Source organism: Thunnus albacares, chromosome 15, assembly GCF_914725855.1.
Source record: "Thunnus albacares chromosome 15, fThuAlb1.1, whole genome shotgun sequence".
In the NCBI taxonomy this organism is placed as follows: domain Eukaryota; kingdom Metazoa; phylum Chordata; class Actinopteri; order Scombriformes; family Scombridae; genus Thunnus; species Thunnus albacares.
The window spans coordinates 20,552,463-20,624,551 of NC_058120.1; the positions used below are offsets into that span (position 1 = coordinate 20,552,463).

General features: G+C 39.8%; 2 protein-coding genes across 3 annotated transcripts; one reads left to right on the plus strand and one right to left on the minus strand.

Annotated features, from left to right (window-relative positions):
* The first annotated feature begins 11,142 nt into the window (after positions 1-11,142).
* Positions 11,143-37,816, plus strand: slc7a14a (solute carrier family 7 member 14a). 2 transcript variants are annotated; one of them, XM_044376036.1, is made up of 10 exons: positions 11,143-11,234; positions 24,445-25,026; positions 25,424-25,660; positions 27,818-28,035; positions 28,140-28,286; positions 30,251-30,459; positions 30,558-30,705; positions 31,372-31,867; positions 31,972-32,208; positions 32,850-37,816. In XM_044376036.1, exons 2-10 carry the CDS (start codon positions 24,720-24,722, stop codon positions 33,146-33,148), a joined length of 2,298 nt encoding a protein of 765 aa, XP_044231971.1. In that variant the 5' UTR covers positions 11,143-11,234; positions 24,445-24,719; the 3' UTR covers positions 33,149-37,816. The 2 variants fall into 2 exon arrangements, with proteins under 2 accessions (XP_044231971.1, XP_044231973.1); XM_044376038.1 differs by lacking the exon at positions 11,143-11,234 and adding an exon at positions 11,411-11,685.
* Positions 37,817-40,409: 2,593 nt separating this feature from the next.
* On the minus strand, positions 40,410-44,846 carry cldn11a (claudin 11a). The gene is made up of 3 exons (XM_044375905.1): positions 44,382-44,846; positions 43,901-44,065; positions 40,410-41,952 (listed from the first exon to the last, which is right to left on the minus strand). The coding sequence occupies exons 1-3, from the start codon at positions 44,605-44,607 to the stop codon at positions 41,690-41,692; spliced, it is 654 nt and encodes a 217-aa protein (XP_044231840.1). The 5' UTR covers positions 44,608-44,846; the 3' UTR covers positions 40,410-41,689.
* Between the last annotated feature and the right edge of the window lie 27,243 nt (positions 44,847-72,089).

Consider the following 72,089-nt stretch of genomic DNA (forward strand, 5'->3'; position numbering starts at 1 on the left):
AGATATGAGATAAACGTGTGCAATATGTGTACTAATATGATTGCATTTAATAAAAGTTAATACTTAACAAAACTCAATAAAAGCTGACCACACTTTATAGTGATATATGGCCACTGTGACTGGACAGTTTATAAACTCCAAAGCTGATTTTTTGAACCATTAGACATCCATAATCTCATATAAAACCAACCCTTTACAAATGTTTGATTAAATGTTGTCCAACTTTAACATTTTTCTTCTCAGGATGAGCAAAGAATTGTACGACCTTTTTTAAATTGCTTCACATTTACACTTTGACCTCCACATTGCATTCCCTTGAACTCAGGGATGGCCCAAATGTCTTCTTCCTGTGTAGCAGGACTAAACACTAATTGCTGCTCAGTTAGGATGACTCCCCCAAGGCTAAAGAAGATAAAACGGATGACACAGCTGTGGTGAGGAGCAGCTGCTGCACTACCCCACAGGAAGCCAAAACTTGGACACCTTGCTCAGTATGAATAGACAGAACATAATAGTAATGTTGACTGAGACAGAGAATGTACACAGCTCCTATTTTCTCTGCAGTAAATTCTCCAGTTTTACTCCCTTTCCCTTTTCTCTTTGAGTCATAGTGATTTGCTCCCCTTAAACGCCTCTTCATCTCCAAGTAAACGACTCCACAACATCATTTATTCATGAACAGTTTGCAGCACTGGAATCCGATTGGCCAGTTGTCCCTTTTTTGGGCCAGGTGGTTAAATAGAACTCAGCTTTGTCAGATCTCCGAGGGCCTTAGTGCGCACGTGTTTTGTGTACATGTCTGTGCATTTTAAAGCACACAGACATAAAATTTATGTGCATGTCTAAAACTGAATAATTCAGAGATGTATAAAGTGAACATAAAACAGTAGATGACATGAAACCAGAGGAAGGAAATACAGAAAATTGGCAAAGTGATACTCAAGGGTGGGTGAAACAGAAATAAAGAAAATGGGTGTTCATTGTGTGCCTCTGTTCTTTGTAATGAGATCCTTACAGCTCTGTGTTTTGTCCTCCTGCACCTGGCTGGGGGGGGGGGGTGGGGGGGGGGGGGGGGGGTGGATGTTGGCCTGAGAGGCAGATGTTGAGCCCCTGTCTTTGTGTCATTGTCTCTCTATGTGCTTGAGCCTTGTTAAACCTATGTAGCATTTCAAAACCTGTGCAACAAAATTGTAATTTACAGGGTTAAAATAAAGTGAAATGAGTGTGTGGCCATACAGATGTGTAAGTGTATTGGCTAACGTCGCAGACCTCTTATTAGCTCCCCATTGTGTGTCTGAATGACCTAATACCAGCAGCACAAACAGAGGAAAGACACATACAGCATGTTGAATCAATACTGCACCGTTGTTAGTCTAAGGAGAACAGATATCTTAAAAAAAAAAACCTTTTTATTGCCTTTTATTATCTATTTTATCGTATTTTCAAGGTAATAAAACCAAATCTTTACTGAAATTGATATATTGGACAAGCACATAGAAGTTTCCACTGTAGCAATTGGAAGTTAAGTTGCCCTGCTCATAGGCAACTAATCACTGAGGGTATCCATTTTCACATTTTACCAAGTACAGAGCTTTTTGTCCCCTTAATAAAGGGACCACAGTGCTGCATCTCCAGAAGTTAATTAAAGCCAAAACTAGTGAGTGTGCACAAAACTAAATTTTAATGAATCTGCAAGATTTAAGAGCTGACAAGCTCAAATTCAAGTGCAGAATTAGTGTTACGTGTGAAATCCTGGTTTTGTGTGTCCCATCTGTTTTGTCAGACTCTGGGTGCTTGAGATCAAGATAAAAGATGCATTCTAACATGCCTCAGAAGGGAGCATCTGAAAGTGATTGTTAGGATTACACTGATTTCATGCTTATATCTATCCTTAAATAACCGCAACCCTAACCCAACTTGACATCACTGAGAGTGCGGTCTCCAACGAGATGACACATCTAGAACAAATCTGTTTGATTTTGCTCTGCTGCTCTTGGTTTCAGTTTGCATATGAAGGATATAACTCACTAAAACTACTGGCTACTGATACAGCCAGTCTTTCAGGTGTTAGGAGTCTTTTAAGTGACAGATAAATTATTCCTTTCTAATGGCTTTAATTGTTATTTCTTTAAAAAAAAAAAAGAAACATTTACAAAGACCAGGAGCACTTTCACACACATAGTAACAGGGTATAATAAATAGAGCGTGTATGAGTAGTAGGCAAGAAAGAAAAAGAGAAAAAGTTTGTACAGATTGATCTTCGTCATGTCAGTTAATCATTGAGCTGCCGCATCAGTTATGTTGAGATGATGGAAGTAAAGGGCAAAGAGAGAGCCTTGAAAAGACAAAGTGATAGTAAAGTAAGAAAGACAAGGAAAAATAGGGAAAGAAAAACTAAAGAGAGGAGGTGAGGGGGAGAGCTATTTCTAAAGGCATATGCTACCATTTTATTCACATTTCACTAAATAGGATAGTAAATCTCAGATGTATGATGGAGACTGTGTAATATACTGCAAACTGCATGTGTGTGTGTGCCCTGTGCATGTTAACTATCTCAATCTTAATTGTTGTGGAATTATCTATTTATACTCAATAACAAATAGAATAGACTGGCTATTGAAAGATTTGTATTTACATAATCAAGTATACACAGACACATATTATAAATGCACATATTTTGTCAAACAGACCCTTCTCATGCAAGGCCAAGATGAAGATTAGTATATTTTTCCATACTGGAAGTATAGCTTTAATGACCCACATGAAATGTAATAAAAGTTTTTTATCCAGAAAATTTGTGTTTCTACCCACATGAGAGTAAACCAAAAATTGGCAAACATGCCTAATATATCTGTCAATGAGCCAAAGTAAAGAAATGAGCAGTGAAAAAAGTTGAAATTGTTTTCTCAGGAGTTGGCGGGCCAAGGCAACAGAATTCCAGTGAATATAGGACCACAATAAGAGAACATTTAACAGATGGCCAAATGGGATATTCATGTTACTGTGTGTCTGCTAAATGTGCAAGCGTTGTAAGAACTTGACCGAGTTATTGCTCTAACTTTGTTAAAAGATTATTCTTTCCCCTCGTGATCAAAAATCGCTGATTCAGATTTAAGGATGTATTGTTTTAACCCATACCCCTGAGTCAAAATCCATATTCGAACTGAACACTTGCAGATGCTGTTACCTCAACACACTCTTTTTTTAAAAAAATCTTCTTTAACTTGACCTCACAAGAAAAGAATTACAAGGAAGTGTACACACATGTACTGTAGGCACATAAACAAATCCAGCAGTGGTAGTGTATCCTGTAGTGTATTTCAATCCTGGTCCTGGGGGCAACCCCGCCCTGCATGTTTTAGACGTTTCCCTCTTCCAACACACCTGATTCGAATGATCAGCTCGTCATCAAGCTTTGTAGAAGCCTGATAACGACCCATTCATTTGAATCAGGTGTGTTGGAGCAGGGAAACATCTAAAACATGCAGGGCAGGGGTTGCCCCCAGGACCAGGATTGAAATACACTGCCCTACAGGATATGAGACACAGACACATAACCTGTGTGCGTGGATGCACACTGAAGCACACACAATCTGCAGCACTATTCCATACAGGATATGAAACAGGCTGATATAAAGTGACTAAGCAAATAAGCTGGTGCTGCCCTGCTGGTTGAGGCAAGGGATGAAAGCAGTGTATATAATAAATATATCATGATTATTGCTTGTTGCACAGTGGAATTTTAAGGGCCTTATAGGCAAAAAAACCCCCCAACTCCACCAAAAGTTAAAAGATGGACTTTCTTCTCTGGCCAGTTGCCAACATTGACGTTTGGTTCTGGATAGGTGGCATATGGTAAAAATATCTTTAAAAAATGTTTTTTAATAAGATTTCTTGCTGGAAATCGGGTTGTTTAGAGAACAATTTGCTGGCTATACAACCAAAACAGTGATCTAAAGAGACTAAAAAGCTAATAGGAGCTGCAGACTCTCTGTGGGTTTGTCACTACAAGAGATGTCTTTCGTATTGCATGTAGTAATTTGATTTTGATTTTTGATTATTGTTAAAAAAATGTTGAAATATTTATTAGTAATCCTCCTGAAATCAATTCTTGGCAGTAGAAAAAGTGTGCAGCATTCTCTCATATGTGTTCAATATAGCACATGAGCATCTCAGACAAACATAAACAGAATTTATTATTTATGTTTGGGTGTAATGATGGAAGGATGACTATATATCTAACAGTTTATATTCGAGGCAGAAGGAATGAAAAAGTTCATTCAAAGTCGTCTCGCCATTCGTCTCTTTTGAGGTGTAAAGATGCCCACTTGGTTGCTGAAAAGAAATACAAACAATGTTTGTAAAGTGCAGAGTTTTAACCTAAATTAGATATGTAAATTGACCCCTGACAAACTCATTACCTCCTCTAATTGCTATTGCAGAGAATTGTGCGTGTTTAAGGGTGCGTGCATCTGTTTGTGTGTGCACATGAGGGAAGTAGAGGACATTGTGTTATCACCCAGGGTAAACACTGAATGAGTCACGGCTGGCCTTGGGTGGATTTCATTAACGGGTGACCAGCTTCTATCTTTATCTGAATCTGAAAATGCAATGAAGAGACAGACACAGCGCAAGAGGGATGAGCGGAAAGAGACTTAACGATGATGTCAAATATGACAACGTGGCAACTGGAAGTTGTGCAGACAGTAATGAAGACACAGTATGAGGAAAAAAGTAGAAGAAAGGGCGCGGTAGAGAGAGAGAGATATGCAGACAAAAAGGTAGGGAGCCACCAGCAGTGCTTTTTTTTCTGAATTTTCATAAAGCAGAACACAGACCCTCCCTTTATCTTCCATCTCCATGGTGATCTGTATGTGTGTGTGAGGTGGAGGAGAGAGAGAGCAAAACTGAGGGAAAACATTAAGGGAAAGAAATAAAGAGTGCATGACAGCAGAATGGTCAATTTTCCTCGAGGTAAGGGGGGGTAAATTACAGTTTCCCCTCCCTAACAGAGTACTTAAACTTTAGCTTTTAACAGCGACTGCGGTGGACCCACATAATCACACAACATACACATACACACACACACACTCACAGGGATAGATACTGAAGCACAGATCTATCATCCTCTGCGGTTTTATTTAATTACAGCAAGTTCTACAGAAACACTAAAACACTTCTCTCTCCCTTCTCTATTAAAAATTATTTTCCTCTCATTTCTCATTTCTCCTCTCCCTCTTTCTCCTCCTCTTTCTTTCTCGCATGGCTGCGTGAGCAAAATGTCAGTCTCATATCGATAATAAGTTGGCTTTAAATTAATTACACTGTCATGTAGAAGCTACAGTTGGGTCACAGTGGGATTAAATGCTCTGTCGTACATGGATAAAACATGCACTGTGAACATGGCACATGCATATGTATACAGACAGTGATACCCATGGTCATGCTTTCGTTAACTCTTACAAGCTGGATAGGTATTAATTCAATTATTGAATCTTAAAAATGTATCTTGACCTTGCATGGTGAGCAGCTTATGTTGGCTTATGCAATGAGCAAACCTTAAGTGACGCAGTGAAGCAGTGCAGTTAGCCATGTATTGGCATATTTTGCATTTATTTGAAACATACCATGCATTGACATAGACAGTGGAGAAATGGATTATTCTTCAAGAGAAACAAGTCCTCATACCTAAACCACAAAGTAGATGTATTCAAAAAATGTTTGGTCAGCCACCTTTATGGTTAAGATATGGTCAGGTTTAGTCGACTAAAACCTAACAGTAGTTTATAGAAAGATCACCTTAATGCTTTAGAGAAAGCTGTAACTCCTGATAGGAGACTAGATGTGTAACCCATTTCAGATTTCTGCATTTTTCGGCAATGCTTTGTGATTCATTTCAGCTGTCAGCATTTGCACACATTTTCTGCAGAAAATGCATTTTCCGGTTCGTTTTACAGTCCTAATTCCTAATTATTAACAACAGAGATACTGTATATAATTACCCTCATCTCTTTACCTGCATTTGTGTTTATGAACGTGTTAATCTTTAAAAAAGATAAACTATATTTAATACGGGTTAATAATTAACAATTATGTGGGAAATTGAAAAAGATGTTATGTGAATATTATGTAATTTGTGAAGGGAACCTTCCATGAACAAACAAGTAGTTGACTTACTGTACACATTTAGTATATACACCTGCACGACTGTCAATACACACACACACACGCACAGTTACCATGGTTACCCCCTCAGAGTGCTCTGTAGATGTCTGTGGTATCACAGATCATCTACATTTCAGAATGTTGAAGGCAATTAGAATGAGCCTGACCTCACACAACCTCACGGGCGCAAGATAATACACACACATACACACACGCACACACACACACACACAGATGAAGATATCTCAGATCTATTCTCATACACTGCGCAGTCAGAGGAAGTGTGTGTGTGTGTGTGTGTGGTGTGCGAGAGGTGGAGAATGATGAGGAGCAAAAGGGAAGTGAGAGGAATGTGAAACAGGGAAACTGCAATGAGGAAAATCTGTTAATCCAGAGCAGATACTGCAGTAGATAATGTAAAAAAGAGAAAGAGAAAAAAAGAGAAGTAGTAATGATTCTTATTCAACCATATACATCCATACAATAACAGGAAACAAAGATGATAAGAAATTTCAAGATGCTAACTCTGTTGCCTCTAAATACTACATACTAATAAATACTACACCTCAGTCATTCCTCTGCCTTTCTAACATTTAAAGGAATGAACAGGCTTGGCAGTTTCCTCTTGGCTGAGTTATGGCCATATGGGGAGACATTTGTCAGACTAAAATGCACTGTTGCAGCCAGCTCTCTTGCTCCTTAGGAGGATGTATAGTATGCTGTTAATCACCTCTGAAACAAATGCACCCCATATAAACACACTGATACCACACAAAACGCATAGACACCAACCTATACACATTCACAGTTGCACACACACACACACACACATGCAGTATAAGGCTGGTTTGGGTCCAGCTGTACAGAGTTGTTTGCCTGTTCCTGCTGTGCTACAGAAGCTATTTATTGGGTTTGTGTGTGTTGGTGTGCAGCTGATGAGCCGAAGCACCAGTGGAGGCCGTCGCTAATGACCCCATCCATGGAACAAACACCTGTGGGAATGGCCGACCTCAAAAGAGCTGCGGAGCATCATGGGACAGGACACGGCGTGCCTCAAAGAGACTCAAGAAATCATGGCATTAACTCACAGCGCTGCCAATTAGCGACATCAGCCTCTCCGGGTTTTGCCTTTCACAGACCAAGACTGTGTCAAATTTTATTCGCAGAGGCTGTGCAAGGTTTGTTTTAGCTTTATTAGCTGTCAGTTCAGTTGTCAGTTGAGAAGAGGTGGCCAGACAGCACAGCACACTGAGAAACACAATGTTTGGAGAACCAAGAAATGTGGTGTAGTTTTCATAAGCAGAGGTAATTCCATTTGATATTCCTAATCTAAAGCTAAACTTTTATGTTCCCATGAGATGACAGTTAAAGGCTCTTTCAATGGCATCATACAGTAAATGTAGTTCTAGAAATTACATTGCACAGTATCAGTATCTGTAAATGAGCACAGGGACAATGCAGCAATATCTGAGGGATCAATGCAGTTTACTAAGAAAGTGTTACAGGAAATGATACATGGGACTGCTGCTTATATGCTAATTTAACAAATGACATCTGAGACACTTAGATTACTTTAATCTCGAATAATGTCTATCTAGCATCAGATCATTAAGATGAACTTTCTTCTGTTCTCCCTGGATGTCTTAGGCTACTGAAACAGCATTTAAATCAAGTCACATTATCTTTCAAGTCAAACAAAACAAGAATACCGAAAAGACTGTTTTGAACTCCTCTTGGCAGTCTTTTATGGGAAAAGCTACTTTATTCCACTATTGGATGAAAGATTGAATATATCTTTAGGCATTATATTTTAAACTGAGTCACACACTCACTTACAAGAAGGGCACATGGACATTAAGACAGGCGGGACTGGAGTGTCCTTGAAGCCACTTCACAACCCAAAATCTTGCTCAATCTGTCCCTCTTTGACTCACTCTGTGACTGTCTCCTCATCTTTAAATCCCCTCCTCTATTCTCTCTGATTTTCTTGTCGCTGTTGTCCTCCCTCTGCCTTATCTTTCTTGAAAACCCTCCCCTTCTCAGCTCTCCTCCCTCCATCTTTGTCTGCTACTCCTACCATCAGTGTGTCAGGGGGAGTAGCAGAAAGGGAGGAAAGCTACTTTTGGAGATTGTGTTGAATAATACATGCCTGTTACAGCAGAGCCGAGGAGGCTGACATAGATGGAGGAGAGACTATTGAACTGGATATAGAGTTTTGATAGCGTGTGAATACGACACATTTATTATAATGAGATATGAGCTGGCAGGTTAGATGCAGAGTGGAAATATGAGATTCAATAAATTTATTAGATTCACACATGGAAAAGGGAAATGTGTAGCAGCACTTTTTTTTTATGCTCATGCATTCTTAAATGTGCACCCAGACACATCCATCCACGTTTACAGGCAGTGCATTGTGTTTGTGGTTAAACCACACCTCCATATACATATATGGTAGAGGTATTGATCCTATCCAATCCAAGTGTGTGTGTGTGTCCATTCCCACAGGTTAAGATCTGACAGATATGAAGGGTAACTCCTGCCCCATAGGCTAGTGACCTCATCAAACAGTGTTGAATTATGGGTAGTGACACTCAGGTCTCACAGCTGTCTCACTGCTGAGGGCGCAGTGATAGTGAGTCATCTCTCCCTCACACACACACACACGCACTGAAACTCCAACACTCACATGGTAGCTGGACTGCAGGGTAGCTGACATTTAGCAGTGGAGGAAAAAGCAGTGAGTGTTAGCTAGATAAAAGCTAACACTACAGAGCTGCAGCCATGATGGTATGAAGCACCTCAGTGTACAGCAGAGTGGAAGCGTAGCAATCGCAGATGTACATATGCTTACAAATGAATACACTTGACTAGTTAGCGGTGTGCCTTCACTTACTGTACCACATAAAAGTATGTTTTATGTGAATTTTCATCTAATTCCTTAATTTTTTTCTACCATAGACTGTATATAAATAGGGGCATATTGAGGTGTTTATAAGTCTTCAAATCTTATTAACAGAGCAATAATTTCACAGCTCACTTATAAGAGGGCCTGAATTTAGCGATTAAGACCATACTGGCTCGCTGGAAAGAAATTTTTTCTAGGGAGAAGTTGACACTTTTTGAATGGGAGTCAGTTGGAGCATCTAGCTGTGGCATTGCACTTTAAGGTACTTCTGCATTGTCTTCAGTCTCAAGCCATGGTAGTCGCTGATTGGTTTCTGCTTTCGTGTTTTATTTATGTAGATTACTTCATTTTTTATTCTCTCCATTTCTCATCCACGACAAAGATGGCTGCCATAACACACAGCTAGGATAAACATATGAAAGCATTAGAGCGGGCTTTGATAAAATGGCTTTGGATGGTCTACCAGAGATTGCGCTTTTAGTTCAAACATTTCCGGAAAATGCTGGATGTAAAGGCACAGTCTGTCAGAGTGAATAAGTAAACACATGTAGCAATGTTGCTTCCAGAAATGTTTGTCGCTCTGATGGATAAGCCTCTGATGGAGCAGCGTTTGGGCATATGTTTCAATACAAAACCCCTCGCTGAAACAACACAGATGAAGCTCCTCTGGGTGTGTTGGATCACAAAGTATTCGCTGGTAATACTGATCACACACACAGTGGCAAATGCATACATACACAGTCTTTGTCTGTCTTTGTCTCTTTCTCACCCACCCACACATGCACACACACAAAGCACATGACATAAATAGGCTATCTATGGCAAATAACATGGCCTTCTGCTGAATATTTGATCAGAGACCAGCACAGGCTTAATAATTTAGCAACAGGCCTTTACGTGACTCTCACTGCCACTGCCTTTGGAAATGAATGGTTTGGACAGTAGTGATGCATTCTCCCCTCGTGATATTAAACACCAATGCGGTGCTCCAAGAAGCCCTCAAGTCATTGCATCTGTGGAAAATGCCACATGCTTATCTAATAGCTGTCTGAAACTGACATCACTCTGTTTGACAGACATGCCTGAAGTGACCTATACCATCCACTTTGCATAGGTGAGGATGATTCATTGCTGCAGCTCTGTGTGTCAGTTTTACAACCTATTGATCTCTTACATGACTGTAAAGCAATTACCAGGCAAATGGCAGGGTTAGGTGGGAGAATAACCTTTCGAGTGAAACATGTGAAAGAGAAATCTGTGGTCCATACATAACACCTTAACCACTATGGTGACTGAGGGCAGACCAAATGGAATTACATGTATGTGGCGTTTGTGTTGAAATGGCATTTTAAATGAATGAGATTTTGAGGTTTGTACCACACTGACTTGCAATTTCCCCTCCCCCCCCAATATCATTTCTTTTTGATATTTTCATGTTTTGACAGCAACAGATTAACAACAGTAGTAAATTATCATCCAATTTAGATATGTTCATATACATATATTTATTCAGACCATAAATAAAATATTCTTGTATTTGCCCAAATCAATTCTTGATTAAAGCTGTGGCGTGTTCTTGGACTGCATTACATAAAAACAAAATATATATCCCCAAACGACCCATGATTCATGGACTACAACAGTCCAAGCAGGAAAATATAGGGCCGAAAAAAAACGTGTATAAAATAATTATAGCCTATCTAATAAGATTTAGAATAAATAAAAAAAAAATAAGTAGCCTAAGCTATATAGACCTATATCCAAAAAGATGTATACACAGTTACACAGCAGACAGACATAACTGTGATATTGCAGGCATGTTGAGGTGATAATTCCTGTGTCAGGGTTGGAGCAGTGTAAATCACGGCGTAGGTTAGAGCAAGAACGTCCGGTCAGTTTGGTCTTTCCTGGTCTGTCGAGGGTGATCAGGAAACAAACCGGATGAAAAATACATCGTGTCGGCGGTCACATGTCGTGCAGCGGGTTCCTGAATGATTTAAAGCTTTTTACATCACCAGCCTCTGCCTCCCTCCCTCCCTACCTCCCTCCCTCCCGCGCTGTCTCCCGCTGATGCACCGAGCAGCCCGGAGATGCTGCTGCTGATGCTGGTGATCGACTGCAGCATCAGACATGGGCATCCTTTAATCCGGCCGCGCACACAGTGAGTGCTTTTTCTCCACTTTTCTCTTTCTCTAATCCTCGTTATCTCTCAACTAGATCACCCCCTCTACCCATCTCCCTCAGTTACTCCTCACTCACTCCTCCTCCTCCCCCTTTTGTTGTCTTCCTTTGTGCAGTTCTTTTTTTTTCATGAGCGATGGCGCATAACGCGTCGGAAATCGTGCGTCCTCCTAAAGATGGTGTTTGGTGACTCCGCGGAGTGAATGGAAATGTCGGGAAATTGTCCCTTCCTGTATGTACACTTCACCTTAACGGTGTGAGTCTGTGCGTGAGAAAGAGGGAAAGAGAGAGAGAGTTTAGGGCGGGTGTCGATTCTCCCACCGGACTGGGGCTGCAGCAGGAGGGTCGAGAGGAGAGTACAGGAAGAGACAGAGGGGCGGCTGGGACCCGACTGAAGCAGGGTGGGACGTTTAATGAAGTGTTTTTTGCAGGTGAGAGCATACGTGGTTATTGCTTGGACTGTGTTTAGGTGTGTCTAAGGGAGAAACTAATATGCCATGATGAGAATTATTGTCTTTATGCTCAGGACAGGAGAGAGAAAAGAGAGCTTATTCCATGCTAGTGTGAAGGTATAGAGTTTATTTGCAATTGTCAAACCTTATGCTACTCCAAATGAGCATATAGGCTACAATAAGCTTTTTGTTGTACAGGCTGAATCTGATCTGATGTGGTGATTTTTATCACAGCCTGCCCGCCTCTTTGCTATGGCACACATTCTGCTCTGTGAAGAGAAAAAAGTGATTATAATCTATCTATCTATCTATGTATCTATCTATCTATCTATCTATCTATCTATCTATCTATCTATCTATCTCATGCATGCACAAAAACAGCAAGGCAACATGCTGTGCTGCTGGATGCATGTGTATGTGTCTATGTGAGGACAAGAGCACTCAGACACTGAAAGCCTCAAGCTGTGGAACTGGGCTAATCCCTAATGACATGGTCAGATCTCTCTCTCTCTCTCCCTCTATCTGCCATAAGGTCTTTTTCCCCTCCTTAATTCTTTTTTTTTTTTTTTTTTTCTCATCCCTCATACTTGGTTGTGATGACGTGCTGTCCGTGGTGCTGAAAACAGTCATCAGCAGATCACTCGCTAATACATTGGAGCTTGATGGCCCTGTCAGCGCTCAACAGGTGCCTATTACTTACCACGAGAGACAGCTGCGCAGAAATAAAGAAAGTCGATTTCAGTTTTAATTCGCTCACTTGTAGATGGAGGTTGTGTTTACGTGATACAGCTGTGGGTGGCTGTCGGAAAAATGGCATATTCACCACACAGCATGTGATCAGTGTGATGAAATTGTCAATACAAGATTATTGATAGCATAAAATGAATACAAGTGACACTTTTTTAAAAGCATAGTAGGCAATTCAGCTCCTTTCTTGGCTGATCATATTGAAACACAACCAACCAGGAGAAACGTAGGGAAGGTTTCTGCATGACCCTTTAGAAACACTGTTATAGTATGGAGAAGACTTTCTAAGTTTTGAAAATACACAAGGGAAGCATTCACACAAGATTACATTTTAGCCTCCTCCAAATAAAAATACCAAATAGCTTATAAGCGAGATATAATAAACAGAATATAGAGTTGAGTCAGAATCAGTTGTAGCTAAAACAACAGATGCCAATATGTGAAGAGAAAGAAGAGGAACGTGATAATGAAGAGGAGGGTGAAAATAACAACAGTGAGAAGTAGAATCAGAGGATTACATAACTGGCAAATTTAGTAACTGCAGTTTGTCTGTCTGCATATCCCTCACACACACACACACACACACACACACACATACACACACAAACACACACATACACACACACAAACACAAACGTACACGCAGCCCCTCCAGGTCTCACATCAGAGGACGGAGTCACATGTAGGGCCACACCACTGGAGCAGCTTGAGGTGCACAGACTTGCTTGAGGGCACTTCACTAGTGACAGTGTGTACGACTTTCATGACTGCCTCTTCACCAGAGCGTCAAAGTTACTTTTTTTTTTTCTTACATCAGCTGAATATTTTCACTGCGAGGAGGTGATATTTTCAGTGATAGGCCTTTTTTTCACTGACATTTCGACTTGTCATTGCAGGAAACGCACAGGTGTGGCTAATAACATTAATGATGACTCCCCAATAATCAAGTGTCCCTGAAACTGGAGCAGCTAAATCAAATTCAACCATTATTAATGTTAATATTTACACCTGTGCTTTTCCTACTGTGACATGTCAAAGTGTCTTCCAAGTGTTCTGATAAAACTCCCGAATTAAAAGAAAAAATATATAATTTTAAATATTATGGGTTTTTAAACAGTTCCTAACACATGTACCATCTAAAAAGCTTCCTTTGAAGTTTAATAAACAGGTGAAAGTAACAGAGCTTGCAAAGAAATAACACCTCACAAATTATGATGTACTGTGGCAGCCATTATTAGGTTCTGTTTCATCATGTGATGTGAATAGTCGTGATAAACTCATACAGACCAATGTCGATTGTTCATATATGATGTAGTCTCAAATTTCAGTCAGTACATTACACCCCACCCCCTGCTGTGTAGCTGCAGGGCATATGAAACACTACTGGCTTCTCATTCATCTTTATTAGGAATAATGGATGCCGAGTGTGTATGCGTAATAGATACAAGACAGATGCCCGAGAGAATGGGTATTTCTCTGAGAGATGATGATCTTTATGTGCGTGTTTGGAAGATTTCTTTACGGTCAATAAATGTTTTACATACAGTATAGTGATGTCATTAGTATAGTCTTACTGTAAAATATAGGTGTGACTCATGCAGCAGAAACACACACACACACACACACACACACACACACACACACACACACACACACACAAAAGAAACCCTCTATATTAATGGCTGACTGGCCCCCACCACCCTTTCTCCATCAGATGTTGCTCAGCACTGACGTCAGTGAACCTGCCTGCGCATAAAGGCTAATATAATCAGAACCTCACACACAGACACACGTTGCATCCTTTTCTTTGTCTCTGTTGGCCCCCCCACACACTCACACACACACACACACACACACACACACACACACACTTCAGGTTTAATACAGGCTGTAAAGAGAGAGAAAAGAGAGGAAGAGAAAGAGACTGGAGGGCCAGTGTGTGGGAGGTGGGTAGCCTTGATCATTATCATTACAATGTAATCTGATCTCTGTTATAAATTTGTGGCTTCGGTAGCTTCCCTTCAGGTATATTTGTAGTTTTGCGTACATGGTCTGTACTGCCTTTCACATTATTCTCTTTTAACTTAAGCACTCTCTAAAGGAGATGCAGCAATTTTCATGTCATCATATTGATAGTAAGAGACTGACAAAGCTGAAAGCTGTCACATTTTAAGCTGATATGCCACAGAGAAACGATGTCTCTAAAGAGCAGGAGATTTTTATGAATGGTAGGATAATACCAATTAGTTTGTTCTATTGCCTTCTATGAAAAGTCTGCACTCACTGATGTATTAACTACTGTTAGAACCAACCACTGTCTGCTCTACTGAAGGTTTGCTGTAGTTTTTGAAAGTCACAGGCTCGCATTGTTTTAAAAAAAAATCATTTAAATAGCAGACAGAGACAGACTTCTGTTGCATTGACGAGCACAGCCAAGCATTTTTCAAATGCACAAAAGTAGCTCCAATCTGTAAGACTGATTGTGAAGAAATCATTGCATGTCTCTAAGGCTTTGTCACATAATAGTCCTCCATCTCTTCATTTCAGTGATGCCCTCAGTTTAGAGTGGCCCTCAAAATGACAGCTACAAGAGGTAGTGGAAAACTAACCCAGTATTAGCCTCTTCATCTCCTCCAGAAAAATGTAGCAGTGCACAGTCATGGAAACAATAAGGCCCCATTGAATAGAATAATTATAAAGTAATATTACCACAAACCTACCAGACATGTACTTTTTACCATGACGTATTGCCTCAGTCAAGGCAGCAGTAAACACTGCATCTGCCAGCTGAAATGTGTGGCAACAAACCTCTAGAAAAACAGATATTTGTAACACATAAATGGTCATTAATACAACAAAAAAGATCAAACTATATTGTCATCATCCTTTTTTATCCTTTTTGATATTGTGGAATTGATTTTGAAAGTCGATGTTTAGCTTAAAGCTCATAGAACCTGCTGTTACTTTCACTGAAACAAAATGCTTTTGTCTAGAATTGCTCTGTGCTCCACTCCGGTGTTTTAAAAACCACCTATTTAAGAATTTTATTGGTTTCTTCAAAATTGTGACCATAAGCTTTAGAGAGACAGCTAGCAAAATAATGGCTTTCAATCCTGCAACTTTCAGACTCCCAGGACAGTAGTTGGTATGAGACTCACAAAACACGGCTGCCAGGATGACATTTTTATATCACTAATATAATAATATTAAGACCTGTTACCACACACAAAATGCACATTTTGATCCCTATCATTACAAATATGCTATATATATATAATGTTTTCTAGACTTTCTCAAGTAAGTGAATGAAACATGATCTAAACTCAAATAAAACTGTCTTAATACTGTCTTTATAACAAGATATGGCTTCATTTGCATATGCCAGTCCAAATGTTATTGAATATCACAGTGCTATAATATGTCTGCTTCCATAAACTGCGTTTACCACACATGAATTCAAGAGGAGACTTTCGGAAATGATTCACCAAATCCTATCACACTCCAGGAGAAAAGGAAAAGAGCACAGTAAGCTTTTGGTTTTGTGACTTGTTGGACCAATAAACTTGTTGTTGGACACCAGAGTTCAGGGAGATTACCCATTTGGTTGCCATGGTGAAGCACTCCAAGGCCGAAATCCGAGAGGAGATGGAGAAAAAGCAAAACGGAAGCAAAGTCTGTCAGAGAGTGAAGGGGAGAAAACACACTTGAGAATGAAGAAAGGTTAAAAGGGTGGAGAAGTAATCGATGAAATAAAAAGGATCATCAATTTACAGCGGGCTGTCTGAACATGCATCCATTTGTTGGCAAGCAATATAAACTAACAGACAACTAGACTGGGATTAAAGAGAAAGCGGAGAAGAAACTGTGACGTTAGAGGGTGTGGTGGCAAAGAGATAGATACTGTAGTCCATGTGGGTCTGATGGTCTCTGACAAATGCATTTTCTTTGATCTGTCTATCATAAAAGGTCATTGAAATATATGTTTTAGTGCAATGATACCATATAGAAAGCTTTCTCAGACACTACAGGAGGACAATGCTGCCCGCAGAAGGATTAGCAAATCGATCAATAGAGACAATACTGTGGGGAGAAAATGTTTTTTGGCAACCACTGGCAATATTTCCCTTTGCCATTATCTCTGAGTGTTACCAATATTTCATGGTGTTTAGTGTTCTTTGCCGAAGAATTAGTCAGCAGCATATGCCTGAAGTCTTGTGCTACCAGAATGAGTCCCAGGGCCACATTTAAGCCTTAAATGTCTTCAATTGAGGTTTACTGTCAGATATCAAGTTGGTCTACAACTGGTGTAAGTCTCCAAGTGTGTGCAATGACCCTGTTGTCTTTTAGCGCTTGAGGCTACACAGACAGAGATTTCATCGATATGGCTGGTTAGCTGGGGAGCCAGAGGGAGTGACACTGTTGTTTTTATTTATCTTGCAGTCTGGAGCCAGATCCAGTGCTCTTTAAGCTTGAGGCTCCCACTGTGCTGCATTAGAGCTAAGATAGATGGGGATGCGGCAGGCCAAATTGTGAATGAACCTGGCTGGCTGACAGGTCAGTCATGCAGAGCAATTTGTTTGTACCCTGGAAGCAGTGCCAACAGTTTCCACCTTGGAAACTTCTGACAGATTGGGATGACACAACTCAAATAGGCAGCATTACTTATTCTGTTTACTCATTTCTTATCCCTTTAATACAAATACTAGAGTACTGATCGACATGTTTAACCTTTACAGTCAAAACCATCAGATCCATCAGCCAAAATATGAGTCAGTGAGTAAATGAGCAAACCAGTCAGTCAGCCAACTAAGTGAAGTAGAGGGAGAATGCTGTCATTGTGGGTCTTTAGAGTTGTCTAGTACTGGTTTCAACAGTGTCTGTGCCTGAGACATGACACTAAATAGATAAGAATAACAATAAACTGGATAATATACATTCAGTAAACCCAGGTCATCAACCTGTAATTTATCTGTAATTTATAGTTATACGAAGTCAGAATTTCCTCATTTCTTAGTTTAATGATATCACAGCCATTGCTTTACAGCTTCCTTCGTTTACTCTTTCCGGATGGCTGCATCTTTGTCATCATCATTCAACAAGGTGGAGTGAAATTTCTTGTATGCCTCCACCTATTTGAAGTTAACAGTGGATTAGTGTTCAAAGATAAAGCAGAGAATTAAATTAGCACATACAGTATATGCTAGGTCATGCACATAGATAGTTTGACATTAGTAAATCAAACAAAGAATCTATCTTCAACTTATTGAACCAGTTGGGCAGCTTGTTCAGTGATACTGAAGGGAACATCACAGTTCTTGTTTAAACTGAACAGTTTAGATGGACAGGGGTAGTTGAAGTGTGACTGATGAGTCAGGCAGCAAAATCAACCTGGCAGGCGGCAATTTCTCTTTTGTGTCAAATGAGAAATCAGATTCATTAGGCTTGTCAGAGAGGGATACTGTGGCCAGTCAGCCAAGGCATCGAGTCAGCCAGACAGTCTACAAAGTCAGCCAAGCAGAGGAAAATGAAAGTAGGACTCCACGTCTCCACTTTACAACCCACCAATTACTGCTGATATCTGTAAGACTCCTCAACTGTATCAGGTCTTTTAATGGGTGCTGTCTGTATCTAATTTGACTTTGGAAAAAAGAGACATTTGAATATTTGTAGTCATAAATTTGATGAGCCATCTTGTTTATTAAAAGTTACACATAGTCATTGTGCTGTCAGGTGTGGACTTAAAAGAACACAATATTAAAAATCTGCTTTGTTTTACATAAGACTACATTTAAATAAGGCCTAAGGAAATGGAAGTAGCTGTGATTAATTGAGCAGGGATATACTATTAAGTCATACTGATTGAAAGGAATGCATAATTGTGTTGAAGATATTAGAGAGTAGACTGCGCTCTAAGCACCGCTCTGTAACTATCCATAGAGGCTGGCCTCATAAATCTTAACACTGAGAGGCACTGGAGTAGAGCCGTGCATACATACATGAATTATGCATATTCCTTTTTCTTCTTTGACACAAGCACACTCTTGCTCTTGTATTTCTATCTATGTATCTATGTATCTATCTATCTATGTATCTATCTATCTATCTATCTATCTATCTATCTATCTATCTATATATATATATATATATATATATATATATATATATATATATATATATATATATATATATACTTGGAAAAAATAATGGACATTTCATGGAAATCCATACACTGTTGCTGAGATATTTCACTTCAAAACCACAAATGTGAACCTCGCAGTGGTCAGTAGGATTCACCCTCTGGGAACCATGAATGCCTGTTCAAAATTTTGTGCCAATCCATCCAATAGTTGTTGAGATATTTCAGTCTGGACCAACAGACAGACTACTAGATGCACAGAAAGATTGGGGCAGAATGAGTGAGAGAGAGACAGTGAGATTGATTGAAAGAGGGGAAAACAAAATACACAAAGTGAGAGAGTTTTCCCTGACTCAGGTATTCTGCTTAACGATGAGTTAGCTTCTTCCTGTTCTGTCTGTGGGCCATCAGAATGGGGCCAGGGCCGCTTGCCAGGTTTGGTTTTTGTAGGGGTCAGGGCCATGCAAGGCCGGCTCGTTGCCAGGTTGGTTTTGAGTGAATCAGAAGGGCTCTTAGCTTTATTAAACCAATGCAGCTCTTACTGTAAAGGCAATGAAAACTCAATCAGGTTATTCATCCGGTAATTTAGACGCAGGCAGGGGCGGACACGGAGACAGGCTTAGTCATGGATGATTAGACACGAGGATGGATGTTCTGACAGCTCGCTTATTTGGAGAGGAAACACACTGATGCTAAGATGCTAAAAGGTGGTGGTGATGATTATGATGACAAGGATTCAACTATTGATCTTTAAAAAGCAGCACTCTGGCAGAGCAGATAATGGGTATTTGTTTAGTCCTATATCAAAGAAAGCTCTTGCTTGAAATTCTATTAAACTGCTTGTCTGTGTGAAACAACGCTGCTGTAAACAAATCTTTCTCTTTGCCGCATGGATTATTTTTATGTCCATGCTGTTTTGTTCACATAAACGCTTATATTTCCAATGGCTCTTTCCTTTGTAAAGAAATGGCAAAAGCAATATGAGTAATTCTGTGGCTAGATGTTTAAATAAATATAAAACTTATTGGATACACCCACACTCCATTAAATAATTCAGTAGCTAACGTCGCCACAGGCACTTTAGTGTGTGCTCAGTATAAAGGCGCAGGAAAACAGCACTGTTTCTGTCTCTGTCTTGTTCTCAGAGTCATTGGAGTGCATCATGCAGATGCCGTTAGAGAAGTGCCACCTGTCACTGCATACATAGTGTATAATAAATGAATTATTGCCTGTGAAATAAGCTTGATTGTCTGGTTTTATTTGGAGCAATCTGTCAGTCACCTGATTGTACTGATCATTGTGCATCAATTTCGTGCAGTGGAAGTACATTTTTGTCAGCTGCAGCAGGAGCAAATATTTAAAAAATAGTTAGACAGTTTGGGAAATATGCCAATTTTCTTTTTGCTGAGTGTTAGATAAGATCTGTGTGTGCGTGTGTGGAGCCAGGAGGTGATTATTGTAGCTTAGCATAAAGACTGGAAGAAGACAGAAACAGCTTGCCTGGCTCTCTCACCTGTAATGTCTAACACTTCTTATCAAATAAAAACACAGCCTTGAAATGTACAACAGAATTGTAAGATCAGCCAGTTATGATTTTAGGGGATTTTGCCAATTGAAAAGGCCACTTTGCCATCATTTTTCTAGATGACACACACTTTTGAGTGACAAGACTATAGAATAGCTTTTCTTTTGCCAACATTGTTTCAATGAGCTGTCACTTTTACTAATACCTATTTGGTACCTAGCGCTTCCTGTTTTAGCCAGCGCTACATATTAGCCCAGAATGAGTAGCATAGTCTGCATATCCTGTCAAACAAACTGCAGTGACAAAACCCTAAAAATTTGTTTTGCTGTAACTATTTTTTTTGGCAAACAGCTAAATCACAGCCAGTAACTGAACATTCCTTTTTGCACCAATGCGCCCATGGCCTAACTTTCCCACTAACTTTCATAGAAAAGTCTGCTAACAGCCTTTGGAGAAATCCTGCTAACAACAACAACAACAACAAATAGGAAATTGAGACTTGGCCAACAATGGGCCTTGACTTTGGAATAACCTCACAGTGTTTTATCCTCTTTTAAGCCACACATGCAATTACACTAGCTTAGTTTTCTGTTGAGATGATGGTTAATTATAGATCTTGTAGATTGTTTTAAATGTTTCAAATGTTCTATATAAATATTGTTATTATTATAGGGAAGATGATACCTGTAATATCATTACTAATATTTTTCTTTCTTTTAACTTTTACTTGTAAATGACGCTTTGTCAACTGTGTCACATAAGCCTCTGTTTCTACAAAGGTTAAATGCTCTGCTTAGACTAATCTTTATCCTAGGTAGGACTTTTATTAAACTGAAGTCAGTTTTCCAGCACAGAGCAGATGGAACACCTGCTGCCACAGTGCTTTGTGCAGCTCTGTTTTGTTGATCTACGTCTGTTCAAATAGCATGCACTCAACTCTAGGCAGGTGGTGGCCACTGTCAATGAAACTAGCCAGAGAATATTAAAATGTAACAGATGTTTTTGAAAAACTAGTTGCCTAGATGATATGATTTGTGATATAGAATGATGAAAGGCTGCGTGTGAGAGAGTGTGTGTATGTACGTGTGTGTGTGTGTGGGTGTGTAATCACAGCTCACATCTCAAACAGAACCTCTTGGTCCCAAAATGCCACTTGGTAAAGTTTTGTTGAGCGTTACTGGATTCGTGCATAGGTATCAGTGTCTCTAATTAAAGTTGTTAAGCTGTCTGCTAATTACACACACACACACACTCACACACACACACAAACACACACACACACAAACACATTGTGAGAAAGCTGCACATAACCTTCTCTGCCATGACAAGCAGGAAGATCAAAGCTTGGTGCTCTAATGAAAAACAGATTAGCTATTTTTCAGTCTGCTCATCCTCCTCATCCATTTCTCCTAATCTGTTCATCTTCTCCTGTCCTCACACACACACACACACACACACACACACACACACACACACACACACACACACACACACACACACACACACTCTAACACACACACACTTGCTCTGGTCATAGGAGAAAGTGTTGATCAGTAATGCTGACTGTGTGTTTGTGTATTTCTGTCCTTGTGTTTTCAATTGTGCATGCTTGTGTGTATCCTTGTTTGTCACTAATGTGTTTTAACAATAGTGTGAAAAATTATTTATAGATATTCTATTTCTGGTTTAAGGTTGATATTATGGTTACTTATAGGCATGGTCCGAAGAGATGCATCATATTGGCATGCAGGATTTTTTGAATATCTCCTCATTGTACTGTAATCTAACAATCAAAGTAATAGTCAAACATGAGGGAACCTGTTATCATGATCATGAATGTCAAAATGAGATTCAATTCAAAAATCTGTTATTGATTGGTTAGTTGGTGTTGTAGGTCTTGAGTCATGTACTGGAGTCACACCATGGAAACCCATCATAATCCACAATGTTGTATGGGGGCAGGTCACTGAAACAGGCATTGGACCGGGGTATTTTCTTTGTGCGATCAGAGGTGGCTGGAAGCTTTGTGCAGGATGAGTGGTGCAGTGTGTGTCAATTGCTTGTGCTGGATTTCACTGGACATCGCTAACGTTACTCTCTGGGTGATGTCTCTGCGTATGATGTGAGCACTCATGTATGTAGTATTCCCAACGTACTTCATCTTGTAAAGCTTGCATATTTTGCAGGTCATGTCAAGTTCATTCTCCCTTGATCGGGAGATGGTGAATGCCTGAATGTTGCCTTCATTGAAGTCAAACTTTAGATGACTCTTGTGTGTATGGATGCTATTGTTCTGTCTTTCCCCTTCTGTCAGCATAGGAAGAAGAAACCCTAAAATTATGTATATACAGTATATACAGTAAAAATTATGGTAAGAATTAATTCAAAATTGTCTAAATTAATTAAAATTGTATTCTTAAATGAATATTTTTTTTCTCCCAGCACTACCTTTGAGTTTAATGAAGCTTAATATTCATACTGTGTGTGACTTTAGCCAATTTTATCAGCTGTGTTACATCCCTGCAGGTGAGTACACAACACATACTTGCACTTGCCATTAACTTGTACCACTGTTCACATATCACATATCACATCTGTCACAGCTATTCTCCTACAACTATATTTGGTAATTTGATCTTATTACAGCATAATCAGGACACCTGTGAGTCAGCCTTGTGTCAGAGTAAGGGCCCGTCCCTCACCCGACAGTTAACATCACACACAAATAAAATCACCTTTTGAGCATTTTCTAACACTGCACACGCTCGTACACCCACTAAGTGCAGTAACAATAGCAGCCCCGGCCTTCTCTGGTTAAACAGCTGGGTAATTGCAGTTATCATTTGAGTGGCTCATATTATAGAGGAAATGTGGGTGCGCTGTGTATGAATGTGTGTTTTTTCAGTAGAATGGTTAGTGTTAATTCAATGCTGTTCAGGGAGAGAGAAGGACTGTGCTTCAATTGATGACTATAATAGCTCTATTTTCAATAGCAACTTACTGTTCCTCATATGACGTCAGAAACACCACTGAAAGGCTGTAGAAAAGTATAATAAATCATCTGCAATATGGCAGAATACATAATTGTTTTAATTATTCTGCACAAAAAGATTGTAATTATTTTGGCTGACTGCTTAGATTTGTACAGCAGTTTTTTCTGTTCACCAATATGCTCCGCACGCATTTTTTTTTAAAACACAGAGCTTGTACAATATGTTGATTTACTATAATTTCATGTTGATTGCATATTTTCTAAAGATGAGGAAACATTTCAGTGGCTTTTTGCATTGCTGCTGCAGTATAATTCTACACAGTTGTGGAACAAGAATACAACAATGTAAAAATATTCCAGTAAAAGTACAATACAACAATTACAAAATGATCTCAAAGTATCAAAAAGTATTGATTTATGCATAAAAATACCCCCACCTGTTCAATTTTACACCAATTAATTGCAAATTTGTTTTAGTAGTGGACAAATTACCAGATAATTATATTTTTTTAAATTTCTGACTTTTTTCATGCAGATTGGTTGCAATTTTATTTTTGCACCGGACAAATTACTGGGTAATTATTGTGTAATTTCTGGCCTGTAATTTAATTTTTAACCAATCTTAATATGTCCTTCGAAAACATAATGGAGTAAAGGTATAAAGCAGCATAAAATAATATGTATTCAAGTAAACTACAACTATTTCAAATATTTACTCACAGTACTGTAAGTAGAGTGCCACGGTACAACTGATTTTACATGTATGCATCTGTAATTTGAGCAGGATATGTATTGTGACAATTAATCACATTATCAAGCTAACAAACAGTTTTGTAGATTTGTCTCATGAACTTTGTCGCAGAGCCAGTCAAAGGTTATTTTTGGGTCATTTCTCCTCATCTTGGGAAATGTTAAATACATGCAGGAAGTGGCAGTGCACACATCAGCACAATGAAATCATGAGAGCCCTGTTCGAATCCCTGTGTGTTCAAAGAAATTTTGCACAAACAGTCTGGTAGAGGTTTAATTATATAAGCATGTACATATGATTACACGTATTGCTCTCTCTCCAACTACAAACAAAAGAAAATGATTGAGCGTCCATTGCCTTCACTAATGAGCTTGGCTACTATAGCAACAGGGCTCCTTGGAGAGGACTGCTAATTAGCTGCTTCCTCATTCAGGTATGCTTCATTTGTGGACGAACATGTAATACATTCACCACTGGGCTCCTGTGTCTTGGCGTTTGTACTGAAAAATAAGCATTATGTCAAAAGAATAACAGAAGGCAATGTGCAGAGGAATGCTGCAAAAATAAATCATCCTATTGTTTTTCAGGTAACTTTCTCTCTCACCATGTGGGGAAAAACTCAGATGGAATTCCACTGAACCAGGACACGAAAGAGAGGTAGCAGAAAACGGAGGGACAGGCGACAAGACAAAATCAAATCTTCTTTTGAATCTTCCATCATTTGGATAAGGAATAACCTTCCTCCAGAGTGCTCTACACCATTGTTTGCACAAGAAAACAGTGAAAGTGTAGTAGGAACTTGCCACTCTTCCTTGTGAGTTTTCTTCTTTTTGACTCTAACCCTTGACCTTAAGCTGTCAGTATGAGTGGTCTAGTAGGGAAGCTGGACCCTCGCAGGATACAGTGGCGCTCAACATGGAACACCTTTGCGTCCCGTGTCCTGAGGACCAAACCTGTGGAGTCCATGTTGGATTCGGCCATGACGGGCACCGGCGCACATGGCACCAGACTGGCCCGTGTGCTGTCTACGGTAGACCTGGTGTCGCTGGGTGTGGGCAGCTGTGTCGGGACAGGGATGTACGTGGTCTCTGGGCTGGTTGCTAAGGAGATGGCTGGTCCGGGGGTCATTGTGTCCTTCATTATCGCCGCTGTGGCCTCCATACTGTCAGGTGAGAAAGGAGCAAAGGCACATACACGCACTCATGCAGATACTATTTTTCTCCTCTTAAACACCCTCTTACTATCTCTCATTCTTTCACACACACACACACACACAAGGCTAACTATAGCATACAATAGGCCATGGTATAATGCTTACTGTCATTCTTATCACTATTAAACTGATATGATTTATTATATGAAGAGCCTTTTAATACCATGCAATTATTACAAGGGCAAAGACATTATTGGGGCAAAGCTATAATATAGAAAGCACTCAGGGGATATATAAGTACTACCTTAATGCTCCTATCAATACCTTCAACTCAGCCTTTTACTTGGATATTAATGCAGTGAAATCACAGATATGTGTGTTGCATGTGTGTGTCCATATTGGTTGTCCCGCAGGAGTGTGTTATGCAGAGTTTGGCGTGCGTGTGCCTAAGACCACAGGTTCGGCCTACACATACAGCTACGTGACTGTGGGCGAGTGCGTGGCATTCTTCATCGGCTGGAATTTGATTCTGGAGTATCTGATTGGCACGGCGGCGGGGGCGTCGGCTCTCAGCAGCATGGCCGACTCGCTGGCTAATCACAGCATCAGCAACTTTATGATTACACATATCGGAACACTCAACGGTTTGGGTGAGTGAGAGAAGGATGTGGGTGTGCTTGTGAGAGCAACAGTAGCTTAACTTCAAGTAATCTGAAGTAATCTGAAGAAAATGAGGATATAACTGCTACTTAGTTTGAAAGACTGTTATTAGTATTGCATGCAGGATTTAGATTAAAATTAAAATTAGAGTTAAATAAAATTTGAGATTTGCATGTATTGCTGGATGTCCCTGATACAGTGGGGGTGGTTTGGGGAACCCATGTTGTCAATAGAAACTTAAAGTTACTGTTTTGTTTTTTTTTGCTTTTCCTGCTTTTCATCTATCAGTAACACCATCTGTGTCTCAGCCTATTGTCAAGGATTGCTTTAAAACTGAACGGAAAATCAACAACCTTTCACTTAAGTGATCTTATTTCCCTCCCCATCCTCAGCCCAGTTCAACATCAAATTCAGGAAATCTTTGCTGTAATGACTTGAACCTGAGTTCTCCTAGGTTGAATGAGAGCTATGCTAATCAACCGACCCAAATAAGCACATTTAAAAAACTGTTTCTTTGGTATCATTCATTATTATTGTGGTAAGGTTATCTTGCATTGACATCAGTGACGTTCTCAACATATAACAGGGGCATAATATCATCTGTATCACAGAACATGTTCTGTCTGACATTCACAAAATGGGCTATTATATTTGAATGACAGCACATCTTTCCAAAAAAACAAAACAAAACAAATTGAAAAGTAACACCATCTGGGAAATGGTCCAACCTACACCAGATTTTTTTCCAAAAAGCATCTAAATGATGTTTCACTGCTTATCTTGGAAATCATGTCATTATAGAAAGAACTGATTTATGCAACACAGCTTTCCAGGTCACAAACACCAGCATGAGGGAAATGCCTGCTAATCGCGTGTAATACTATAGCTGACGTGTGTGCCAGCTGTGTCTATCTGGGTGACAACGCCCTATCAGGCCCTTCCTGTTGGCCACTGACAAAGCAGTGGTAGTGGTCACATGACAGGCAGCATGGCCAGCTGTCCCACACCATAATAGAAAGTAAATGTTTCCTTTTCCTGCTGAAAAAAAACACTGTTTCTCCACACTCCCTGGATAGAGTGGAATTTAGCTCAAAATATATCTCATTATGTATTTATTTTCTGTTTATGAGTGTGTGCCAACCTGTGTGTGTTTATAAACACTGGGTGTGTGCATTTCTGAGTTCGGTTAAATTGTAATAATTAATCTGTAAGCTGTTTACTGTGCTGAGGGACCAACAATAATTTGTTTTGTTGGTGTACCAAATATAAATGTGTTTCCAACAATTTTATTGCCAAGAGAGTTAAATTCTTTGAAAGCCCTTTTGGATTTTTCAAGAAAATATTGCTAAAGCTATTGCCATAAAAGATTCAAGAGCCCTAATCATCCATGAATCCTTAACAGATTGTTCGCTTTATGGTCTCTTCTAGCTCTTTAGCATACACTCTGCTGAGTGATAGCACAAGCATTGGTGAAGTATTTTTTTCTTACTTCAAATGCCCATAGTAGTGCTGAATAACCTAATCAGTTAATGAATTACTTGATTACTACAATTGTCAGTGAACAACTTCCTTTTGCATTGCAACTACAAAGATTTGATGGCTTTAGCCTCTGAAATGTGAAGATTTGCTGCTTTTCTCTATTATAGCACCTAGATACTTTGGGCTTTGGAAGAATGTGAAGGGTGTTTTACATAATTTTATAGACTAATCAATTAATCAATTACCCAAAACCCAAAAGTTAGTTTAGTACAAATGTAAAGATAATGAAAATAATCATTAGATATAGCCTTGATCAAAAATTCAATCAAACTTTATTTGTACAGCACCTTTCGTACAGGTTAGTGCAATTCAAAGTGCTTTACAGATGACTGACAAGCTGATAAGACAGAACAAATGTAAACAGTAAAAACTATTTGACAGTAATGCACACAAAAAAGATAAAAATGTAATAAAAACTGTCAAATAGATTAAAATCAAATAAGAACTAGATAAAAAAAAAGACAAAGGAAAATGACAAATAAAATAGATATAGCCTGAGTCCATATTTCTGCTGATGTATGCAAAGTTTTTTCACCCACCACCACTTAGGTGTTTGGAAGACTTTCGTCAATGGTCATCTTACCTCCATGTGTGTGTTAACCCTTTAGGTAAAGGGGAGCAGTCGTACCCAGACCTGCTGGCGCTGCTGATAGCACTGCTGGTGACAGTGATTGTGGCTTTGGGAGTGAAGAACTCTGTGGGCTTCAACAACGTGTTGAACGTCATCAACCTCATAGTGTGGGTGTTCATGATGATCGCCGGGCTGTTCTTCGTCAACGGAGAGAACTGGGACGAGGGGAGGTTCCTGCCCTATGGCTGGTCTGGGGTATGCACACACATGCACATGCAAACATACACACAAAGTTACAAGCCCTTGTGGTTGTTTCTTTTATTTAAGCCATCATTTCTCTTGTTTTTGTTCTGTTCCAGGTGATGCAGGGTGCAGCTACCTGTTTCTACGCCTTTATTGGATTTGACATCATTGCTACAACAGGAGAAGAGGCCAAGAGTCCCAATACGTCCATCCCCTACGCCATCACTGCCTCACTCATCACCTGTCTCACTGCTTACGTCTCTGTGAGTTACCCTGGAGACCATAACACACACAAGACACATACGCACGTACACATATGTACAAACCTAGCTTAATTTGCTTCCACCAAATTCAATTATATATTTTTTATTAGCATTTTGAGAGGTTACAAGTGGTTTGAGGACATTTAAGAATGCAAAACACATAATCTTATATTTCAAAGTATCACTGCTGCAGTGACTGAACACATTTTTTAAAGCTAATTTGAAGTTTTTGGCATGCACAGTGCAGCACTGAGGTGAGATAACGGCTACACTCACCGACTCCAATGAATTAATATGATCACATTGGCTCTGCGAGTTTTTGAACATTTTGAACAGGTTAATTTGTAATGCAATTTAATCACTAAGTAGAGGACAGTGATTTCCAACTGGCCACCATTTTAGACTTATTCTTAATTTCAATTTTAAGATGACAAAAAACTGCATTTGTTTTACTATTTATCGTTCTTCATCTTCACGCCCTCATATTGAGGCTTATCTTTCAGTTATTATCAACTTACTTGTGAATACACACTGAAATGTTACCCCAAAGTGTGAAAAGTGTCTGACAGAGAGATGGAAAGATCAAACATCAAGATGTCTCCCCCTGCACTCCAACTGTGTGGGTGTATATCTCATCTCTGATCTTTACGTATTCTGCTTGCACAGCCTACCAGACTTCTTACTTTGACACGTTCGTGCTGGATGGCTGTTGCTATGGGTACTGTGTAACAGCGGCCTATCAGGAATGAGAATTTTTAGGCATCGCCTGGGGCAAAGATTGCATCAACTTCAAAATTCAACTATGTCTTTTCGAATATCTTTCTCTGTGTCTCTCTGTCTTTTTTTTCACCCTCTCTCCATCTGACTCCACCTTTGATCTATCTCGCTCTGTCGGGATCATCTAGTTGCTGAAGTTCAAGATCTAGAATTACTTTAATTATGGTGACATTGGTTTTATATTGCGCTCAGTGAGAGACTGTCACTGTAGCTTTGTTCAAAATTGCCCCCCAATAGTATAGTTTCTCTCTCTGACTGTTTGGATTTCTTCATACCAGTACTCTTGAGTGGGCACCATAGCAGATTCACTAAATGTGGCGGTGTGAGGGTGAATCATTTAATAAAGGTTTTTAGGAAATTCAATCACACTGGGGAGTCACATGAATGTGCAAACTGAGAACAAGCTAACAGTGAGACAAAGTGGGCGTTGTTGTGAGATGCCCTCTCAAACAAAGATGTTTAACCAGGATTAGTTGTAGGATTCCCTCTAGATTACAGTAGTCCCCTTTTGTCTGGTTCACACGCAGTCAACCAGCCAGTGCCTGGATTGAACGAAGGGTTAAAGGGCACCAGGCGACTGTGGGAAAACTGATTTCTCTGTCTTTCTGTCCATGAGTGTTAGTCTTTTTATCATTCCCCTCTATTTCTGTAATCTGTTCATGCAAATCCGTCTCTTTTGCAGCACAGTATCTGTGACAGATGGCCCTGCATGATTTCACACATCAGTCGCAGATGATCAAAAACACACACGCACACACACACACAGTGAGAGAGAAACATGACTAATGAACATTTTGGATGTGATGCAATGTGCAGTGTGCTGTATTTTAATTGAATATGTATAGAATTTTAGAGTTTTTATTTGTAGAAAAATTAGACAATTCCTGTGAATATCGGTAGGTATTTGTTTGCATTGGTGCCAGTGTCTTTTTAGATACTACCACCGGGGAGTGCCAAAATCAGGACTTAAATTCTAAACATAGTGGCTTTAAATAAAGCAACAAAAAAATGTAACAGTTCTACTTTGAAAATGTAACTATTTCAGAGAACATGTTTGTATGCTATTCGTATCATGTCTATTTTATGCCAGGTTAACATTTTTCTCTTAAAAAATTGCTATCTTAACACAAAACTCTTTATTGTCAACCAACTCAAACACTGTTTGTGTTTAACCCTCTTCCATTCAGGTTTCTGTGATCCTGACCCTGATGGTACCATACAATGAGATTGATGCAGACGCCCCACTGATGGAGATGTTTGCCGTGCATGGTTGTATGTTTGCAAAGTATATCGTGGCGGTTGGCTCCATAGCTGGACTCACCGTCTCTCTCCTGGGGTCCCTGTTCCCCATGCCCAGGGTCATCTATGCTATGGCTGGGGACGGCCTGCTGTTTAAGTCAGTCCACATTATTATTAATTGTCGTTCATTTTTCGTATCAATCTGGAATAAATGTGTTACTGTGTCTTAATCTACAAATCTTTGTGCATGTGTAGGTTCCTGGCCAATGTGTCCTCCTATACAGAGACCCCTGCTGTTGCCTGTGTGGTGTCAGGCTTTTTAGCTGCCCTGTTGTCGCTCCTGGTCAGCCTCAGAGATCTCATAGAGATGATGTCCATAGGAACTCTGCTCGCCTATACCCTGGTGAGTGGTGGATAATGATGGTCGACACAAACGTATAGACCGGAATTCACCGATTATTTTTTGCAAATGGTTACACATTCAGATTTGATGGGAAAGGCTCTGTTAGAAGGTACTTTTAAAATTCTATGCAGCGACAGGGATTCTGCCAGGAAAACAAATCCCTACAGTACATGAATTATACAGAAATATGAGATAGCTGTAAACATAGATAAACAGTATGTCTTACTGTACAAAAGTCAACAATACCAGAATCTATGAACAGGAAGTTGTGGGGATGGAGGAAGCTGCAGCAGTAAGTGATGTTGGCATGAGGGTATTAGCTAAGTAATAGTCTGTCAGGGTGCATTACTGTAATATAATTGGATAATATTTGGCAGCTGATAGCCCAGCAGCTTATATATATCAATGACCCACTGATACTGATGAATGAACAAAAGGTCATAACTAATGCAGTGCTTCATATGCATAGTGACCTTATTAGAAAAAAAATAAGAAACTGTGTAAAAATCTGCTCCTGAGCAAAAATTTCAGTGATTACTAAATGAAAAGCACGTTTAAGAGCTATATGTAATACAACTACACTTTTCTTATATTCTATGACATAAGCCTTTCTGCTTTGAAGTAAATAAACTAATTCTTAACTAATTCTTCGGCTTTCTGTTGCAGGTGAGTCTGTGTGTGCTCCTGTTACGTTACCAACCTGAGGGCGACATCCACGGCTTTGTAAACTTCCTCTCTGAGGAGCAGAACAACAAGAGGAAAGAAGGTGTTCTGGCTGAATGTGAGAAAGACGCCTGCTCGCCAACCAGTGAAGCCGATGAGTACGGAGGTCCGCCCACAAACACCTGTGGAGCCAAAAACCTGCCGTCGCTGGGTGACAACGAGATGCTGATTGGCAAACCGGATAAAAATGCCTACACTGCCAGCCACCCGAACTATGGCACAGTTGACATGACCACTGGCATTGAAGCAGAAGAGTCAGAGAGTGGGATGTCACGCCGGTTGAAGAAGCTGATTGGGCCACGCTACTACACCTTGAGGATTCGATTGGGTCTCCCGGGAAAGATGGACAGGCCGACCCCAGCCACAGGGAAAACTGTCACTGTGTGTGTGCTGCTCCTTTTCATCTCCATCTTTGCTTTCTGCTCTTTTATCATTTTTGGTGAGAACACATTAACAAATTCAGACAAGAGTTTAAAGCATAGTGTAACTATAAATTCATTAATTAATTCTTTCTTTCTTTTTTCTCAATGCCTCTCCTTCCAGGAGCCAGCAGTATTGGGGAGGGTCGCTGGTGGGCTTTGCTGCTATTAATCTTTTTCATCATCTTCATTGCCTTGCTCGTCGTCATCATCCTGCAGCAGCCAGAGAACCCTAAGAGGCTGCCCTACATGGCGCCCTGTGTGCCCTTTGTACCTGCTTCAGCCATGCTGGTCAACATCTACCTCATGCTTAAACTGTCTGCCATCACCTGGATACGATTTTCAGTCTGGTGCCTCGTAGGTAAGCGACCTTCTTACTGAATGAGGGTTTGGTTTTGCATTTAGGGTTTCTGTTTTTTATTGTTTTATTTTTAAGACAGGATTCATATCTATCATCCTATCATCCATCATATTTTAGTCTCAACCAATGTCTTAATTGAGTTGACCTTAAATAATGAGGGGATACATTTCGTGACTCTAGAAATGACTCACTTCCTGCTGGCTCAGTGAGACAGTAAAAGCTACTGTGTTACTCACTTTGTTTTGTTTTGGGTTTTTTTTTTTTTTATGGAAGAACAAGGGAGTCTCATTTCAATTTATTTCCTGCCTCAGTTATATCTATCTGTGCATCTGTATTTGTCTGTGTGCGTGCTTTTATGCAAAGTACTGTGTGTGTATTTCATCTTGCCATTAAAATCTTTGTTGTTTTTGCTGCTTATGTTAATACAGAATTAATGCCGGCTAGTGTCCAGCATAGCTTTTTCTGTTGGTACATAGACACTGGTAGACATCTGTGTGTTTATTTTTACTGTATGAGTAGGATTGCTGTGTTCTTCTGACTCAGTCAGAGTGGGATGAATTGTTTTTAAGATAATAGAAAGTTTATACTCTTTCTCTGTGCATTTGACTTTGTTTATGATATGTGTCTGTGTGTTCCCGCAGGTGTGCTGATTTACTTCGGCTATGGCATGTGGAATAGTACGCTGGAGATCACAGCCAGGGAGAACGAGGTGCACGCCTCCACCTACCAGCGCTATGATCAAGGCGTGGACGAAGGCTTCTGCGGCTTCGATGATGATTTCTACCCGCCTACCAGTGACCCCTGGGGTGCGCCGGAGGGGGGATCAGGACTCACCCCGCCCCCAGAAGCAAAACCAGAAAGTGACGGGACGCCATCGAAAGGGGGAGGCAGGACCGTTGCTGATCACGGCCTCGCAGAGGAGGATCCGATGGATTTCTGAAGGGACTGACTCTGTGTTACCCTGAATGTACTGCCTTGTCTGCTGCCTGGGGGAAGGGAGGGGAACAGTAGTATGAGTGCATGAATGATTGTGTGTGTGTGTGTGTGTGCATGCCTGCATGTGTGTGGGTAGCTGTTTGTGTGTCTAACCCTTGGGCTAGATTGTTTCTTGGCAGTGGAACGGCTTTTCTTTCACCTTTCTCTGCCCCGCCTGGCTCCCCCACTCACACAGTGGACGTCAAGGTCATGAGTGTCTTGTCATAGTCACTTGTTATTCACTTACTGGAGTCCACATCCCACACGGAGAGAGGTCAGATAGGAGAGTGCAGACGTAGCAAGAGATAAAATATAATGCAGTTCACGGACTTGTGAACCATGCAACACTGTGTAGCAATCGTTTAGCTGTTTATACCTTAGAATTTACGGGATACAGAAGAGGAGAAGGTTATGAGTGAGGGAGGGATGAATCAGCGCCTCTCTTCCTGTTTCAACACAGACAGACAGGAAAGTAAAATGACAGCATGCCAAACCCAAGTTATTTCCTATGTCCAGGTCTGACTTTCTCTGTTCATTTTATTCCTAACAGACAGGATCACAGCTACACATGCTCGTAAGAAACACAAAAAACTTTCTTAAAACTCAACAAACGCTTTCCGTCTTTTTTAACATACTTGCCCTAACCCCAAACATCTAGCCCAAGGGAAACAAGAGTGGAATGGGAAAAGGGTGTTGATGTTTTCTGTCACAAATAGTACTTGGACTTTGCTTGCAATAGTGCCTTCATCTACTGTATGTGTGTTTGGATTACGTCTGTTTTCTACTTTAATTTTGCCTGTGTACACGTGAGGATGTATGTGCAATCAAACTCCACCTTTTACATTGATTCTCATGTCTGTGTGTGTAGATATAAATTGTGTTCTTCTGGTTGTTTTACTGCATATGTGTAGGTATTTGTTTTGTTTTCTGTTCCTCCCACTCTTTGCCCCAGCATGAAGCTCAAAAACATCCACCCGCAACAAAGCAGCTCACGGTGCAATATAACACAAGCTCGTCAGCTCATCAGTGTACCTAAAAGGAGGAGAGGGTAGAGGTTGTAACGGAGAAAGAGAGAGAGAGAGAGAGAGGTTGAATCCAAATTGACAACCTGCATGGTTTATCGTGATGAATGTCATATTTTCAGTTCTGTTCAGTCTTTTCTGTGTGCTTGTCTCTTTATTGATGCAGTTCTTGCTGTTAACCAAGGTTGGGAGGGAATTCATTTTTCAGTTCATTCAATTCAAAATATAGATTTTCTTCCCAGTTACTTTATTCTTTAAGAATAATACAGAGTTATTCAGAGGGAATGTTGTTTGAAAACAAAGTGAACTGAAATCTACTTCCCTCTCTTCCATTTCTCTCCTTTTCCCCCTCCCTTCACTTGCTTTTTTCTCTTCTTCCACTTTCTGCATTTTTTCATCCTCTACTTCCATCACTTGTTTGCTCTTCCAGCCCAACTCTTCCTTTATCTATTTGCCACCTCACTTTCCTCTTGGTATCCATGGGGCCATGTCATCAGGGAGTTACCACTTTAAGTCACAAGTGATAGAGCCAGGATGGGTTTTCAGTCTGGATTTGAAACAGCAATCTGTTCATGGCCTGCACATCCATTAGCTCCTGTTTCACCTTAGGGTGTCTGCTATCACTCTTTTGATTTGTCACCGGAGCATTTACTCCTCTCCCTGTGGTTCTGTTCCATCTCAGGCCCAAACTAGTCTGAGTGAACCTCCCTAGTGGCCCTTACCTCTTCAGTTTCTAATGCATGTAGCAAGTGTTGAAGTCCCACTCTTTACATGCTACTTACAGCGTTACTGCACGCCTGAATAAGGTATTGTGATAACCAATCAAATCAAATCATGGTCCTGTATAGCTCAATGTGTAGGACATGTAAGCTAATGCTGCCAAGGTTAAGGGTTTGATTGCATACTAAGAATGTATGAACTCATGGCACTATAAGGGATTCTGGCATACACCAAATAGCATACTATTGTGTTATTATGTTGAGGGTGGGGGCACTTCTGCAATAGCTGCTGCCGTATACCCTGATTGTCCTCCTTGTACCTTTTCCTTGTGCCCCCTGTTGCTGCATCAGTCCCTTCCAGGGAAGCCTTATTTGTCTAATGCACTAAATCTAAGGATGCCACGCTAAAACCCCCACCCTACCTCTGCTCCCGTCACACCTGGTCACACTCACAAAAAGAGTTTCCCTCATGTAGGAATAGGCCCTTTGGTGTCATCCAGTAAAATTATTGTGATACAAACCCACCCCCCCCCCCCAAAAAAAATGCCCGGTATCTCTAGGAATGATGCTGATATTGGACAATTCTGCTGCATGCCAGTGAGGGAAGGAAATTAAGGGTGTTGAGGTTGGAGTGGCTTTCATAGACTTTCATGCAGAGACTGGAGTGCTCATCACAGACCAACCAGGGCTGTAGCTAAAGATTAGGACAGATTTCTGGGAATTTGGTAGTTTATTAGACTGGGGGTAGTTTAAGCTTACCCATGATGGGTCTTTTACAAGGGGATTCCAGTATTTTTATACTCAATGTATCTAAATTTGACTATCTTTAGACCAAAATGCATAACAAAGGATTCAGTATTTCCTGACCAAAATTGTATCTTTGGTTGTGTGGAGATATATGTAGAGAGAGAGAGAAAGAAAAATAAGAAAAAAAGTGTAAAAAAAAAATCTCGATTTTGTTTTGGTGTCTGGTGAAAGGAATTTAAGGGGGGGGGGGGAGTTGTAGAAATAGATATTTTAAAAAATAATGGTTGATGGTATTCTGAGGTTGTGCAGATTAGTCTAATATCAATCTTCTGTCTGAAAGAGTTAGAAAAAACAGAGCACATCTTAAACCATTTGCACACTGTATCTCATACACATCTAACATATAATTCACTGTTGTACAATTCAGCCAAAACACATCACGCACCTAAATCACCTCCTGACTCAGCCAAACGAATCCAACCGCTTTGCGTTCATAGATCAACCAAAACACGAAGGCAAATTCAGGCGTTGCCATGCCTCAGACACTGGACTGTACAGTCAACTTACTATATTATCTGCTCTGAGTGTATGCATAAGAGTGCGTGAGTGCATGTACAGTATGTGTGTGTGTGATGTGTGTTTGTGGTCTACGCCTGCGCCTCAATGTGAACGTCTGGTGCATGTGTAGCATGCTCTCATGCACGAGGCCCAGACTGTAAATGTTGTACTTGCATGTGGTGACTGATCGCAACGAGACATAATAGAACACTAAACCAAACCAAACGCAGGCTTAGTTCTTATACCTGGGAACCTCTGAGCTCTGAGTGGATTTAACAGGTGTATTACAAGAAAACTCAGTTTCAACAACACAATTGTTCAGGAACCTTACCAGTGAATTGAACTAAGCGGTATTGTAGTCATTGCACACCGCTAGCATTTCTATTCAGATTCAAAGCTAAACCTTTCTTATATATTTCATTCAGCAATCTCCTCACCCAGGTATGGGAACCAGGACTCCGTTTGAAAAGGGAGTTGAACATGTAGCAACACAGGGTTATAGGAGGGGAGGTGACTCCTCTCGGTTCCTCCCTCAACCACTTATAGTATACCTACTTTCTGTATATCCCTCTTCTCAATCACAACCTCTGCAAGCCAAAGTCCACAATGTTTGTTTACTTTTCACGTACAGGAGACAGTAGTTTCTTCAAAGTGAACACTTAAGATACAACAGAGCTAACGTTTTTTTCTTGGGGGGTCTGCTAATAAGCTACCTGGTTTATCACAAAGAGACTGATTTTGTTTTTGTTTTTCACAGTAACTTTAGTGAACAGTGCAACAATGATTTTTAAAATCCGAGTATTTGATTGAAAGAATTGAAAGTATTGTTAGCCTAGACTCCAACGACTACAGCAGAAGCGTTAATCCAGCATGGACACAACGCAGTCAAAAAGTACAACACTGAAGGGAGTAGTGAACGAAAACAAAAGTATTTTTCTACAGCTGTTTCCCATCCACAGGCCCTCCTCGGGAAGGTGTGCACAAAAGAGCCGGGTGGAGTTATCGGCCTTCACTTTCTGTGTTTTTGTTTAATCACAAGGAGGCCTGGGAGAAACTGCTAAAAATATATTTTTAACAACCGTAGACACTCTAGAATGATAAAGTTCATTTATAAACCTTAATCCTTTCCTTTGAAGGATTTTGAAATGGTTGCTCTAGACGTCAATAGGACAGTAGAAGGTTTAGGAGTAAGAGTACTACAGAAAACATGCAGAAACTATTTTAATACAGTTCTATAAAGGGTAAACTACAAGCATAATGAAATATTGCCACTATTGCTTTAAAAGTCAGCTACTATTTGTTTATTTTGTCTCGGAGAAGGTGCGCCATGTTCTTCCTGTGCTCTGTGTTCGCTGTGGCCAAGTGTCCAGTCAGTGTGTGTCGGACTTGTTGAGATTGGCTTCTCTCGCAACCACTAGATATTCCTTTTCTCTTCTGTATATTTTGGCACAAAGCTGTATAATGTTGTTGTTTTTATGTTAATTTTTTAATGGTTTCTTCCATATGTGTAGTTATTTTGCTCCTGGGTGCACTGTTTTTGCTGAGTTGTTGATATTGCTTCCATGCAACAATGAAAGTTATTTATTGCAAATACCAAAAAGAGGCTTGCTCATTTATTGAAAGTTCACTTTCCTGACTGTCTACACATTATGTTCAATGACATTCACAAGTTAATTAATGTTCAGTCACGGAGTGGCATGCACATTATGCTGTGCTATTATTCATGGTTGTAAGTTGTGATGCACTATTTTGGGCAAGAAGAAACATGACCCAGATGTTTTCAGTGTTAAACCAGATAATGATGGGCTTAGTTTCCTCAAAGAAAAACGGTTTCAGGTACATTTTGGGCTGATAAGCTAAAGCTGGTATCCAAAAATCTTTTCTTAAACTCCTTAAAGCCAGGTCAGACCAAACAGCAACATTTTTGAGTGAAATAAATGCATCTCTCTGGAATCAATAGCTCCACTTGAAGGGACAAAGTGATTCTTTCATGTGGAGTTTAACTCGGCTGAATTTTGATGTGCCAATTCACACAGTTGACCCACAGCCATCTGTTTTAATTGTGCTGACCTTGGAGGGAGTGGAGAACAGGATAACCAGAAGTAACCATAAAGTATTAGTTGTCTTGCATCAACCCTGCTTGGTTGGTGACCAGGCTAGCTAGCTTGCAGGGCCTGCTAGCATGGGGAGGTATTGTTATTGACTAGTGCAGCATGTGTCCCATGGATGGATTATAGGAACTGGATACTGGACTCAAAGGTGGCACCTATTAACATTGCTTGTTTGGTGCATAAGCCAAAAAAGTTTTTCAAGCTTCTGGGTTTGCTTCTGTGTTGCTGGCTCCACCCATGAGTTCCCGCTCTGCCCATAGACTTAACACTGGGATGATGTCACAAATTTTAAAATCGCTTTTCAAGGCTCTAGGAAAGTTTCACAAATATAAGACCTTCATGGATTAAAAATTCATAATACGAAGATTAATAATTGACCTTATTTTCAGTTACAATACTGCAAGTGGCCACTATGGCAGCAAGACTGATTTGCATTGCTGTAACTAGCTCTCTTAATACATCCATGATGTGTCCAGCCAGCTAACATGTTAGCTGTTAGCGTGCAAGGTCCAGGAATTTCCCAAAAGTCCTGCAAGTACTGCTGCCAAGCTTCTAGCACAACCTATTTTGCAAAAACCCTTTAAACAAAAAAAATCTGCTGATCCATGCATTTCTTTTGTTCATTTTGTGATTAACAGGTCAAAAGGTTGTAGATGATGAAATATCCTGTAGATGACACTGCATGATATCACTTTGAGATATATGCAGCACAGACACAGTACAACTGGAAATTTCAAACCTATTTCAATGAATGAATCAATCAAAATTCAATTGTTAATAGCAGTTTTAGTGTCTCTCACTCAGAATCAGAGAGCACTTTTCATTCTTTGGAAACATCAACAATCAGACTGTGGAAAATCCATCATATAAAAGGTAGAAATACTTATTCTTACACAAGCAATGTAACTTCAAAAAGCCAGAACACAATTCGGACACGGGACATTATGTTTTGGCTCTCTCTGAACTGGAAAAACTCACAGTATGTACTGTAACATTACTGCTCACCACCCACACAGAAATACACAGCGGAAGGGGAACAGTTTATGCTTGTTCTGCTGGGTGTGTCATTAAATGATATTCTGGGAAATTAATCGGAAATTTCAACCGAAGTAGAAATAGACAAGCCAGGTTGATGGACAGTGGATACACAAGAAAAGAAAATTAAATATTGAAATAAAATTATTGGTGGAAAGGATTGAATATCTTGAGTAATCAGTCGTGTTATAAGAATATCCAAGAACAGAAATTCCACGTTTCATCTTCTGTTCACACTTCCACATTTTCAACAACATAGTTTAGATGGCAATATTTTAGCATAGTATAGTATAACACTGCCTCTTTGAGCATTTGAGGACAGCTTGGTTGCCCACTGGCCTCCTGTGACTTGGATGGCCCGATGCCTGGAAAAGCATCACATTTCAGGGAACACGCAAATACATGATCACACACAGACAAACACCTGCACACACAAGCGTGCCAGGAAATACTCATATTGTAAAGTGACAGAATAATGAGAAGGAAAACAGTAGCTGAGCGGAGATCATTATCCATATAGGACAGATGATTGTGAATGTCTGCATGTGCATTTGAAGATAAGTTGTGGACAATGAGATAGCTCATATTGTTTTCCAAAGTATCATGTAATATCTATGATATGACTCAGTCACCTTGATATGGACAGTGGAGCACACAGCCACCCACACATTGAACATAATTATCTTTCTCTGTGGATACTGTGTATCTGTTTATGTGCATGGAGGGACAGGTTCTTCTGTGCTGAATGCTAATCTAACTCAAGGTCACTGAGTGACATTACGGATATGATACATTAGTAACAATTTATGTTTGCCTATATTATATATGCGCCCCAGACAGCTTGTTCTGGGGTAGTGATTACCGTACTGTACGTCACACACAGACACTTACACTTCATATATAATGTTGACTTTCTGTCTGTTGTGCGTTCATGTCAAATTTCAATTCAAACCAATATAGAGTGTTGTGTGGGATGAGAACATCCTGTCAACTAAATGTGACAGTCAGAAGTCATAACTCAAGACAAAGGGCAGTTTCAATCATTTTGTCTTTATTATAGAAAATCAAACAAAAGCACATCAGTGAAACAATAAATAATCATAGTTAACACTGCTTCCACAAGGATCTGAGCTGAAAATATCAATTTCCCTCTGGTTGGATAATACTGTATCAGATTGTTTGTGTTCAGAGCACTTTTGAGATATAGAGCATTCAAGTCATCACATTCCTTTAAGACAAGCTAATCTACATAACATTGATTTTTTTGTACACACTAGTAAAAACACTTCAAGCTACAGATCTGTTTAAGAGCTATTCTATGTGAAGATGTTAATTGGAAATGTATAATTCCACAGTTACAGGGTAAACTGCTTTTTTTTATCACTCACTTGTATTTCAAACTTAAGACAGAAGCAAATTAGTCTCAGAAAAATGCTATTGTACTTTGTAATTCATCAGTTTTGCCAAGTCAGTGCACATACTAAGACTTTAAAGGAGCGCACAAATACCACAAGATATAACTTTCTGCCACGAATGATAGAGTGCACCATTTGGTGTTAATACAGTCTAGAACACTGCTGGCTAGAGCTTTCCTGTGAAATTTATGTTCCCATCCTGCAGTGGCTAGGAAAAACAGTGCTATGTTTTATAATCATATCTATCACTCAAGAGGCAAATGCACTAGAGAGTTATACAATACAGTTGAAGAAAAATCAATGCACACAAACAATGTTAGTGAACCAATTTTCATCTCCAAACATTACACTTTCATACCCTGCTCTTATTAAAATAACAAATCATTATTTCATATGATTTTATAAAAACACATTTTTTAACAAAGGCACTCGTAAGCTCTATGAGCATTTGCATAGAAAAATATAAGTAATATAAAAGATCAATATCTCAGTCCACAAGTCCATGGTGATTAGGACGTCGAGCTGCTGTGCAGGCAGCTCAGGAGCTGTACTGTATGTAACAAAAGGGTGAGTCCATACCACGCCCAACATGAGGAGGCTGGAAGATGAGCTCTGCGATACAAAAACAATCCATTGGCTAAAAAGGAGCTCCAACAAAAACAGTCTTTGTGTGTTTGGATGTGTGAACTATTTGTTTTCTCATTCAAGAATTTGTGTATTTTCCTGCACATAAACCAACATGAATGATTGTGTGCATGTGTTTCATTCTCTTCCAGTAAAGGTTTCATGTAACTGTAATTATATGTGATCATTTGAGTGTGTGTGCTTGTGTGTATCTGTCTCTATATACATACTACAGTCCGCTAAACATCCGCATGGGATTAAGAATCTCTCCCATATCAGACATGGGCACTTTTTGCGTGATTGGCAGAGGTGGTGGCTGACGGGTTGTCACCTCCCTGTTTGGAGTAGTAGAAGCGGTTGTTGTCGTGGTAGGAGCGGGACGAGGACTCTGAGGAGCAACAGGTGAGGATAGACCCACCCAGTAGGGAGAAGATGGTGCCCACCCAGCCCGTGTAGAGGGAGAAGCCGAACGACATCAGGCCATGCTGCTGGTGGGCCCCGATGGGAAACCACACTGTAGACACCATACCACACATTGCTGTGAGAAGACAAACAGAAATACAGTTAAATTGGGAATATAAAATGGTGCTACTGAAAGCAAAATATATACATACATCTACAAGTTATATTGAAAAAAACAGACAGATTCAAAGTATAACTAAATTAGGGTGCAAAGTGGTGCTGTTGGTTATGATAGACATGTGCATCTTGTCTCACCTCATAACTCTAAGTTAGAATGGCAAAGTACATAATAAAACTTGGGAATAAAATGGTGCAGATAAAAGCAAACTCTACACACATTCAAGTAATATAAAAACAGGCAGACTCAAAGTGTAATTACAATGGGATTACAAAATAGTGCTGCTGAACTTAATACCATAAATACTCACATACATCACAAAGGGCTAGCTTTTGAATGCCAAATTACATATTAAAACTGTGGATGCAAAATGGTACAAATGAAAGTAACCTACACATGTTGCAACACAGGTGTGGCTTTGAGGGGCAAATTACATAATAAAAATGGGGTGGCAAAATGGTGCAAAACACCTACTTATGTAAATGTAAATGTAACTAAACCAAGGATGCAACATTGTGCAGCTGCACAAATTCTGAATGAACACACACAGTCAGTTTACAGTACAGACACACACTGTAGACACTTCCTGTAAAGACCCAAAAGGCCTGAAATTATGTGAGTAAATACATTTAGTGCAGTAAAAAAGATTTAGCATTTCAATGAACCAGTGCTTTAATACATCTATCCTAGGTTAATACTTTGAGAATGTATTTTAAAGGAAACATTTCAGATATAATGCTGTTGCAGTTCTGTTATCATTTTATATTCCACTAACATGCAGGACACGAGGGAAGGACAGACTGGATGAAAGAATGAGTAGAATAATATTAGTGAGCAGTGAGACTTAATATAAGCTTTGCCTTGAACTGCAGAAGAGCAGCTTAGCTTAACCTCCTCTAAGACCTATACAAATATTGAATTCCCTGTACAGCTGACAGGGACACATCTAGTATATGTTGGGTTCCTGCCAATATGCACCAGAAGTTAACATAGAACAGTGTGAAATCATTTTACCACCAATGAACTTTGATAATACAGCATTTGAATGAGTAAAAACTGAAGCCACAAATAATGTGTGGATAGAAAGCTTCCCGGCTGGTGCTTCAGAAGACACAGTGAACAAAAATAATTAAAGTTGGACTCAAACTAATTGTTGTTTGGATGTTTATTATGCCAGTATGGAAGCAATGATAGGCAATATGGCAAGTGGATTTTTATTCAGCTGTCCAACAAGCACGGAAACACTCAAACAAATCCTCCCTGATTGAAAATATTCCCAATGAAAAAAATGGAAAATCTTTTAACAAAGTCAGGGCTTTAACTATTTTGTACGGAAGCAACGGTTATTGGATGATGTTTTGTGATTCAGGGATACGAAATAGTTTCTTTATGAAAAACATGCACAATGAAAAAATCAAATTATGGTCACAGGTATTGCAATTTCAATTGAGGGACACAGGCGTTGGAAACACTGCAGCACCACACAAAAATTTATGAGCACAGTAAATTGGGCATTTCAGGGAGTAAGTTTCCATGTGGTTCAGGACAAAGGCAGGGTGTGGATGAGAGTAGGTGGAGGAGAGGAATGTGATGGGATCTGGGGGAAGGGTTCAATGGAACAGAAACATAGAAGTGTATGTGTGTTTGTGTGTGTGTGTGTGTGTGTGTGTGTGTGTGTGTGTGTGTGTGTGTGTGAGAGTGCATATGTGTCCACCCTAGGGAGGAAGACAGTCGTGTTCGACATCCTCTGCTCTGAGCAGCTTGTGAGCATTTGAGGTGGGGCTAAAAGAGGTCAGAATCAGTGAGGTTGGTGTGTGCATGTGAGCGCAAAACACTTTGACTTGACCATGACATTCTGTCTTTTTCCACTAAATTGTTGGGGATTACATAAAGTTGAATCTCTTACCAACTATGAGTATGAGGACTCCTCCCAGGATGGTGCGTTTGTTCTTGGAGCTCTGGGGTTCGCTGCCCAGGCTGATGCAGGGCATGGACAAGAGGAGCATTCCCACTGCTGGGAGACCCAGGATCGAACCTGTGATCATCAGGGCACGAGTTGTCTGGATGTAGGCTAGAAACACATATGAAACACACATGATTATACTATCAGTAATATCAAATCTTGAGGGTAATATAATATTATACATGTGAATAAATAACAACATAGAGCTAATAACTATCTTGATAAGTCAAAAGATGAATCATGATTGAGGAATAATGTCTTTAAATTTACATTGTAAAGAAAGGGATATGAAAAGAGAAAATGTGTGATAAAATTGGTATAATAGAAAAGAATCCATTAAGACAACAAAATGAATTAAAATGTAAATCTAAACATATAAAACTAAAGTCCTACTATACAGGGATATACACAGAACAATGTTTACCTGGCAGCTCCAGAATCTGAGTTAGCGAGACGCAGTGGTAGAGTCCTGTGGAAATGACACAGTCCGCCCAGGGTCCCTTGGCTTCCAGCTCATCCATCTTTTTGCAGGTGTTCAAACCGTATTTACACATATTCACCCAGTCATTGGTGGCTGTCGCGATCACGATGCACAGCCAGCCGAGGCAGCTGATGAGACAGCCGCACAATTGGAGACACGAGTTCGCCATGGCGCAAACTTTGCGTAAAGACTAGACTTGTCCCGGGTTCAGAGACCGTTATAAAGCTCAAAAGCAAAGCTGTGTAGAATTTTAAAAATGAATTAAATGTGGAAGGATAAAACACCAAATCTGATTTTAGGATTTATATTCCAGCATACAAATTAATCCAGTGTTAAAAGTTGATTTTTCCCTTCCAATTCAGTAATTCCATCAATTGGGCTCTGTTGCGCACTTCAAAAGATTGAAACCTTCACTTCTTCATAGATTTTATAGGGGGAAGTTCAGTGAGAGAAAAAAAAAATACCTAAAACTTTCAGCCAATCAGAGAGATGGCCTTAAAGCACACAGCCCCTATTTATTGTCTATTCAAAAAGTCGGCGTGCACAGCCCCCCCTTTTTGCATCAAACGAGAATATACCCCGTCTGGTTAGGTAGCTGGTTGGGCGAGCAGCTGAGAAAAATTATTTTAAATAATCTGCTGCCATCTACTGGCCACATTGCATTTTCGTACATTAAGCGCCATACATGTGCATCAACGCACTGCCTCCTTTAATTCTCTGAAATCGCCTTGCAAGCAATTCTGAATACACTGATGGAAGACATAAGCCTATTACTTGAGTAAAAGCATAAATGCCACAATGTAAATATACTGTACAACAAGTAAAAGTAGTCCATTCAAAATTGCATTATCAGCAAAATGCACATCACAGTGAGTATCAAAAGAACAGCATTTTAATGTAGTTAGTCAAAGTAGAGCTGTTGCAGATAACTTTAACTACTTTGTGAAGTTAATCTATAAAATCTTAATCTACATAATAATGATAAACTGTAGCCATCTGATAAAAAGAGTGGAGAAAAAAGTACACAGTGCCCCTGAAATTCAGTAGAGTATTAGTATAATGTAGCATAAATGAAAATTAAGTACAAGTACCTCATTTGAGTACAGTGGTATATTTACTTTCCACTACCATCTGAATGTATCTGCGAAAAAAACTTTTCTTTTACCAATTGGTATAAAATACAAAACAAGTGAGAAGAAATATCACTTCTACAGTAAATAAACTTACTACTACTACTCTCTTGCATGCACACATACATGTTAATGAACCTGCTATTGCAAATTGGCAATGCCCAGGAAATTCATTTATCAACCTTTTTCCACTTTGCTCAGCATTTATAGATGACCTTGTATACCTGCACACTGCTTTTGTTTGGTCATGTGTCACCATATGGCAGTGGCTCCCAGGGGGTCGCAGGATAAATATGATGATTAACAGGAGAGAAAAGCATTAAAAAAAACAATTTCTGCTACACAAATTTATGCTATTTTAAATTATATATTTTCCTTTTTCTTGTGACTTACTGGATAATTTGACCTTTTTAGGCCTTGAAAATGTATTGAAATAAAACAAGGGGAAAAACCACTTTTTGGTGAACTGAGCACAAACAGTATATATATATATATATATATATATATATATATATAGGAACAAGTGGTTGCAACAAGTAGATATGGCTTTTTTTTAAGGCGTCACACACCATAGAAGTAGTGACGCACTGCAGGCTACATTGTCACACAGCTCAAAGTCTTGGTGCAGTCATTAGGAAAGTTATGAATAAGAATATGTGTATACTAGCTGAGCACAGAGAGAATCCCATCATAAAAACAATTATCATACAATTTCCTGTTGTGCTTATATTGCTGGAATCTCAGTTTTGGAGCTTTTGCTCTGTTCTCCAAATCACCAACTGGGGGCGATATAGCACAACAATAGCCCAACAGTTGACATTCAGGTATTGTAGGACATAGTGTATCCTTCATTCTGTCCTTCCTGGATGGAGTTAAGTAAGTCCTCCATCACTCTCATCAGTCCAGTGAGGCGGCAGCAGCATATCAATCAGTCTAAGAGGGAGACAGAGACAGACTGAGACACGTCACACAGTTACAAGGTCACTGACTGTAACAGCATGTTTGGCCCACTTCCTTCTGTCATCTTCTGCCCATTGCTGTTGTGTCCAATTGCTCGTCTGATTATAGCAAATCAATTGTTTACACTGTGACCGACACAAATCAGTTTTTTTTCCCCCCTGTGATATAGATCAGGTATACGTTACGAATATCTTAACAGGTAAAAGCATGTAATCTGATATTTCCACGTCTGTTTTCTTTCCTTATTTGGACATAAAAAATCCAGATGGGAAAGGCAATATTCATCTGAACGCACCTATCCATATTTTCAGGTCATTACAATGTGCTTGGAGTGCCTGCAATTTTTCACTTCAGTGGTGTCAGTATTACCTTATCAAAATCAAACATGGACTGCATTTTTTTCCAATCAGCTGCACTAAGTAGTAAAAGAAAAAGGAGAGAAACAAGAATACTAATGCTTCAATGGGACAAAAAGCTGCTGAAAAACAAAAAAAGTTGCAGCCAGCAGTTTTGAGGGAATGGTATCTTGTTAATACAAGCCCAGTATGCATTGCTTCAAAGTGAATGCCTTGCACTGAAGATAATCAATTATGGCTTTTACTGTGGATCCTATGCAGGGGGTATTGAGTTATGGTCATTCAGTGTAGCTTTTTTATATTTTAACAGAGACTACAAGTTGTTCTGAATCAATATTTATACTCTTTTTCACTGTTTTTATTTTGTTTGTTTCTTTTTTTGAAGTTTTACACATAGACGTCATACACGTCAGTTGCTAAGATGAAGTGCTGCAGGCAGTTACTGGAGTTTAGGCAATTACAAAGCTTCAACACACAATCTGCAAGGCCCGGACACTCCTCTGGTCAGCCCTCCAGCCCTTACACCAACTCAAGCTGACACTCCAGCACGGCTGATTATTTTTTTTTCTGGTCGTTGCGGATGGCAATCTGGCGGTGCTTTTATTAAAGGTAAGTGTCTTGTGTCTCAAGATTATTCATGCATTTATGCAAGGTGTGTTGAGTGTCAGTAAAAAAGAATAAAAATACATCAGCAAAAAATTGAACATTTTGTACGTGTGTGTATCACATCTAGGGTAAAAGTGGTAAGATATGACCACATTATAGATCATTGGGGTAAGTGGTTTGAGTCAGTCAGCCATGTAAACAGACGGTGTTACACTTCATCTCTCCCACCATTACTCTGTATCTCCTTCATATATTGTATCTCTCTAGACAGAGAGAGAGAGAGAGAGAGAGAGAGAGAGAGAATGAATGAGTGTATGCGTGAGAGTGGGACAGCAAAACAAATAGAGAGAGAGAGTCACAGAAGAAGTAGAGTCGGTGTGAGCAGGGCATATCCCACTAGGATTCCCAGAGCAGTTTGTCTGATACAGGAGGAGTGAGGCGGCAAGGGAATGGGAATATTATGCTAATGGGGTGAGGTTTGCAGCAGCGATGCTGACATGGAGGGATGATGGGATTTTAGCCCTCCTGGGGAGGGAAGTGTGTGTGCGGGTGGATGGGCATCTGAACACAGGGGGAAGTTTAAAGTATAGTGAAGCAGAAGGGAGAGGAAGCATGCCAGAGTAACTCCTCTGCTACCCTTCATGCTGTCGGAGCCGTCAGTCAGGAAATTGAAAGAGATGAGGAGCAGGACTAGTGGTCCAGTTCAGAAGTGGGGGTGTCGTCGCAGAGAATGAGTTATGAGCAGGGAGGTGAAGAGGTGCAATGATAGAGTGATTGGAGGAAGAAGGGAACCTTTTTAGGGCCAGCCCACTGTGATGGAGTGGCAGTCACACTGGATGAGTCATCCTGGCCGAGGGGAATGATGGGTACTTTTCAAATAGTTGTTAAATCACATTCTGTGATTAACAGGAGGCAGACGGAGAGGAAAGGAGGATCAGTTTATACTGCTGTGCAGCAGTGATGTTACTCTTACTGATGAGGTTTCTCTCAAAATGCTACATAGTTTATCTGTTAAGAAAAAACATTATCATTTCGCTCTGAAATACACATAACATCATCCTGTCTGCAAATGCAAGCAGGTATAATATCAGATTTCTTTCTTTAAATAGCTGGCATCTCATTTTGGGAGCAAAACTCCTCACATATACCTTCAACTGCTATTTCTCAACATGCCCTCTGGATTAGTGTTTCTCATATTTTGAAACAAGAAAATCAATTCAACTTGCAGGGTCTCATTCTTTTTTCCCCACAAGGCTGTCTCGGTTAGGCTTTTGAGGATTTGATGGTCATTCAACAACACATAGTTGTCAAAGTATTACTGAATTCTCAAATTATGTTGATGTTCTGTCGAATAAAAGTGAAGATCGCATTTTTGGCATGGTTTTTGCTGACATTCCTATATTTGAGAATGTAAGGCATTGTCACATATTAAAGTCTAAGTGAGTACATCTCAGAAAAATCCTTTCCAACAAATGTACTTTAGCTGATAGTTCCTGTTCCCTCCACTCAGTAGTTGCTTCATAGTGGTGAAAAATATTTTATAGCTATAGCTCTATGCTTGGTGTTATCATGGATCTCTTGTTTGGATTTTGCATAGACATGATTAAGATGGATTACACTTACATCTCCTTCTCTCTTGCAATATGCATATCCATCACTCACATCACTTCTTGTCATAATAGTGATGTCGGAGCTGCCTACCACCTGTTTGGTTTTCTGGACAGTTCTGGATGTGAACGTTTGCACATCTTAATTTTGACAAAGAGACTGATTTCTTTTTCAAATCTTATAAGAGGAAAATTCTGAAATTTTCTGTTTGTTTTTTTTCAAACTGCTGCTTACTTAAGACAAACAAAGGTAATGCCCAACAGTTAACTTTTCTTGAATGTCAGTGATTCATTGTTAGCAACTAGGTTGTCAAACTGATTGTCACAGTTTAGAACAAACCCCTCCAGTGAAGCCCACATCTAACGAGTGGCCAAAGTGCTGCCTTATGGTCCCACGCAGATCTTATTTGCTCCAGACTGCACTGTAGATGACAGAACAGACAGAGCGTGTTGCTGCAGCGGGAGCCGAGTTGCAACTTGATTTGTGTCTAATCCTCCAGTTTGTCTGCAGTGTAGCAGCCATCACTCACCACTAACTGTGTTAGCCATTAGTATCAATTAATCTCAACAAACGCTGTTAGCCATTACACTTAATACATCACCACAGGCTCTGCTAACTATATGCTGCACAGAATGTAACAGTGCTGCACAGACCCTTCACTCTGTGGGAGAAGATGAGAGATACTTGTGTCATTCCCCGTTTGGCTAAGCAGGACACAAAGAGAGTTACAAGTAGAAACAGTGGCAGGAGGAGAAGAGTGAAAAAGAAGGTGATGTATAACCCACTCTGGCCCTCTGGGACTAAGGAGCACCGCCTCTGTCAACACAATAAATATACTCTTGATATTTGTCATAATAGTTCATTAATGTTGGGAAGAGATTTACATAGGTAGTAGGGGTGAGTAGAGTGGATTAGCAAAGGGGCATTTTGTTTCCCAAAATACATGTTCTGAAACTCTCATCTATAAACATATTTCAAAACTCCCCGACAGTTGGCACCTTACCACATACACTTATTTCCATTAAGCCTTAACTCCCTCCTTTCCACCTTCCTCTCTCTCTCTCCGGCATTTTCAAACTGCTTAAATTAGCTTCCTCATCATTCTACTCTTTATAATCCTCCTCCCCTCCCCCTTTCTCCTCTGTTGTCACCAGGAATAGAATAATCTATTGCTCTTTACATGGTGGGCTGTGCATTATCTAATATAGGAGATGGGAATGTGTTGGGCAATGAAACAGAGAGAGAGAGAGAGAGAGAGAGAGAGAGATAGAGAGAGAGAGAGAGAGAGAGAGAGAGAGAGAGAGAGAGAGAGAGAGAGAGAGAGATATGGAGAGATATAGAGAGAGGGAGACGTCATGACTCGTATATCATTTTGATGAGAGGCTCTGCAGTCCTGGACTGAGTTGAAGTTGGGCCATATGTGGACCAACACTGTAACAAATTTCCCTGTAAAATTACAGTAAACTGCTGGCAGCTGTATTCACCAGTATTTTACCGTTTTTTTTACAGTGTCACTACCGTAATTTACTTTAACAGTTAATTACTCTAAAAATTATTACAGTATTCTGCTGTAGAATGTGAGGTTTACAGTTTGATACTGTAGCTAGACCTGCAGTAATATACTATATTTTTACAGTGTTGCTATTGTAATCTATATATAATGGAAAAGTAACACACACTAAGGGTTGTAGAGAGGTGCTGATCACTGGAGGTAGACCTGAGAGTATAAAAAAAGTGTTGCACACTCTGGCTCAATATGCATTTCTCTTTTATTCAGATGGCCTTTCAGCCCTTAGGCCTTCTTCAAGACCAACAATCATAGTAGGACACAGGCACTGGTATGTTATATAGGCCACACCCTAGTAACACATCTGATGGTGATTAGATAATCATGTTCCACCATCAGGGTGAGAAAAAAACAATCAAAAAGCCTTCAGCGAATCAAAACTCTTAACACATAATGACAGGAACTACAGTCAATCAATTCTCTTCAAATACCCGTTTTTGTCACTTTATTTGAAGAGAATTGATTGGCTGTAGTTCCTGGAGCCAGAGTTTGTGACACTTTTTTCCTACTCTCAATTGTAATCAATACATTAACAGTCTCTTATTGCAAATGTTACAGTAAACAACTGAAAAGTTTTCTTCTTATTCATATAATAAAACAACTATAAAAATATAAATATATAAAATATATAAATATATAAATAACAATGCATCTTCAGTCTTAATGGTCCAGTAATGAGGTCATCTCAGTTTTACATTTAAAAACGCATAACCCTTAACATCAAACACAAAAGAGGATACAAGTGACAGCTTTATGGAACTTATAGACTTATGGTCTATGTAAACCTGTTAATTATAATATCTTGAGCTGACACCAAAACTCAGTCATGAGTCTAAACAGCAACTGCTTTGCAAACTACTGTTAAAAATATAAAAATATAAAAGCACAAATAAACAGTTTGCATCCAACAGATTATCCAACAGATTGGATAACACAAGTTGTGATGCCTTCACATGTCCTCTGTTTTAATTGGCAGAAGGTTGGCATCCAGGCTTCCAGGCTCACAGCTCACTGAGTCAGAATGAAACAAGAATGAAAACTGAGCACAGAGTGAGCGAAAGAGAAGAGATAAACATTATACACAAGAAGGATACCTAACTTACCATTTTGGACTGACATCAAGTTCTTCAGAAGAGTGGTGACAAGGATTCAGTGTGAGCTTGCCTGTCTTCTTAGGCATTACTTTCCTCTGCTCCCCTTTCATGGTTCATCACAATGAAATCCCTGAAAACAACATGTAATACTTGTATGAGTAAACAATATTGCCTGGAAATCACCTATTACAGCATCTCTCACATTTTAGAACAGCTTGGAAACAAACAGAGTATCTTTGCAGCAAGCTACTGCTTGGGTTGAGCTAAGATAACCAATATAATCACTCTATCTTTTGGGGCTCTGCAGCAAACATATCTTAACCAACTTGGCTACATATATGAATCAAATTAAATGTGCTTTAGATAGTAGGCTATTATTAATTATAGAATGCAAGTGGGATGAACAAGGTGTAGATTTAGATCAGGCTGGTCTAATGTTAGCATTCACTGATATGTAGTTCAAGAGAAAACAGTCATCCAAATATTATCTTTGAACTAGACTTGCAAGCAGCAGTGGAAACATTTAAATACCCGTAAGAACACTACCTGAAAATGCTCTCTTGTGCCTGCCAGATGCTTGCTAGGATTAGCGAATATTAAACATAGTCTCTAATTAGGTAAACAGATGCACAAATGTAATTCTATTTCTGAGTAAGACGTTACTGACCTTTTAGTTTGATTCCACAAACAAGGATGAACGCTGATTATATGATGTTGATGGTTGGTGAAAATGAAAATACTGTATTTTACAGTAGCCCATTATATCTACAGTACTATGTAGATATGATGGGCTCATTTTAAGGTAACAAAAACACAACGATTCTTATTTTAATGGGATTAAACACTAATTAAAAACCTACCTTTGAATTTTATATTCCATCTCTGCCAAGTCCATTCAGCTGGATGCCACTAAATTCTACACACTGCACCTATAACTCCACGGGAGTTTCTTTCAGTTGATTGTTTTCATTTTATGGCCCACAACTTTACTGTCTGGTTGACTCTCACTGCTCTCATTTTCAGTCGCAGCAGGCAGCTGTTTCCAGCAAATAAGCTCTGATAAACACTGTACACTATGACAGACGCAGTACAGCAACTGACTGGTGAACATAGTGGAACATTTGGCATCTAAAAAGCCAGGTATTTCCCTCAGTGTTGTAATTGGTGAAGACCATAAAAGGAGGGTAAATATCGGACATTAGTCAGGTTGCCAGATACTTGACTGCAAATGCTTGCTAACATTGCAGTGTGTTTGCTGGGTGTGTAAATAGGCAGCTGTTTGCCAACAAGTAAACCTCATAAACGTTGTAAAATGATAATGTCAGTGTTGTGTTTACAGTTTATTCTGCAGCCCCATAGTAGCCCAAAAAAATCAATTACTTTAATACTGATTAAAAGACAGACAAGAAGACTGACATACACACAAGTTGGCAGGAAGGCTTGCAGGGAGACAGTTATTTAATATGATTCCTTGGTCAGTCAGGCACTTAAAACAGCTGTGCCGGGTCCTTGGGAATCAACTGGCTTTTGCCACGTTTTAAGGAGGCAATCGACACTTCTTAGTATGAGTGCTGACACGTTGGCATGAGTGCTGGTCCGCTCCAAGATTGCCTCATAGGTGAATTTCATTATTTATTTTTCAGATTAGATTAACTATAATGGACGGGGGTCAATGACCCAAGAAGATCATTACTTATCCACTGACTCAGGCACCTTGCTATTCCTCAATTACCAGCTGACAGACAGGCGTGTAGAAACAGGGTCATGCCAAAGCCCTAGCATCCCCACATACTGTATATTAGGCTAAATCTCCTTCCTCTCACCCTGTACCCCTCTCTGGGACTCTCCAGGGAACGTGGAAGAGATTGAGTGCTCCATTGTTTCTGCTAATGCGGTTTAGCTGCCTGTCAAATAGGCAGTTGGGAACAGCTCCAGTCTTAACCACCAGCTTGTCTCTCCCTGTCACTGTGTATGCATGTTTGTGTGCATGCATGTGTGTGTCTATTTGTGTGTTATGCGTTTGAGTGTGGTAGCATGCACTCATACTGTACATGTATACAGTATATGAAACATATGCATTTCTTTGTGTGTGCATGCAGCTATTTATGTTAGGTTACTTGCAACTATGTATTTCATTACCCACCTTCTTATCAATGTTTTCTCATGGTGCCTTGCTATAAGTTCCTCTGCCTCTGTTATCCTGCTTCTATTCTTCAAAACTAGCATTTATTGGTTTTTATCTAACTTGTTCTCCCCCCATTCCATATGTATGCTTAACCATAGAAATGCATTTAAATGTATTTACGCCCTATCTGCCTTTGCTCCCTGACTGCCAACCCTGCTTTCCCCCTCTTAAATAAACCAATTTAATCATGGAGGCTTCTTTGCCCTTGTGCATTTGTGTGTGTGTGTGTGTGTGTGTGTGTGTTTCTGTGTGTGTGTTTGCTTATTTGTGCCTAGAAATGACAGTGTGTGTCTATGAGTGTGCACAAGCGATAGTGAGACTGAGATCCCCACAGGAATGTGTGTATGTGTTTTGCAAGTGTGCACGTGCATTCCCCTGTCTGTGCTGGGTTCAGTGATGCCCAGTATATTCATCCAAAATCTGTGTGACCTTGCCAGTCAGCTAGTCAGTCAGCCATGGCGGGGCATCTAGTACACCTGCCCTCTCATGCTGTTTGTGTGTGCGTGCCTTTCTGTGTGTGTGTGTGTGTGTGTGTGTGTGCATATAATACAGTATGTGTGGATGTGTGGACATTTTTTCCTCCTCCTTCCTGTTTTATTTGTGTAGCTTCGACTGTAACAGGCAAACAAGACTCCATTTTGTCTCCCCACGATCAGATGATTAGCATCTGATTGGGCCTTTAATCCTAATGACTTTTTCCACCACACGCTTTAAGATCAAACTGGCTTTGTCACTCAGTTCCAGCCAATAAAACGTTCCCTTCAGGCCTGTCCTGAAGTGACTGCAGTGATTGCATAATGTCACATTTTGAATTTATTTGAATTCAGGAAATCATCACTTGAGACAGCAAGACAAGCTGTACCCAGGCAGCAAAAATTAAAAGGTAAGTGCTCTCGTCCCAAAGCAACTAGTATTAAAATGTCCTGAGGCATTTATCATGTACTTACTCCCAATTTGCTTCATTGAAACTGTGCATCAGATGACAGTTTACGACTCTAATTGTTCTTGAAAACATCTCTATATGAATGTTTTAAACTAGCTATATAAATGTGGTGCAGAGTGTTACTTCAAAAAGACCCTGAGTGCTGAGCAAACCTTCCCTGGATAAATAGAGATTAGAAACACACACACACACACACACACACACACACACACACACACACACACACACACACACACACACACACACAGAGTTGCCAGTCAGGTTTTATGTGAAATAGACCAGGCCCCAGGCAAATACCAAACAATATAGCAAGGAGTTGCCATACTGTAATTTCAGACCAGGCCTGGGTAATTTTTCTAAAGGAAATCCTGATCTTGCATCTCATTAATCATTTCTGTATGAACAGTAGCACCTGTGTCTGTTTTGTTCTCATTATGTTTAGTTCTGTAAACTTCCTGTCTCCTGTAGAGGGGCACTGAGCTCAATTCATTTCTCTAAAGAAGCAATCTGGCTCTGGGCCCTTCAGTGGAAAACCAGAACAGTGTCTCCATCATCCTTATATTAAAATGGCCCGCATCCTTCCCTCTGCCCCTCATCCACTCTGCCACGCCCGAGGGCCGTTTGTCACACAAACAGCATCTCATATGAGAGTGGGTTTGACACCGGTCCACAAGGAAAGACAGATGACACATTTCACTACACCTTTATACAATTGCAGAGGCATGTCTGTCAAACCGCTGGAGAGGAAAGGAATGAGTGAAAACCCGGTGGGTCAAGGCAGTAATGAAATAAGTATTACTTCTGATTCATCATTTTCTCTTTTACTCTGTACTTTACTCAGCTGCCACCTTCCTTCCTCTTTTCTCATTTTGTTGATGTAATGGCTTATGCAGACCAAGCACAACCACTTCACTGTTGGCTCAAAAGTTATTACATGTAGACGCTGAATGTGTTCTTGGATGAGGCATCAGAGTTTGTATTTAATAATAATCTTGTGCTGGAAAATGTACCATTAAAATTACACTTAATAAATTAGCTCACTGAACACTAGTGGCAGGGAATTTAAACTCATCACCACTGCTGTCTAAAGATGCCTTGTCAAATATTATGGATCTGCAATTTTGGAGCCTCAATTGCTTGCTCTTAGGCGGGTAGTTCCCTGAAGCCAATGTGGAAGTGCCTTAATCCTGCATTCTCTCTAATGGCCATCAGGAGGCGACTCCACCGGCTCCAAAAAGAAGTCTGATTGTATGGAAGTCTATGAGAAAATGACCCTACTTCTCACTTGATTTATTACCTCAGTAAACACTTTCCTAATGAGTTTATGGTCTCAATTGCTAGTTTCAAGTCTTCTTCAATACAGCATGCTGTTCATTTTGTAAATTATGGTCCCATTTAATTTAAATTTGACGATAAAGCAGGGTATGCTTTAGGTCATGGCAACGTTGTGATTGACAAGTCGCTACCACGGCGATAATGTTGGTTAGGTAATGTAAACATGGCGTAACCCCAGACTCACCGAGTATAGGTGTAGCTGTAGCAGTAGCTAAAAAAGTCTTGTTTGGTGTTTGGTTGTACTAATAGACCCTCTAAGGAGTTGGATGTTCAGTTTTTCCAGTAGGTACATTTTGTTTTAATGGTCTTAAGCCTGTTTTTCTCCAGCGAAAATTAGCGTTAGTATTAGCATTATCACAGTTAACCATAGACTGTAAATGCACCGTGCTAACCAAGCCACCAGCGAGTGTTAGGGTCAGCTCTACCCACCCTCTCGTCCAAATGTGGTCACTTCTCATCACTTCTGGCTCCAAAAATCCAAGATGATGACGGCCAAAATGTCAAACTCGAGGCTTCAAAATGCGAGTCCACAAACCAATGGGTGATGTCATGGTGGCTACGTCCATTATTTTTGCAGTCAATGCATGTAACTTACTAATGCAGAGTATCCATGCACTTTTACACCTGTGAGAAAACTCTAATTACTCATCTTATTCAATACTATTTTGTCTTGGAGTTCAAATTTGTAAAGTTGTATCGGTTACTCAAATTTCATGTGAATGCAAATATAATCTTTCTGTTTATTCTTTTCAATCTATTTTATGTGATTGAAAAGTAAGGGTGGCTAGCTTAATGGTGCATTTGTGTAACACAACAGGTTACTGTCATATAAAAACTGAAATAGTGCAAATAGAATACAAAAGAGCAAAAATGTAAAAAACCTGGAGATTTTGAAATTTGCATAGCTGTCCCTGGTGTGCACCTGACATATTTTTTTTGTTTTTGTTGAAATTATTTTATCGCTTTTTCTACTCCTTCCCTCCTACAGGCTAAGATAACTGTTGGAAGTGATTTAACATCAGAGGAGCTGGTGGAGAAGAAGAAAAAGAGCAGAGGGGGAGTTGTCTTAAGGGGAGTAATAGATGGATGGGCAGAGATCACGAGCAGACACGGAAGGGCTGCAGAGCTGACATGGAATCGTCTGAATAAGGGTTTCTCAAGGACTTCTGTAATTCACAGTTTGCTCTTGGCCCGAGGGATAGTGGAGAGATGAATGGAGGAAAGGTAGAGGGGAGCAAAGTAGGAATGTGAAGGAAAGGAAGGAAGAGAGGGGGGGGGGTTCTTACTGGAGCTGAATAAATTGAGAGAGCAATCTGGTATTTTAGGGAGAGGAGATGGATCGGTATCTGATACGGTGCAACTACGATGACAAATGGGCCCTGTTGTTTTTCAGAACCACGGAAAGCAACTTGGGTGATACTTGGTGCTCCTCTGTTATAAAAGTGTGTGGAGAGGTGGCCAGTGTTGACAATTAATGAGACCAGGGGGACTGTCCAACACGGAAGATTAATGTTGGATATTCAAGCAAGCAGTGGATAAATCAAGCCTCAAGCTGTCAGCTTGAACCACATAAATTAATGAATGGCAGTGAAATACACTATTCGGTTAAAAACAGCTCAATTGTTACTTGGCACACCTGTTACAAAACCACTTGTATAGACCACAGTGACAACAAGTAACCTATCATCATACTAATTCAATAGTGTTCTCTGTTTTAGCCATGCTGCAGCAACTTTATTGATTGTAAAACAACAGAGCACTAATTGTCTCTTCAATTTGCAGTGTATTTAAGTCTTGAGAGGATCGCGTCCTTATCAGCACAGAGCCAGGCACCAGGAAATGGCGCTGGAGTCTCACACAAAAGCACACTCCAATGGCTACACATATAAATACGCACATGCAAACGTAGGCCATGCACATATGTTCGCATGTACACGCACATGCACGCACATATGCTTGCATGGACACACACACACACAAACACACATATGAATATACACAGCCCTACCTGCGAGTGGAGTGGCTGTTTCATCTGTCCAGTCATGTATGTGTGCGTTTGAATACCTCAAAGACTCGTGCCGTAGCCCGCCACTCCGCTCGCTCTGCAGCCCTAAGCTGTGAGAGGCAGAAGAAAGGGGATTTGTGAGTTCACCACTGGCTGCTGAAATGACTGCGATGCTTTGGCGAGTTCTGCTCATGCGGGATTTAAGTGGCTAAGAAATTCGAGGACAGTTTTTACTCCTCTGATTCAATCCACTGACTGATCTGTCTTTGGCAAATTTAATACACGCATGTAAGATTTAAAACCTCAGGGGCGAAAGAGGCTCTTCACTACTTCCCTTTCAGCATGTTGTAATAAAAAGTGTCATTGTGAGAGAAAACACTCTCCATAGCCCTATGGGTGCAATTCACAATATATCTGTATATCATGAACCATGCATACACAGCCAATCCACAGACCTGGAACCACAAATTTCTAACACTGTGTGTTTAAGAGGTAACTCTACAATATGTTGTGAAATAGCAGAGTTCATCATTTATGGCTTGTTGAAATTCTACATTACAATTTTTTCCTAAATCTATCCAAAGTGTCAGTTTCAGTGGTTTCCGTTTGCTTATCCTTAAGCCAGGACCGGCTTAGACTGATAAGAGGAGCTAGCCGAGGGTCATCAGCTGCTTACCCTGTATAGGCCTGTGTGTGTGTGTGTGTGTGTGTGTGTGTCCATATACGGTATGGACGTGTACATCCTTGCATTTCAATATGATATGTGCATGTTTGGTCGCATGCATGTGCATGTATATGTGTTGATATTCATTATGTGCCTGCATATATGGACATATATCAGCAGTGCTGATGTGGACTGTATATATGCAGAGGTATTCAGAGAGGTTGGGGATCTGCTTTATCTCAGCTTTTCGTTGCTGTAAAAGAAATCCATTCCTGACCATTTTCAGGGGCCAATCCTATATTCAGTACCTGCACCTGCACTGGTCATACAGGTAAATAATATTACACCTGCTTTGCTATGCTAAAATGCACTGGTGTGTGCATTCCTCAATATTATATTAGTTGTATTTTGTGCTGTGCTCGATGACACTTCTTAACTTTAATTGTATATATGTATATGTTTTTCCTGTTTCTGTTTTTACTTCAGTCCACTCTCCGTCTCTATTTTTCATCTCCCTCCAAACAAGATGATAAAAACAGTAAGAAAAATGATAACAAGTTGTACTGGCCAGCTTGTGCACATTGTGATGATCAGGGCCAAAGTCAGCACTTCTATTTGGTCTCAAACCTTTTTTTTTTTGTCTGAGAGGAGACACCAAATTTAATTTTGTTTTGTTTGGAAAGTTCTGAAGAAAGTTAACCCTGAAAGTTAGTTAGAAAAGGGCAGAGAAACAATCGGCCAACCAATAAAATGATGTAAGGACAGACTTGTTTGTTCCCAGTCAGACAAACAACTAGCTATTAGTGCCATTTTCGGTGATGGAGAATTAAAACTCATAGCCAATCAAATGGCTCTCTCAGAGGGTCCAAGTTCTCATTATCCCCTTTGTTTATGGAACATCTACTTTCTTATGAAATATGCAGTTGTGAATATAATCATTTAGTGAAAGCATATTTTTCATCTTATGAATTGATATTTTGAAGCCTCAGTCCCTTTCTGGTATTTAATAAAAGGAACTTGAAATGGAAAGAAATGAAAAAGGGTTTAGATGTTTACCAATCTGCATAGCCAGCCTGCGATGGGGGCCATAAGTACTGTAGATGTTTCTTTAAAGAGGTAAAGACACAAAACTGTACTCTACTCTGTCCTGCTTACAGTACAGTGTGATCTGCATTCCTAATTTTTGTAAAACAACAACAACAAAAAAAGGCAATTTAACAATGTAACTTCACAATGAGTTTCAACAACTTTATACATATGAGTATTTTAAAACACATTAGTAGTGCACAAAATGTGGATCAGTGATACCAGTGCATATTTTTTAAAAGAATTTCAAGGCCCAATAAGAGGCTAAATGACTTGAAATGAAAGTGATTTTGCATAACATTTTGCTCTACTCAATTATTTCTACCATGAGCTGTATTACATGAACATATTTAGAGGAGAAGAGAGGGCAGAGAAGAGGTCTTCATAATCTAATGGAGAGCAGCAGAGAAGAGCAGCAATGGCTGTAAGGAAATTATATGGCTTTTAGATGATTTGGAGTTCCCCTTTTATGGTATTTCGGGACAATCAGATCCTTGTGTAAAAGTAGTTTACAGGACACTTGTAAATCTTGTTCCTTATTTACTGTGCAAATCCACCTAAGGCTCAAAGTGTCATTATTCTGGGAGGATTATTATCTGAGGTGTAACGAGGTCTGAACTATCTTTCCTGTTTGCTGAACCGAAGCTAAATCTTTCTTTCCCTGCATATGGTAACACTGGACATAAATTACATCTAGCCCCTCAGTGAACAAAACACAGCAGCATTAAGCAACACACAACTTTATGGAGCAATGAGGATCATCAGATATGAAAGTTTAATATTGGAAATTTATGCCTGTGGTTAATAAACTCATCTCTCAAACTGGCTGTAACTATTTCTGAGCTGCAGAAATTAATTGGATTGCTGCAAAATAGTTAAAAGTACATGTCAGCCAGATATCTACTTTATATTCTTTACAGTTAGAGAAATTTCTGTCTTTGATGTCAGATTTTTCATGGCAGGATTATTGATTCTCTTTAATTCCAGCTGTGAATCGGTCCGGCAAGGAGGAAGAGTCATGAATGAAATACGAAGGACTTTAGGATGCATATAACTCAATCTCTTGCTCAGTTTTAGCATGCAACTCTACACATTAATCTAAAGCCTATTTAGGTAACAAACTTTTTTCTTTTTTTTAAATGTCAAGCAGGATTCCTAAATTAGATTTACCGGGATGGAATCATGTTTTTCATTAGATGCAACTTTTATCTATTGGGATCAGTATTTTTTCCTGTCTGTGTGACTGAGTGAGTTCACACCAGCAGATCAATAAACGTCTCTGTTTACTATGTGAAACAAACACACCCAGAGCAGGCCATTATTCTGTCTCTCAGTGTGATAGTTAAAAAATACATCATAAACATCTTCCAACTGGCCTGATGCCTGGAAATTGATTATGGCTTTATTGATGCACACTGTAGCATGTCATAGCGATGGTAATGATATGACGCATATTAGGCCACTGACAACACAATCTTCCACCTGTTTTCAGAATGTTGACCTTGACTTGTGTGTATAGATAGCACAATGCTTTAGATCACAATTAAAATGAGTCAGGGTATTGATCTCAGAAATAAGCCTGATGTATTTGTGTCGGTCATGAATGAAAAGTGTTGACTATTTTTCCTCCTGCGAGATCAATATTCATTACTTGTCAGTTTAGAGCTTAATTATAAATGGTTATAATTAATGCTCTGCTTGTATGATGAATGGTTATTATTTTGTGGGGTGGCGCTGCGCACCAGCGGCGATAGCAGTTTACAATATCATTTCTCCTCCAAGCCCTTGGCGAGTTCATACCCTGTGACCCTGTGCTTCCCATGCATTTTCTGCTCTGCAGAGTGACTGATAATCAATAATCCAAATTGTCTTATACATAAGAAATGATGTGGCAGCACCTGAAGATGATGCATCACGAGTGCACAATTATCTTTTTTCAAAAAATTTCAGATTTTGTTCACTGGCATGACTATAACAGAGTTGCAAAGTGGGAGGAGTGAATTCTGGCACACATGGTTATTAGGTAACTGGCAGTATTGGGTCACTTTTAAGGCTTGGATGCACATGAAACTCTCCCTTATGAGTCATCAGTAAAAAGATAGAAACTGTGTTGGAAAATATGTGGTTTTTATTTATTTATTTTTCGGACAAAACAGATCATCCACTCACTGGAAATTTTCAGGCGCTTTTAGCCACATCTTGCAGCCTCAGATGATGAGGTTTAGCACAGTTGTTATGGAGATGGTTCAAGTGTTGTCACATGACCTAAGTGTGACATTTCAGTCACTTGATAACATGTGGTTCTGATGACCCTCCCTGCCTCTCTACGCTGCTTGGTTTGCTTTGCTTGGTTTCTTCTCTCCTCCCCATGGGACGTAGCCAATAGAGTGGAGGTCATCGGTGAGAGGAGGTTCATCTCACCTGCTTGTTTGGAAAGCCTTTAAAGTCCAAAATTGCCTTTTTTTATCTACTTCTGTGAATATATATGCTCTGTAAATCACTTGTCATGTGTTCTCCTTTTTTTAAATCTTTGATTTCATAATGGTGCCCCCAAGTTTTACATTATTTTGATGAAATATCACTCCGTCATCCGCTTACAGCTAGAGTCCTTAATATGATACAGCAATTAAATTCCTGCATAAAGTGATAATTCTGTCATAGGCAGAGCTGTTAGATCTTATCTCACTTAAAAACATGAACACAGGTCTGGTCCTGCACCTTAGCTTATTGAACGAGCCACCAGACAAACATTCACCAGGGAAAAGTGCATCGCTAACATCAGTTAGCAGGCTAGGGAGCTAATTAGCTGCTCAGCTGCAGCACATTAAACAGCATGTAAACATACCTGAAAATGTCACCTCCAACACATTAGAGCATTATGATATTTCCCCATTCTTAAATCAAATGATACAAAACTGCTAACACTACATTTCATAAAATATGTTGACGTTATTTTTGACTGCAAAGAGGGATGATTAAATGTGATTTCAGTTGGACTTTAAAGCTGGCTCAGTCTGCTTCTCTCTCTCTCAGCTCCCACATGGTCTCCTGTGTTTGTTTTTTGTTGTTTTGTCATTTCTTTCATCACGCAATATTTTCATACTATTCTCCACTCACCCGTGCATTCACCTACATGACTGATTTTTCACACCTCATTGACTTGTTTCATAAATAATTTCACTTAATAGATTATTTCATTTTTTGACCTCCAATGATTTATGTGCTCCCCCTCCTTCTTTATTTGAACTGTGAGCCAGAAGATTACTTTTGGGTAAGATCATAACCACTGTCTCTGTCAGATGGTCTATGATGGTGATTCGGTTCTTTGATTTAAAAAGTACACGTCTACACATAAATACATAAGGAGAGAGGTCAACTAAGACTCCTAGGAGCATTTCAAGAAACATCAGAGCTTAAAATTCTGTTGCATTCACAGCAAGCTGAAGCTAAAGACTGTGCTTTGAAGAAATCTGATAATACATTCAGCAGTTTAAATCAGTTTACTTTAAGATTCTCAGTCCATGTTGGCTCATGAAAATCATAGTATTTAGAGCATGATATTATCCATGATTTAAAGCCATTCAAAGACATGATTTCTTATAAACTAAGCTGAAATTCTTAAAACTAATGGCAATAACATAAACATACAATACTCGTACTTCATATGAGACTCCCATGTTTCTATGTTGAGGACCGTTGAAGTTATAATCAAGAAGAATATTTACAGATTGTAAAAATGCTTTCAGAATAATAAAGTTTTGCCAAAGCAAATAGGCAAAGAAAATAGGCAATAAATGATATGGACATCACTACAAATATTAAAAGATTAGATATATTTGTGCAATTAAATGTACAAAATTGAAAGAACCATGAAAGAAAGGAGATCAAATTTAAAAAAGGATGACAAAGACGGGACACTATTTCTTTATTATTCATCTAATATTCATTTTCAAATTTCTGTTTCTAATAGTTCAACAAGTGGGGAGGGGAAAAAAAACATTTCCTTCAAAATCAATCTCAAGATGTCTGTCTAAGCCAAGTGAAGTATTTGGAAGGCAGGCTTAGGTAAACAAGAAGGTAAACAAGTTAATGGGGTGACGTGGGACCAGCACCGTATGTTGTGTTTCCTTCTCATTCTACCACTTTAACGTTTGACATGAAATATTTTCCCTCGCTCAAGCAAAGGGATCTGTTTTGTTTTTCTTGCTTCTACTCATACAATGCTCTTGATGTGCGTTTTCCAACAGGGAGATTCATTTAGGAATGTCCAGGGAATGTCTCTGTGACTTCTTTGGGTTGAACAGAAGCAGTGGTTTTTCAAATGAACACTGGCAGTTTGGTTCATTCTTCCACCTCAGTGAGTTATCAGTCACCATCAGCTGCCCCTCAAGCACTCTGGGTGGGGGGTGGTGGAGAAGTCTTGCTGGATCTGTGTATGTGTCTATATGTGCGTGTGTGTGTGTGTGTGTGTGTGTGTGTGGTTATTGACACCAGCAGAAGGACAGAAATACCCCCAGGTTAAAAGGGGATGTAAGCATTCTCTGATTTATTTTCATTTCTACACCCTACCTCACAGGAATATGGTACCAGCACTCATATTCATTTACAAAGACAGCCACACACACACACACATTGCTTGGTAAACACATGCACAGCCTCACTGAAATCCGAGGATTAAGAGCTTCTTTTTGGTCACAAATTAAATGTGTGTGCCTTTCTGTGTGTGTGTGTTATTAGTGTATGATGGGGTAGGGGTAGTTTGGCAGTGTGCTGAGCAGCAAGAAGGTTCAAGGCTTTGGGCTTTTTTTTTTTTCGCCATCTCCCTGCTTCAGCATGTGCGCCACCAATGACCTCAATTAGCTCAGCGTCTGATAGACACACACGGAGCATCCTCAGATCACACACACATATGCGGAACACTTGCAAATACAGGGATATAGTGTAAAGAAAGAGAGGTGGATAGAGAGGGGGGACAGTAGTGATGATAGGATTAGTATAAGAAGACCATTTGAATGTGCAGCTCAAACATGTTTGTGTACTTCTATGTTTCATCTGTTTCATCATTAGAGATAAGCCCTGGCTTTCCTGACATGCCTGCTGCCTGTCGGCCAAAAAGAAAAGGAGTGTGACAGAGAGTGAGAAAGTAACAGAAGAAGAGAAAGACAGAGAATCACAGACCCTGTCAACAATGAAGGAGACAAGACAGTGAGTAGAAGTTGGGTATGGATCAAAGACAACCCATAAAGAAAGAAGAGACAGAAGAGAAAATCACAGAGCCAGAAGAAAAAAGGAAAAAGGAAAGGTTTCAGTTGAAAGACACTAAAAAAGTAGGAGAAATAGCATAGATTAGGAACTGAGGCGGAAAACTTTAAGTGAAGGAAGATTAATGAATGAAAGGAAAAGGAAGGCAGCAAATGAAAATGAATGGAGAGCATGAAGATGAAGGAAGTAGAATTAGCAAGAAGAAGAAGAGAGAGAAGCAGGTTGTGCACAGATGTAGATGGAGGAAACAGGGATCTGTCAAACTGCAGGCATACTGAGAAACAGTGCTCTGACCTTCACGGGACAAGCTGCTACCACTGACAAGAATTTATGCATGCTCTCACTTTGTATTATTGGTTTAGTACAGTGAGAGTGTATATGAGCGCACAACCATGCATGCATGCGTGGATGCTTTTGTATGTATGGGACAAAGACTATGTGTTTGTATTGCATTGCCTGCGTGAGGGATTTGTGCTCTCGCTTTGTGTGTGGACATGTGCCAGCCACAGTGTGAATAAGGTAATGATTGAGGGTTTTCCCTTCATCACGCGCATTCTCCGTCCTTCTCTTTCATTTTTGCTCTCTCTCCCTCTTTCTCTCTCTCTGTCCGTGACCCCATCGCTCTCTGCACTCCATGGGAACTCCATTAGACCTTCCACTATGTTATCTTATCCTGGAAAAATAGCCAAACTGCCTGCGGTTCAGAGCAATTATTGTACACCATATCTCAGGAGGTGTTACAAATTAAACATGGCTTGGGTCACGCACGTTTAGCTTTAGGCAACAGCATACAAGCAAATATTCATACTGAAACATCCTACTGTATTACATGTAATAATACAACATTTGATACCTATGCCTGAACACGCTTATCATAAATTTTTCAATTTGTTATACAAGTAAAACACTGACAGCACCTGAGGCAGAGAATATAAGAAAAGGTCATCACGTAACGCTCATGGGGTTACAAAAGCCCAATAATGATTCATCATGAATAAGGGATACTGTTAAATACAAACAAGAGGTTAATGTGAAAGACAGTAGTGGCCTCTGGTTCCCAGACCACCTGGGAAAATGGCACAGAGGGTGTGTAATAGTCTCTTACATCAAAACTCCTAAGGCATTCAGTAGAAAAAGAGTGAATGATTAATTTTTCGTCCAAAACTTTTGTTCTTCATAGGGGAAGTGGCTGAATTAATTGTGATGTAGTAGCTGTCTTGCATCAGTTGAGCTGCACAGTGATCCTCTCAGTGGTCAAGTCTGTGATTTTAATCCTCCAGGTCTGGAAACGAATGAAATACACACAGTAGCACTGAAGAAACAGCACGTGTACTCACTACAGCTACAATATTTCCTGGTATAATTATGGCTGGTGGATTAAATACAAAATGATTTTTTTCTCCATAAACATGTGGTTCACTTGTGGTAAAAGCTGATAAATGAACAAGATCACAGTGAGTGAAAGCGCACAAGTCTTCCGAGAGATTTGGGTGCTGAACATATACGACTGGTCATGCTATGTGAATCCTTATTTCTTTCTGTGCGTTGAATGCTGCAGTATTTTTTTATTTTATGTTCTGAATTCATTCTAGCTTATTCAGCACATTTGCTGAATGTTTTCAATGAGTTTCGAGGTTTTTGGACAGTTACTTTACAGCTCAACATTACATAACTAAATTAAATGCAGCCCATGGGGATGAATACAGATGAACGAGGGAAGACATATTTTAGATGCTTTCCGCACCACTGCTGAACTTACGGGGAATACTGTAACCAAAACAAATTGCTTCCTTGTAGTGATCCTGCAGTACTAATGTGGGATAGCTGCACGCAAGGCGGAATTTCTACAATAGCTACCACTGCAGGTTCATTTTCAGCGAATTGAATGAATATTTGCTGTGCAGCTCAAAATGTCAGGGAACTTAAATAAATGTATACCTAGGGAGCAAAAAAGTCAGTCTGCAGACTCTGCTTTTTTATTGTTTATTCCCCCTCTAGTATCTTTTTCTGATCTGAGAGTGCATATGGGTACATGTGTGTTTGAGGGTCTGGATATTTATCATGCCTCAGGATTTGTGTGTGTCTGTATGTGTGTGTGTGTGTGTGTGTGTGTGTGTGTGTGTGTGTGTGTGGGTGTGTTATTCTGATTGCAGGAAGCTGGCACTCACAATCTGGCTACGTGAGAAGCATCTGCATCTATGACGGCAGTTGTCCACCTGTTGTGCAAGCCAATGGTACAGAAGGCTTTCCAAGAGCTTGGAGAGAAGGGGGGAATTATCACAAACACAGACTGATAGCTTCTGATGACTGGCCATGAAGCCAGTTGGAGATTCATGGCCACACCCCAACATAAGATTAGAAAAACTACAGGAGAAAACTTTTTGCTTCTTTAACTTCTTCTCAAATACATGAAAACACACAAAAGTACCTGCTGGTTTCACTTTAATACAGTGATACCTGCAGACACTCAGCTGGGACCTACACACAGACTCCCAAAGAAATACACACAACACATGGAGGCCAAAGGCTTTCCTCTCACATGTGATTAGTGATGAGTCCTTAAAGTTAAACTGGCCTTTGGTTGCACACACACGAACACACACACTGCGCACACAGACACTCGAGGTTAGTTAAAGAGGTTTTCTGCCCTATGGTTGTCCTTGGGCAATATCATCACAGTGGGAATCAATAGAGCCATCACTCAGAGTGAGCAAAAAAAAGGAGTGAGACAGAGAGACATTGAGAAATATATAGGGGGAGAGGAGGGGGGTGTACAGAGAGATGGGGGAGAGGGAGAATAATAGATGTCAGGCAGGGGAAGGGAAAGAGGTGGATTGAAAAGCTGCATGGAACAAGGAAGAGAGAAGGGGAAAGAGAAAAAACAGAGAAAAGTGAGCAAAAGAGTGTATCAGTGGAGGGAGCGAATGGGGAAGAGTCTCACAGAGAGACAAAAGGAGGAGTGGAGTCAGGAGCTGGCAAGAGTGTCTGAAGCAAAGGAGTTCAAACGGAAGCCAGCGACATAGTGACAAGGATGGATGAGGGAAGCAAGCGAAAGGAGAACAGATGGAGAAAATGGGGGAGGGAAACAGGGAGTGAGAAAAAGGAGAAGAGTGAGTGAGCAAAGCATGTAAGCAAGTAAGTGAGAAAAGGAAGTAAGGTAAGGAGGAAGGATAGACGTAAGTGCAGTAAATGAATGTGCTATTCAGGAAAAAAAAGGGGAGGTTGGAAAGACTGAGTATGTGAGTAAGTGTAAAGGGAAGGGGGGGGAAGCGTGAAGACAGGAGGGAAAGAAAGGAGAGAAAATAGAAGAAAAGTGTTTGAGAAAGCTAGTGATTAAGAGACAGACAGAGGGTGATGCTGCAATTAAGTTTTGTCATATTTATGGCATACTGTGCATGAATGACACTATAACGTCTGAGGATCAAATTGCGGTGTAATTGCTCTTGTCAACATGGCGGATCTGTGTGAGGATTTCAGCCTGAGAAGTGTGAAATTTCATACAATAAAGTAGAGAATAAAACACAGCTACAAATTTAATACACAGATGTTCAGTGATAGCTAGAGTTATGCAAAATACAATAGTTTGCACTATTGTCATGGCACAGGTAGCAGTGGTAAAATGATTTGTTATTAGCTCTAGGGGATTTAATTAGCCATGGCTATACTACCAGGCCACCACATATATTGAATGCCTTCAGTTCCTAACAACAAGAAAGGATATCCAAACTCCAGTGAGCTCGACTCAATTTCTGCAGCTGCTCTACTCATCCCCTTAAAAAAATAGACGCACAGAAACTACACTAAAATACTTGTGGGATGAGGGTTATCATTCATTGTCCATCATGGTCTCAATGAAAAGTTGCTCGCTATCAGCAGTGAGCAATTTTCATACGTTCCTATGTATCTCTACTCTCTCTCTCTCTGGTGTCTGCCCTCTGACAGGCTCATATTAGGTAAGACCCAGGCCTGTTGAAAGAGAGAGTTGGGACACTCTTTGATCTCGCCGTCATGCGATTGTGTGGTTCATGTAGCTGTCAATAGTTCTGAACAAATCCACACTTGTCAACCTGTTTGAATGGTTTTCAGCAGGACAGACAGCAGCTGTGACTATTTTTAGGGTTTAGAGTTCACCCACCACAGTTTCAGAAATTTCTATGTGAAACTTGGTATTTTAGTATAAATATTTTTGCTTGCAACTGAATACTAGGGAGTTTGGGAAATGTAGCAAGTAGGTATTTATGACCAAATACAGTACCACCATATCTCTAGCTATACCACACAATATCATGAGTTTTATACATGATTGTACGCATAGAAGTCAACTGTTTGCAGTGTAAAGCAGAACAGTTAGATTGGTTTGTTAAAAGCACAACAAAGGGTGCGCACTGCAACAGGAAGAAAAGGAGATCTGGATGCCTGGCCGCGAGCACACAATAAACTTGACTGAATGATCACTGCACACAACCTCTCAAGACATAGACAAAAGAATCACAGAGTCAAATGCTTATCCATAAAATGATAGCAAAAACATCCAAACTCCACACCACAAGTAATCCTACATTTACTTGATTTTTTTTTGGTGAGGGCCAGTGTACTGCCAGCAGCAGACCATGTCATAGGCCCCAGAGGAGACCAGGAGTCTTGAGTCGAGTCAAGCCTGTCGCTGCTGGAGAGAACTGTCAGTGATAAAGAAAGATGAAACTGTCTTACAGTTAATACATTGAAGGACATAGATTAAGTACATGTTGAGAGCCAATGTTTCCCAAATATTTTCATGAGGTTGAGATTACAGAAGTGAGAGTACACACCTACAGTTAGGTCCATATGTATTTGGACATTGGCAGGATTTCCATTATTTTGGCTCTGTACTACAGAAAACTGAATCTGAACTTATATAGTGACTATGGACATAAAGTGCAGACTCTGCACTCTGAATTTGTGGGCATTTTCAGATGTATCAAGTGAACCATGTAGTAATTACAGCCATTTGACAGACTGCCAATTTCAGAGAACCAAAAGTTATTGGACAAGTACCTATAAACCTAAAAAAAGGTCACATTCAGTACTTGGTTGCAGATGCTTTGAATTTGATGACCACCTAAATGTTGCTACATATAAGACATCATTAGATGCTAGCTTTCAACCCTGGTCAATATTTGTTTCCATGGTTGTCTAATGGTTTTTGTCATGTTTTGTTTGATCTAAGAGGATTGAATGTTTATGTACACTTCAGAAGTCAAGGCAAGTGAGCCAATTCCAATGGCATCCATAAATGCCATAGCATCACTTATAACACCTATGTTTCTCCACATTTAGGGTTGAGAGACCCTGCTATAATATTAAAATTGCAAAATTGGAAAATTTAAAATAATCTCTAGACCTTCTAGTAACTCAGTTTGGAATAAAATATTGATAGTCTGACACATGCCACCTTAACAAACAGCTTCATAGCCACTTGTCCAAATACTTTTGCTCCCGTAAAATTATGCATAGTTAACTTGACATAGCTGTAAATACCCTCATGCTACAGCTAAAAGTCTGCACTTTAAACTCCTAATCATTTCATTTAATTTCAAATCCAATGTGCTGAAGGAAGGAGCCAAAATAACCAAAAATTGTGTCACTGTCCCAATATATATGGACCTAACTGTATAAATTCCAAACCAACATAACCTCTCCACCACTCCACCAGTCTTTCCATCACTCCACAAGCCTCTCCATTGCTCCACCAGCCTGGTCACCGCTCCACCAGCCACACTAACCAGCCTGTCATTGCTCCACTGGCATGGTCATCTCTCCATCAGCGGGTCCATCACTCCACCAGCCAATCCATATCTCCACCAGCCTCGGCATTGCTCCTACAGAAATGGTAAAGTGCTATATTTTACAGGGATTATATAAACAGAAATTGTGTCAGTGTCTAACTGTATCTTCAGACATCTGCAGCTATTTAAGAGGCCTTGACATTCATTTTTGGATGCTACAGATATAACTGACCATTACATTCCTTGTTGCTTTTTGGATCATTCATCAATAGCTGGCTTGTTAGGTCATCAGAGTTATTCTCCCATGCTTTCACATGTCAGCTGTTCAACAGAAAAATAAGTAATTAGTGACCTGCAGCTATACTTTCTTTTTACTGTGATTGTCCACATTTATGCTGCTGATCTTGTCACCTGTCACTGTCTGACAAACAATGTGTGTAATGACTGAATTAACTAAGGAACAATCTTGCTAGATACAAGCTACCATTTATTGTAATCAGATGTACTAATATGGGTGAAACTATGTGTTGCTACAGTTACAATAAATCTAATACAACCAAAGATAAACTTTGTATGCCAACAAACACCAATAACTGCAATTAATTTGAGGTAAATGTAGACCAACTGATACCTGGTTATGGTAGCCAGTGAAGTGTTGCTTACATTAGCTAACTGCATTTAGAATCTAATGAGCTATTATCTGACAATAAACCTTAACTAAAGCTGGCTACATAAAATACCATTATTGACAAAATTCATGAGAGTTCAACTAATGCATTAAAATGTCAAAAAATGTAGTCATTTCATCAAGTTGCCAGTGAGCATGATTGAGAAACACTGAAAATAAATGGGGTTCAATGCTGAAACTATACATGTTTGGAACTGTTGGTCGCCCAATGACACATGTTTCTTCCGCATTTTCTGATTACAACAGAAGTCTATAGGAATGTCGTAACTCTCTCTTTCAACAGGTCTGGGAAGACCCACACTTTTGATCATTGGCAACCAATCAAAATGACAAATGACAACCTGTCACCTGTTTTTTTTCCTTTTCTATTTTTTTTTTACTTTTTTTCTTTGGTGAA

Coding starts and splice junctions, on each gene's coding strand:
- cldn11a (XM_044375905.1), bottom strand. CDS start 44,607: ATGGCGAACTCGTGTCTCCAATTGTGCGGCTGTCTCATCAGCTGCCTC. Junction 44,066..44,381: donor TCAGATTCTGGAGCTGCCAG/GTAAACATTGTT, acceptor ATGTGTTTCTAG/CCTACATCCAGACAACTCGT. Junction 41,953..43,900: donor AGTCCTCATACTCATAGTTG/GTAAGAGATTCA, acceptor GTCTTCTCACAG/CAATGTGTGGTATGGTGTCT.
- slc7a14a (XM_044376036.1), top strand. CDS start 24,720: ATGAGTGGTCTAGTAGGGAAGCTGGACCCTCGCAGGATACAGTGGCGC. Junction 25,027..25,423: donor TGTGGCCTCCATACTGTCAG/GTGAGAAAGGAG, acceptor GTTGTCCCGCAG/GAGTGTGTTATGCAGAGTTT. Junction 30,460..30,557: donor GGGGACGGCCTGCTGTTTAA/GTCAGTCCACAT, acceptor GTGCATGTGTAG/GTTCCTGGCCAATGTGTCCT.